The sequence below is a fragment of the Manihot esculenta genome, chromosome 6, assembly GCF_001659605.2.
Source record: "Manihot esculenta cultivar AM560-2 chromosome 6, M.esculenta_v8, whole genome shotgun sequence".
NCBI lineage: Eukaryota > Viridiplantae > Streptophyta > Magnoliopsida > Malpighiales > Euphorbiaceae > Manihot > Manihot esculenta.
In genome coordinates, this window is record NC_035166.2 from 7,032,972 (window position 1) to 7,105,060 (window position 72,089).

The following is a 72,089-nucleotide window of genomic DNA, read 5'->3' on the forward strand; positions in this document are numbered from 1 at the left end:
CAGCCGAATGCTGCCTCCACAAGGGGGTTCGGCGGCCGAAAGTTCCTTCGGCTGCCGAACCTGGTTTCTGCCAAAGGGCAGAAACTTGGTTCAAACATGCACATTTGCCTCCCATATCATCAATCATGCATAAATCCTACTCTACAACATGCATACTCATACCACAAGCTCCTAGGGGTCTCAAACTACCTTAAACCCCATCTACAACACATCCAACACATACACATTAACCACATTGTTCAAAAACACATATATCAACTCATAACTCAACATATAACCTAACATGCATTTCTACTCATAGATCTTGCATAAAACTTACTTAAAACATATAAGGAGCTTAAGATCGGCTCTTACCTCTTGAAGATCGAGAGGGAGACGACCTAAACTTGGAGATCCACGAAAATGAGCTCCTGAGTTCCCAAAGCTCCAAAACTTGGTTTAGAAGCTTAAAACTTGCAAATATGAGTTTAAAACTCAAGAAAAATGAAAGAGATTTGGAGGAAGAACACAAGAGTTGCAAAGGGAAGGTCGGAAGCTTGCTGTGGCCGAAAATGGGAGAAAGCTCGCCCATTTCGGCTAAGTGCCCCTTTTATAGGTGGCTGGCCAGGCCACGTTCGGGGGCCGAATGCGCTGCCGCATCCATGCAATGTTCGGCGGCCGAACTTGACTTTCGGCGGCCGAACCTTTACTTCCCTAATTCATGCTTTCGGGGGCCAAACGAGCCTCCAAAACGCATGCATGTTCGGCGGCCGAACTTGACTTTCGGCGGCCGAACCTGGGTTTTCCTCCTATGACTTTTCATGCAAAAACTCATTAAATTTCATACTTAAAATCATAAAACACATTAAAACATTTTTATAAAACATGATTCTACCCTTCTAGAGGTCTCCGGCATCCGAGATTCCATCGGACGGTAGGAATTCCGATACCGGAGTCTAGCCGAGTATTACACTGAAGGCCTCTTATAGGTGGCTGGACAAATCACCTTCGGGGGCCGAAAGGGGAGGTCCCGCGGCGGTACCACCTTCGGCGGCCGAACTTGAGGGTTTGGCGGCCGAACCTGGTTTTTCCTTTCAAAACTATTTTCTTTCCTTTTTAACTCAAAACCTTAAAATCTTCAAATTCATTTTATAAAAACCTTATTTTACCCTTCCTAAGGAGATTCTAGCTTGGAGATTCCAGTCCCCAACGGAGATTCCGTCGGAAGATTGGAATTCCGACACCAGAACTTAGCCGGATATTACAGCATCTATCTGAAATAGTTTTGAACTATATACATCTGGCAAAACAGTAATCTAGAATCTGTTTGTCGGGCTTGGGTTATAGCCTTAGGTAAGGTTGTACCTTCTAGTTCAGAAAAAGCTCTAAAATAACCTCTTTTGATTCCTTTTCTCATTTTCAGCTTAAAGCTTGTCCAAAATCAAAATCCAAGTAAAAACTAATTATTTATATCAAAATTGCAAAATCATGGAATTTAATATAGAAAAAATAGTGTATTTTGCAACTAATTAGATTCCCCATACTTGCACCTTTACTTGTCCTCAAGTATAGAAATCCAAATCACTAAAAAGAATAAAAAGACAGTTCTATCCTCAACTATTTGAAACTTAATTTGTCCAAAGTAAAGAACTAAATTGTCATGCGATAAGATAATAGCATAAATAGCTTAATGTTACCAAAGTTCATTTCAACAAGTCTCATCTTTAAAATGTGTTTCTCAAGACATAAAGCTAGTTCTCAATCAAATTTCAAGCACAAAATATTTAGAATGTCATTAATATTAAACTACCCTTTTGAAAGAATAGACTCTTAGAAACTCTTGGCTAGACCGATAAAATTTAAAGATTTAGGGGGAGTTTTATTACACTTCCTACTATATCTTGCCTGAAACCGATGAAGTGAACGTGAAACAAATGATTATTAAGCCATTTGCCTCAGGTTATTCAGCTAAGGTGGCTACGAGCTCCACTTATGATCACTTAATTAAAGGCATGAGGCGAGTTTTTAAACGGTCCAAAAAAGAGGTGATACTCTCCCAAACACTAATTTTTCAATACAGAATCATATTAAGGGGTCACCAAGTACTGTACTGTACTATTTGGGCCATCGGGTTGATAACCAAATAACCAAATAACTAGAAGAGTGGGTCATAGGAGTGCATTAATTTTTTATTTTTGCTTTTTGCTGTTTTTGTTTCTTTTTTTTTTTTGATGACACCCCTTAATTTTAACATAAACATATGATCTAGACAATGTCCTTAAAGTCATTCTTAACAAAGGGCAATAATTCATTTAAAAGAACATGCATTCATTATCAACTATTTAAATAAGATCCATGCTTCATGAACTCTCAAAATAAGCCTTAAAAACAAAACTAACAAAATGAACAATAATGAATTTACTCTATTTAGGCTAGCATACAAATGGCATAAAAACTTGAATTTTGTGATAAGGACATATCAAACTTCTCGTAATAAGTAAGGAACTGTAATTTTTTTTTTTAAAATGAATAAACCTTATAATACTGAAAAATAGAAAAATTAAACTCAGCAAGTGCAAGTGCTGAGAAATTGAAAAGACAAGGCAAGAGTATAGGCTTGGGCAAGCTTCTTACAGTAAGCAAAAAAAAATTTGTACAGAATCAGCAGAACTGAAAAGAAAACAAAGCAGAAAAATATGTACATCAGCCAACACAGTAAAAAAACACAATAAAACACTTCTATTCCAATCACTTCTCCCCCCCACACTTACTCCTCACATTATACTCAATGTGAAAAAAATTCAAGCAACGAGGGAAGTTCATCAGCGAATTAGCAAAAGTGAGTAAAGAGAATTTCCTTGAGGAGTAAGTTGCCTAAAACTTCAAGCTGGTGGAGGCTGGAGTATGGGCAGCTCCAAATGGGAGATGATGAAATCTAACTTAGCATCAATGTGGTGTATTTTTACCTCAATTCAGGCTAGATGGTGTAACGACCCCAAAATGGACCATCACCGGCGCTAGGATTCAGGTCGGCTTAAGGCCGCTAGAACCCGTAGCAAGCCTGCTATACTCTCTGTGTACCTGTAAATCTCATACATGATCATACATTTTCTGTGAAAATAAACACTCTTTTCTGAACCAAGGCTTAACCTGTGCATGCACTATCTCTGTACTCTGTACTCTGTACCCCTGACTAGAGCTTGCTCTAGATGGGTTAACTCATACCTGTTAAGCCTGGTTTTTCACATACTCTGTAAAACATATATACATACAGATCATGTACATAACAAAAGATTTACAACACAAAATAACTAAGTCAAACACAACTTTAACTGTATACACAACTAGTACATCTTTTAATATTACATGTCCACTCTAAGCTATTACAAATCTCTTTACTCTTTTTGACCTCTGCTGATCTCCCCTGTACACTGTACACTGAACCTGCAAGACTGGGGTTAAGGGAGTGGGATGAGCTCTATAGCCCAGTGAGTAGAACAGTAAAACAAGTCATTCATACATGCTCTTATGGAATGCGTCATATCACAGACAAGCCACATCAAGGGTAAACTTGTCACCACATAGTCCCAGTAACTGTTCCGTGCCAGGCCGTAGACTGGGGTCCTGGTCTTCCTGTACTGCATATGTATACGTGTATATAACACCTGTACTTACCATTTGCCAGGGCGTAGACTGGGCACCTGGTCTTTACTATACCTGCCAGGCCGTAGAATGGGGTCCTGGACTTTACTATACCTGCCAGGCCGTAGAATGGGGTCCTGGACTTCCTGTCTGGTACTATTGGATCACTCAGCATTCACCCACATCAACAAATAACTATGCAATGCAATAGCTTTGTGGATTCTAATGCTCTCACCCTATTACATAAGCATGATGCATGAAATATGCAAAAAGCATTCAATGTCTCAATTAAAACGAGTATTAAGTTTAGTTCCACTCACCTCTGGCTATCTGGACTGACTCTGCAGGCTCTGTAAACTCTGGAGCAGTACTCACTGCTGCTCTCTCTGGTTCCTCTGGTCTGTGCCTACACAGATGGACTCAAATGAGGGACCAAACTAGCTTATGAACAACTCTATTAAACTCCCCAAGAAGCCCCTTACACTCACTCAAACAACCATGCAAAGCATGCAAAGGAAGGCTGGACAGGACACTTTCGGCGGCAGGTTCGGCGGCCGAAAGTCCTCTCCAGAGCCGAAACTCAAGCACCTTCGGCGGCCGAAGCTCTACTTTCGGCAGCCGAACCCTTTCGGGGGCAAGTTTCGGGGGCTGAAAGGCACTCCAGAGACGAAAGTCTCTACCCTTCGGCGGCACCTTCAGCGGTCGAAACTCCCCTCCAGAGCCGAAAGTCCAAATGCTCGGGGGCAAGTTTGGGCAGTTGAAGCCACCTCCTCAGCACATTTGGCGGCCAAACCATTCTTCGGCGGCCGAAGCTGGGTTCATCAGCAAGGCAGAACCTTGCTCTGCCTCACGCCAAAACACACCAATCTTCCTCCAACTCAAACACCTCAATTCCTCAACATGCATACACCCAAGTATATGCTCAAAGGGGTCAAAAACTACCTAAAAACCCCAACAACACAAAACAAAGAACACATAAACAACTTTTCTCACAAAAAGATAAAAAAACACTCTCTTTTACCCTAATCATGCAACTCTCCCCCAAAACCTCAAAAATCTGCCATAAAGCATGAAAACAAGCTCAGGATCTTCACTCACCTCTTGAAACCAAGAAGATGAACGATCCTAACGTGGAGTTTTGGAGCAACTCTCCTTCAAACTCTCCAACCTTCACAACTTTGAGTTTTTTGCTCAAAACCTTCAAAAACCCATAAAAATCAATCAAATCTTTGCATGATGTAATGAAAACATGAAGAAAACTTAAGCAGGACAGGGTCTCACCTCAGAAAGTGAAAGAAACGGCAAGCCTTATCCTTTCAACCGACTGAGGGCCTTTTATAGGTGGCTGGCCAGACCACCTTCGGTGGCCACACGTGAAACCGAAAGCCATGCATGTTCGGCGGCCGAATGTCACCTTCGGCGGCCGAACCTGGCTTTTCTGCCTTGGTTCTTTTCTTTCAAAAACTCGGTTCTTATTAACTGAAAACATTAAAACATACTATATTACTTAGAAAAACATAAATCTTACCCTTCTAGAGCATTTCGACATCCTGGATTCCACCGGACGACAGGAATTCCGATGCCGGACTCTAGCCGGGTATTACATGTTTGATCATCAGGTTTTGGAAGTGCTGCTGAGGTTCCTGGGGCTGACTTTTCCTTTGTCCGAAATAAACATGATCGTGGTGGAATGATAGGACCTAAAGGACAAAAGACAATTTCTTTCCTCTCGCTGAGGCAGAGTAAGCCCATAGAGTTAAATGCATGTATGTCAAGAGGAAGGATATTCTCAGCAATGTGCAAATCAGTATGCTCTGTTCAAGCAAACCCAATCCTACAGCTAGCATAGAAATCACCGAACCTAGATTTATGTCATGCTCAACATCAGATATACTTTTAAACTGGGAAGCTATCCATAAACCAAAATTAACCTTGCATTTATTCAATGTACAACACAAAAAGAAGAGTTTATATTTGGTCAGCTTGGTGGGATCTTTATTTTTTCCAGAAAATGTATAACAAAGGAACATGTGAATGTATATAAGGGCAAGGTTCTGAATATCATTTGCTTTAGATTTTCCCCCCTTAAACTCAAGTGCAAGGTTTCCTGTTAATTCTTTATATACCAAAATTGGATCCCAACCAGCTGGATAATCACACAATGAGCTTAGGTGCCCATCAGTTTTAACATAATCATCATCATAAACATCAAATGCAGATTAAAACTTGTAATCGAACAATGTATAGGGTAATTTAACTCATGCTTCTTTAGCTGCCTAGAAGCATAAGCTATTACCCTATCCTCTATATCAACACACAACCTAGTCCCACTCAGGATGTATCACAAAACACTATGAAATCCTCATTACTCATAGACAGAGCTAACACTGATGCTGACGTTAACCTTCTCTTTAACTCTTGAAAACTCTCTTCACACTGATCTGACTAAACAAACTTCTAATTCTTTTAGGTTAACCTGGTCATAGGAGCAGCTATTTTGGAGAAATCTTGAACGAATCTCCTATAGTAACCTACCAAACCTAAAAAGTTTTTTATCTCTGTTACTGTAGTGGGTCTGGACTAGTTAGCTACCGTTCCTACTTTCTTAAGACCTACCTCAATTCCATTTTCTAAAACTACATGCCCTAAGAAAGAGATACTCATCAACTAGAATTCACACTGGAGAACTTGACATCCAACCAAAGTTCTCTCAAGGTCTGCAACACTCTCCTTAAATGATGGGCATGCTCCTCTGTATTCCTGGAATATATTAAGATATTGTCAATAAAGATAATAACAAAGTGATTCAAAAATGTTAAAAAAGATCCGGTTCATGAGATCTATGAATGCTGCAGGGGCATTAGTCAGTCCAAATGACATCTCTAAGAACTCATAATGCCCATATCTGGTCCTGAAGGCTATCTTAGGCACATCTTCTTCTCTAATTCTCAATTGGTGATACCCAAATCTCAAATCTATCTTGGAGAAACAACTGGCTCCTGCTAGCTGGTCAAATAAATCGTCGATACTAGGTAAAAGATACTTATTCTTAGTAGTGACTTTGTTTAACTGTCTGCAGTCAATACAAAGTTTCAAGGATTCATCTTTCTTTTTCACAAACAAGACTGGAGCAATCCAGGGTGAGGTACTAGGTCGGATGAAACCCTTATCTACCAACTCTTACAGATGCTCTTTTAGCTTTTTCAACTCAACAGGTGCCATCCTATAGGGAGGAATAGAGATGGATTTGGTACCTTGTAACACCTCAATTTCAAACTCCAGTTCCCTATCAAGTTGTAAACCTGGCAGATCGTCTAGGAAAACTTCAAGAAACTCTCTAACCATGGGCACTGATGCTGGTTTCCTAACCTGACTGCCAAACTCTCTAACATAATCAAGAAACCCCTAACAACCCCTCCTAAGCAACATATGAGCCTCCAACTTTAGGTAATTTGTCATCTTTACTGCTTTGATATACTCAAACTATTCATCTCCTTCCTTATACTTAGGAGCATCCAACTTTAGGTAATCTGTCATCTTTACATTGCTTCCTACTGATGGGTTAGGTCTGGGTGGTTGGGTTTCAGGAATTACTGATTATGCTGGAGAAGGAGCTGGTGGTGCAGCACTCTATAGGTTAGGATTTGCTAGATTCTAGTAATATGGTAGAGGTAAATACATAGGGTAGGATGGATATGGTGGGTAATATGGAGGACAGGGCATGTGTGAGGGATAAAGGTGATAGCTAGAGTAATCCGATGGACCTCCCATCTACCCAGGTCCCTATGGGTAAAACTAGTACTGAGGTGGATAAGCTTATCCTAAGACCTAAGCGCCTCCTATTCCTCCTTCAGACTCTCCTACATCCTTTCTTTCAAAACTCAGACCTAAACTTCCATCTCTCTTCTGTTCACCACCCATTGATTTTTTAACATTTGCAGACATCCTACATGGATCTCTTGTCCTTCTTTTCACATCAAAAGACCTTCTAGGGTCTCTCGATGCTTCTCCTCTATTATTTCTACTTACCCTAGCTCTTGATGGAGCAGCAGGGGAAAGGCCATCCATAGCCTTATTTTCAAGTGGAGCACAGGTCAATCGTTCAAATCGACGTGAGCTACACATCCTATCTTCTAAAAACATCATTAAACATATAAACATTAGTATCATATGGTTCATGTGGATACATGTGAACCTACAATATATCACATCATTAATGCACATGCATATCGTCATGCCATTACACATAAACATACATACCTTAAGACAAGACTTTACATCCTATCCCTAGTGGACATTTATTTTCCTAATTATGTTTGCCCTCTAACATCTATGAGCCCAACACTCTAGGTCCGACCATATAAATGGCTCTAATACCACTCGATAACAACCCAGAAATTGGATTGATACTGGCGCTAGGGTTCAGATTGACTAAAGATTGTCGGAGCCCATAGCAAGCATACTATACATCCTGCTACATCTGATATAACCCCCCACATGATCTTAAAAGACATATATAAAATATTTTCATCTCATGAATCAAAACTCGACATATGCATACATACATAACTGAAAACATAAACCTATACTAGAGCCCTTGTAAAATACTCTAGTACAAACACCATACATACCACAGTTCTGTTCAAACACAGCTTAAACTTTAAACTTTGACATGATAAGATCATTAAGAAGGTTATCATAAAAGAAAAACTGGACAAAGCATAATTCTAAACCATAATACATTACATGTTCACTAATAAACTATTACATAAGAGCTATACCAAGGGACATTTCTGACCTCCCAATCTAAGTTTGATTCTGCAAACTTGGCATTAAGGGAAAGGGATGAGCTACTATAGTCTAGTGAGTAGAAACATGGCATAGAACAGTTTAATAAAACATATACTTGTATGAATGCGTCATAATACAAACAATTCAAATCAAGGTGGACTTGTCACTAGTAACCTTTCAAAATTCCAAGAGTGTCTGGCCCACAATGGGTGCTCATAAGGACTTTCTCTTAAACATAACATAACATAACATATCCATAATGTCGAGGGCATAGAATGAACACCCTGGTTTTTCTCTTACATAATACCAGGGGCGTAGAAAGGGTCTCAATATGGACTTCCATATCCGTCATACATAACATGACATATCATGCTCAAGGGCTATTAATTTATCCAACATTCATCTACAACAACAATTAATTATGCAATACATTATATTCGAGAATTATAATATAAAACAACCTATTCATATATACATGGCATTCGTGATGCATGAGCATGCTTAAAAGCATTTAATTCGATTAAAAATAATAGTTTAGTTTAGTTTTACTCACTTCTTGCAGACAAAAACCTAGCTCTGAAGTAATTATCTCACCGCTAGCCTCTACGGTCTCCTAAATTTGATCCTACATAGACGGACTTAAATGAGAGACTAAACATAATTTTTCAACTCTTAAAACTACTCCAAGAGAAACCCCTAAAAGCATACTAGAAAATGCATAGAAAATGGACTAGAAACAGCTATATAAGAGACTTTCAACGGTAGGTTCGGCAGCTTAAAGTCCCTTACAGATCCAAAAGTCCCAACTTTCGGAAGTAGGTTTAGCGGCTGTCGAACCTTAAAATTTTCTAAAACATTTAAAAAATATTTTTAAAATATTTAAAATTAATTTTATGAAAACTCATTTTACCCTTTTAAAATTTCATTTCGAGATTCTGGATTCCAATAGAGATTCCATCGAAAATTTAAAATTTGAAAACTAAAATTTAGTCGGATATTATATTCTTAAACGTTAAAGATAGAGTAGCAAAGGAATCTTAAAAAACTCTTAATTTTGACTTTCGGTGTAACTAGCTTGGAAGTCAGTGAAAACTTAGTTATAACTATCCCTCAAGAAAACTAAATCTCTGTAATTATAATCTTGAACTATAAAATTATAGATCCCCTTTAAAGCATCAATTATAGCAATTGTATCCATAAACCTAGCCTCCTCAAAACTAATAGAATTGAACTCAGTTCTTCTAGTAATAGCCTTACTACCATCATAGTCATGATGGAAAAGATAACCTTAACATTAAAATGACCATCTCCTATGTTTTCTTTTTAATAGAAAGGAGGAGAGGGATAAGCCTAATTCTGTAAAAACATCACTCAATATATTTTTCAAGCAAATCTTAAGAATCATTATCCAAAAAAGAAAAGAAACAATAACACATATGCAAAACAATTCTCATCAAAGAACAAATACTAAGAAATAGCCCAATAACAAATAGATGCTAAGCAATAAAATAATAGTAAATAACTCCAAGAGAAAAGAAAAAGAATGAGCAAAGCACTACTAAGAAACAAATTGATATATCAATCTCTATGATCTTTAACAATTGAACCATAATAAATAAAATCCAATTTTTTTTAACATATGTTTTTAATATGATACATTAATTTGTACCTCACATTAGGAACAAAGGCCTTCAAATGAAGAAAGCTCCATATTTTTAAAACCAAACACGGTAAAAAAGATATTCTTAAATCACATTTTCTCTATTTTTCAACTTTAAAACTTATGTTCCTCTCCCCCATTTCATCTTTAGATGGTTACATTTTGGTAAAAACAATCCATTTATCCTTTTACCTTCACCCACTCCTTTTTTTTTCCTCTTTTTTTTTTTTTTTTTTCTTTTTCATGTTTGAAATAAAAAATTATAAAAATATTTTATTTTCATCTACTTGTGGTTGAGAGGCACTTTTTTCCCCTTTTATTTCCTTGCCAAGTCAACAGCTGCTCAATTCACAATTTATCTTTTAATATAAAATAAATGAAAAGGAGAACTCAGTATTAACAAAGTGGAGATAAATATAAAAAAGACAAAAATAAAAAATAATAAGGATAAATAAATAAAAAGGAGAACTCACTATTAACAAAGTGGAGATGAAAAAACTGTCAAGAAGGAAAAAAAACTTTCAATAATAAGAACTGAAGATATTAAAGTGAAATTAATAGATGCTGAAACTGATCAAATGCAAAAAAGCATATAGTGAAGTGAAAACTAAATAAATAAGTTATCTTTTTTGTAAGTGCTAAAATAAAAGCAAGTTGAGATTAAGGAGCAACAACCTGATGTTACAAGTTTAAAATCCATTACAGATCCACACAACAAGAGCAAAGAAAAGAAAAGGTAGAAAAAGTGAAATAAACTTGAAAGAGGATCAATCAAAATGTGAGAGTAAAATAAATTCACTCTCCACATAAGTAAGATTAGAGGAAGATATGGAAGATCAAGTCACTATTCTATTAGAAGATCTTGCACTAAAAAATAATTAATGCTTCTGAATGAAGTTCCCATAGTTCTCTTCCAGAGTTTTTTTTGTTCACTTTCATACAAAACACTTTATTTTGAATTTTTTTTATCTACTGGCTTTAACTTTTTGTCTGAGTAACTATACCTGTATTGGAACCACTTGAATTTAACTCTTTGAGTTCTTTTCTATTACCTTCGTACAATTTTTCTTGTGTTAAACACCTACATCATGTACTACACTAAACTCTTCTCTCTTAGCAATTTGCAATTGTGTTAAAATCATTTGAATTTAACTCTTGATTTCATTTGAATCTATAGCTTGTAAAATAATTGCTAAAAAAATAACTACTTAGTTGCTATTTATTCAGCTTTGTATTCTACTTTTAATGTTGAATCTTGTGGATCTTGAACTGTAATTAAGAGGAGGCAAAGGAAGGAGCAGAAGGTGCATTTAACAATTACTACAAATTATGGTTTTAGGACAAGGGCAAGTAACTAATTGAATATGAAACGACAAAAAGAGACAAAGAGGAAGGGAAAAAGAGACAAATTAGAAGGGGCCAACTTGATAAACAAACATGTCAAAATTCAATTGGATTGCACTGTAGCAGTCACTATGTGGAGGTTGCTTCGCTTATTTTATATATTAATATGAATATGATCGACAAGTTCATAAAATTAGGTGTACTACAAGTTTTAAATAAAAAACATATTATTATTACTATATATAATGAAACTATAATATCACTAAAATATTAAAAAATTATATATTTAATTGATTCTGATTTGATATAATTTTAATTTGATTTTTAATAAAAAATCAGAATTAAAACTAAATAGCTAAATAAGTTTTAATTTAATTTCTATTTTTAATTTTAATATAATTTTTATGATTTTTCGATTCGATTCAATTCATACACGATTCTAACTATTACTATTAATAGTTCATAATTGATTTTAGTCCTTATATTGTAAGTGTTTTGTAAATTATATATAACCGTCACAAATAACGTGTAAAACGTAAATAAAAATATATATAAAAATATATATTTTTTAACTTAGTGAAATAAATATAAAAATATAAACTTATTTTAAAATATGTATATAACAATCAAAAATAAATTCTAAAATATAATTAAAAATGAATGATATAATAATAAATATTATAAATAGTATAACCATTATTTATAGTATTTTTAATTTATCTTTTATATCTTGTAATTTTAAATAATTTATTAATGAAAAATTTGAATTTAAAAAATTATAATTTAATAAATTTTAAAAGAGTGATATGATTTAAATTAAAAAATAAAGTTAAATAATTGTTAATTAATGAGAAATAATTCTAATTAGTCATCTCTCTAAAACTTACCGAATAATTTAGTTTGGCTATTAATAATTAATTGTATCAACAGCTAAATTAAACACACAAAATATCAATCTTAGTGTTGCAATTAAAAAAATATTTTCATAAATATAAAGGTGGTAAAAATAATTTAGTTTGGCTATTAATAATTAATTGTATCAACAGCTAAATTAAACACACAAAATATCAATCTTAGTGTTGCAATTAAAAAAATATTTTCATAAATATAAAGGTGGTAAAAATTAATTTAAGATTAAATTTAATTAGTCCAAGACAACTAAATATTTTTTCTAAATTATTTTTCTAACAGGGGCCTAAAAAAGAAAAAAGCCTCCAAACGGAGCAGTAGAAAGGTGGCAAGGGAAATTGCTAGGCCTAGGTCAAAGTGGACCTCATCGGCCCGGCCAGGCCTGGCCCAAGGTATTAACCCTTCCGTAATTTTAGTGTCAGCTTGGAAACTGACCTGTCGCCTGCATCACTCTTTTGCCTTTTCATGGTGATGACCAGCTACCCCTTTTTTTAAAGTACAAGACTATTACTCTCTCTCCCTCTGTGTTTTCCTGTGAAAGCTACTTTCTTCCGTGGCTGACTAAATGAGATATGCTGCTTCTTATTTTTATGAATTAATTAGTGCGTATTAGGTACTGGTGTGTTTCTGTTCTCTTCACTTTCTATCACTTCATAACTAGCTGCAAATGATTATATATTGATCTGTTTATGTACCCATAAAATGTTTTGATGAAGCCGAATGCATGAATCAGTAGTTTTTCTATAGAAATGGGGAAGCCAGTGAGGAGCTTTGTGTTAATTGTTTGTTTGTTAGTGTTTCTGTTCATCTTGTTGTTTTTGGTGTTCAACTTTTCTCATTTTCATCCCTCATTTAATGAATATGAAACCAATCGTAAAGTCCACAATTATTTTTCGAATTCCGATGTTAAATTTCACTCCCATCTCCAGTTGTTCCATCATTTTCGTCTTCATCTGACCAGCAGAAGCAGGTATTCTGTTGCCCAAGTTTTTTCTCCTTCTCTCTCTTCCCAACCCCTTTCTGTTTTTGACTTGTTCCCTCTTTTTTGAGTTGTTAACTGATTCATGTAGGTAATAGACCAAGTTGTAATTGCATGTATATGTGTGTATTTATGCATGTATCTAATGTTCCTTATTCAGTATATATTGTGATGTAACACCAGCATTATATGATTTAGAACATGATCACATGAATCCATATATAGTGTAATTGCCATAAATTCTAAGTATTAAGATGATGGATTCTACTGTGGATTTAAGACATTAATGTAGCTGTCCACTTTGAATTAGCGAAACACATATATTTTTACCTTTGAATCACAGCAAAAACCTTATAAGGTAAACCCAAGTGCCAAAAGTTCGCCTCTTTATGTGTCTGTTCAGTTATCTGTTACTGTTGTTCTCTCTGTCGGTTCTTTTCCTGGAAGTGCTTTGAAACCACTAAGAAGACCTAAAAGTGTGTTGAGATCTCTACAGGAAGGTAGCTGAAATACATGACAATGCTACGCCTTTGGTACCTGGGCGTTCAAATATGAGGAAGGACTGCCACATTAGGGGTCCTTTAAAGGAGGAGTTCACATTTCCAGCAAGTTCTGCTCCATTCAAAAATTGTCATGCCTCTACCATTGTTGAGGTTATGCAATTCAGTTAAAATTTTATTTAAGTTCTTTTACAGTTTTTCCTCAACAAAAGTTTAATAGATATGGCTGATGCATGTGGCTTTTGCAGGTGGACAAAGATCATTTTTTAGTTGCTTATTTTGGGGGTACCTTGGAGGGAGCACCTGATGTGAAGATTTGGTTACAAACATACAAAGTAATCTTCCTCTGTGGAGAAATTAATTACTATATTTAACAAGTCGATGGATGATTAAACTTTTGATGATGCACTGATGCATCTGATATTTGCAACATATATATATATATATTTCACTTATATGATTCTCACTAACTAGTAGCATATTATCTGCAAATAGCTATTTCTTCAACTGGTAAAGTGTGATACATTTCCAGCTTAGAAGTGGCATCAAGTTCACTATTGTGTGGCTTAAAAAATTAATATAAACTGGGAATATTAGGATAGTTCTGCATTTAATCTTTGAAATTTTAATCGTGTCTTTCATTTTTCATTTTAAATAAAACTCACATGTGAATCAGGTTGATTGTCTTCTATTTCATGCAAAGTAGCAGGTATTCTCTTGAATTTATGTTCTTGTCAATGAATTCTTAATGAGTTGTTATTTTTTTGACAGGATGGTACTTGGCAATCACCCGTCATTGTTGATGAACAATCTGAAGTTCCTATGTGGAACCCTGTATTATTCAAACTACCATCAGAGGAGTTGCTGCTATTCTATAAAATTGGTCAAGAAGTTCAGAAGTAAACTCTCCAATCTCCATGTATTTCTCTTTAACTTTCCAGTTTCCAACTTTCCAAGTCATGCTTTTCCAAATCAGTTATTTTTTAAAAAAAGTTTTTTATGAATTTCGTGTGTTTCCATCTGATACGAGGGCCTAAATATACTAAGGCTCCTTTTGGATACATGTGAATTTCAAATGAAGAGCTACTTGAATTTGATGTTGCCTTGAAATTTTATATCTCTTAAGTTGAAACACAAATTCAAATTCTCTATCATTTCAAATGTACACCTACTCAAATGGAGCCTAATATTATTTCCATACATGGCATGGAATTTAGAATTCACACATTATTGAAGTTTTTGCCAATTTTACTACAAGATAAAAGTCGAAGCCACATGGAACAATTGCAATTCTAAATTTGCCAGACCATAATCCTACTGAAGTTGAATAGAACAAGAATATCTGATAATCCATTAAGCCAATTATAATTGTGCATATTGGCACTGTCAACTATTTGCTGTGTCATGTTATTTATTTATTTTTTTTTGCAAGTACTTGCTGCTTGTAATGAAGTGTAATGAAGTATATTTTTTGCTTCATAGTCTTCAAGTTTTTGCGATATTTTATTTAATTGCAACAATTTTGCTTTAGGCATATGAAATCTTGTTATATTATATTCTACTTTACTTTCCACTATGAAATAAGAGTTTAGGTTTGGCTATTAAGTACAGGTGCATCTTCTCTCTTCCTGCTCACAGTTGGCTTACTGAATTTCAGATGGAGTGGGTGCTTGAAGCGATCATATGATAAAGGTATTACTTGGACAGAAAGAGAGCAACTTCCTCCTGGTATATTAGGACCGTCAAAAAACAAGGTATATTTTGAAAATGAAGCTTATCATAATATATGTCCATCTCAGGAAGGATGCAGCTCTATTGTTACTGAATCTGATGTGATGCCCCTGAAATGTGCAACTCTTGTGCAGCCTACCTTGCTAGAAAATGGGCTCTTGCTTTGTGGATCATCAGTAGAAAGTTGGAATTCTTGGGGCGCTTGGATGGAGGTCGTAAAAACTTCACTTGCACGAGCTCTTGGAATCTAGTATTGTTTGAATAGAGCAGTACATGTATTTTGATGGCTCAAATGGAACAGGTAACAGCAGATGCTGGAAGGTCATGGAGAAAGTATGGTCCAATCTACATTGAAAATACACCTCTCAGTGTGATTCAACCAGTCCCATTCCAGACTGCAAATGGGACATTGCGTGTTCTACTCAGATCCTTTGAGGGCATTGGTAAAATTTGTATGTCAGAATCCTATGATGGTGGCCTCAATTGGGGCTACGCAATACCTATGGAGCTCCCCAACCCAAACTCAGGTTAATAATCCAGACTCTGGCTAATAGTCAAATTCTGCACTCTGCAATCTGATAAGTAAAGGCCTATAGTGATTTTTACACGAGTAAACTGCCTCTTGTTTGTAGTTAAAAAATTATTCCTATTCTGACTCGTTTTTTATGGTTTAGCAAATGTCAATGTATTTTATGGTTATCTGTAGATGTGCTGCTATTTATTTCTAGAATATACAAATCCTATTTCAACTAGCATATCGAGAAGAAAGCGGAATACCAAACAAAAGAAGTACCAATGTTTGTGAAAGTAGGCTATCTATATTACCTTGTTTTTCCATTGGATGACAATATGCTTTTATGTTCCAGGTATTGATGGAGTTAAACTAAGTGATGGCCGTATCTTACTAGCGTATAACACAATCTCAAGGGGTGTGCTTAAAGTTGCTGTGTCTGAAGATGATGGGGACTCGTGGTATGATGTTATTACATTGGAGGAAAATCCAGAAATGGAATTCTCCTATCCAGCAGTTATCCAGGCTAGTGACGGATCTATTCACATATCTTACACATACAATAGAACACAAATCAAGGTATGTAGTGAAATAGGAAATTAGTTTATTATTTACAGAGCTTGCTAATGCTTATTTGTTCTAGCACTCTTTGTGAAGATCTCCAAATAGGAGATCAAACCACTTCTGACTTTTTTTTTTCTTCGTAGCATGTTGTCCTTCAGCCAAATTAATGAAAGCAACATTATTGCGGAATCAAATGGTATGTTCCTATCACCATTCTGTGACTAATGAATAAAGAAGTTACATCTTTTACCTCTTATTTGGAATCAAAGATTTTACAAGAATTCAATTTAATTCATTTCTTTTTTATCACGTTTCTTGTTTGGAATGGAAGAATTCATACCTTTTTTAACTCAAAAAATTTTCATTTAAATAATGTTATAGAGCAGATCGGAGAGAAGAAATTGTGTATTTGTATTCTTTGAATCAATGGTATATATACAAATTACAAAGCATTAATATGGAAACTACATCAATCACTTAGTATGTAGTTAAACGTATAACAATGTCTATATTTATGCTATTTATAGATATTATAACACTCCCCCTCGTGCTGGAGTAGAGATGTTAATCATACCCAACTTGTTATAAAGATATTCCACTCTAGGCCCATTTAATGCTTTTGAGGATAAATCACCTAGTTGTTTTCTTGTCTTTACATGTTCGGTAGAAATTATATTTTCTTGTAGTTTCTCACGGATAAAGTGACAATTCACTTCAATATGCTAATTCCGCTCATGGTATACGAAATTCATTATCACACCAAAGTTTTGCTGGTGAAGAGGGACTCAAACCAACTATTGCTGCTAATAGATGGTTTATCCACACATTTCACATGTGGATTGAGTCATAGCTTTATATTTAGATTCTATTCTTAATCTGCGTACCACACTTTGTTTTTTACTCTTTCAAGGTACTAGATTTCTTTCAATAAACACTCAGTAGCTTGTAATATACATTTTATCACTTCTGAATTTGGCTCAATCAGCATCTGAAAAATACTCAATGTGGACGTGCCCATGGTCAATATATAGTATACCTAGTCCAGGCAAGATTTTAAAATTGCGTAACGATTGTTAAGTAATGAGTTTTAATTTCCCATTAACGCGTTTTACAGTGCCTCCTTGTGATTTATAATAGTAATGGCCATTACGACTATTACTTAACGGTAACGGCCGTTATCGACAATGAAATAATGGTAATAGCCGTTATCAATAATTCAGATTCCTTTTTAACCTATTCTCTATTGCTCCTTTCCTGTTCTTATATGAACCTACGCGTTCCGGCAGCTGTAAAGCCATTTTCTCAAGCTTTCTCTTCCTTTTCCCTTTTAAATCTCAAACTTTCTAACATATTTCTCATAAATCCATCATAAACTGCTTAATTTCCAATTTCGAAGCTAATTTCTTCTAAAAGGTGATTTTAATTTTTTGTATTGTAGTTTTTAGTTGTTGATTTTACTTTTTATGTATAATTTTTGTGGACTAAAATGTTAGATTTGTATTAAAATTATACTTTAAGTCATTAGTTTACCCGATCTATAAAGATTATGTATTTTTTTTTATTTTAAACTAATTTTCAGAAATTTTTTATTAAATTAATATTGTAAAAGTATTTGCTTAATTTTTAGTTAGTATTTGTTAGCTCTAGTTATGTTTGATAATTATAAATTTAACATTTATGTTATTTGCATTAAATAGAAAATAATTTTTGGAGGTGGATTAAAAAATTGAATATTAAAGTTTTATGAAAAATTATGTTTTTGTTAAAATTAGAAGTTTTAAAAATTTATGTTTTGTTAAAATTAGAAATTGAAAATAATTGTTTTTGTTAAAATTAAAAGTTTTACAATGTTATTTACTTATTTAGATTAGGACTTAGGATTTAGGAAGTTAGAATAGGATTAAATGTATAACTAGCTTAGTTCTACCTTTCTATGTTTTGATGCTTTGATATCTTTTTAATTTTTGTGAACTGATATTAAATATATACATTGAAAATGTCTTGTAAAAGTGGTTCTCGTTCTATTTAATGGGTAATAAACAAGTGATGATATTGAATAGAAGTTTGCAATACTTACAGAAAAAAAAGAGAAATGATTTATAATTTCTACGGAAGAAAAATTAGGATAATAAGATTGAAGTTGCATTTGACCAATATACATGGTCAAGTTGCAGGATGTAGTGAAAGTTTTTTTTTCAAGTTAGGAAGGATAAGACAAGTGTTTTGAAAAAATATCAAATAGCTAAAAAAGATAAGAAAAAGAGAAAGAGAATTAGAAGAAGAAATTAGGAATATAGATAGAATTGATGATGATGATGAATAGGAGGACATAGAAATGGAAATAGCTAGATGGGCGAGTATGAGACAGTTGAAAGAGATGAATTTAGGAGGAGAACTAAATACAAATTTGATGTTGGGCAGTAATAGACAAGTGTTGAGTCATTCCGTTATTACACGTGAGAGAGGTTGAGAAGCATAAAAATATGCAGAAATATCTACACTAACATCTCGGGTGGCTACTACAAAAGTTGAGTTAGAGAAAAGCAGAGCTTAATTAAAAAAACCAAATTAAAAACTAAATGATCGAAGACAAAAAAAGAGTAGAAGGCGTTTAGGAATTTTGTCATACGTGATAGATTTTCCTTCAGCATTGTTGAGTCACTAAGAATAGCAATAAAAATTAGGTCGAATGTATCTCCACCTGGTGCTTTTAAAATTGCAGAAATATATATGAAAAATGAATACAATAAATTGAAAAAAATATATATCCTTATTTGATGGGACACGGAAGGAGAGGAGAGTTGCTGTAATGTGATGATTTGAGTGGTGTAATGTGATGATTGGAGTGGGTCATGAGCATTTGGTCGGTTTGGTTCAAAATTGAACCAAATTGAATAAAAAATTGAAATTTTAATATTTGTGAAAATCGAACCAAATTGATTTTAGGTAGAAATTTAATTGAATCAAAATTGAACCAAATTGAATAAAAATTTGAAATTTTAATATTTGTGAAAATCGAACCAAATCGATTTTAGGTAGAAATTAATTGAATCAAATCGGTCTGATTTAGTTCGATTTAATTTGGTTTGATCGGTTGGGCTTTTTAATAGGTTTTTTATTTTTTACACTCTATTTTTAGTTTTCTAAAATTTAATTGAAATATTTCAATCTGAATTATAGTCGAATCTTTCTATATTATCAAAAATGATATACTATTATTACTAATCCGTTCGGTTTGGTTTTTTTGATTTTTTTCTGACTAAAATCGAATTGAACCGAAATAATCGAAAATATTGAAACTAAAAATTGAATCGAATTTCTCAATTAATTCGGTTCGATTGGTTTTTTTAATTTGAATCGAGTCCTGCTTATCCCTAGCCAACACGTATGAGTATAGTTAATTTCTTTGTCCACTAAAATAGAGGCATATTATTCTACAAGTTTGATGCATCCATGTGAAACATAAAGATGGAAAATATTACTTCAAGATTATAAAGAAAGCAGTGGAAAAAGTTGGCCCTGAAAAATTTATTTTAGTGGTAATGGATAACAGAACCCCTATTAAATTAGGGGGAAAGAAACATATGAAGAAATTTATAGACAATAAAGATATTATTTACTAGATTTGCCACAAACTTTATTGTTTTGAATTCTATTGTTCGTTATAGAATGGGACTAAAGAACATGTTCAAATCAAAGCAATGAATAATGTGTAAATATGGATAAGCAATAAATGATTAGCATATGAAGTCAAGGAAATTGTGCTTGGTCTAGGTAGTGATAGGAGAAACTTTTGAAGAAGAGCACAATATATAAAATTTCAAGAATTTGTTCTAAAATTTCAAGAATCTGTTCTGAAGGTTTAAAATTAGTTGATGGAGATGAAAAAGCCAACAATGAGCTTTATATATGAGGCAATGAAACAAGCAAAGTTAGCTATTAAAAAAATTTTAAAAACTATTTAGAATATTGGAGAATAATTAATTATAAATTGAATTTTTAATTACCTCATGACTTACATACTTCTGGTAAGAAAATTGTATTATAATTTAGTTGTTTAGAAAATTGAATTATTAAATCAAGAAAGAACTTATTATCTATTTTTATATTTTATTTTGTAGATATTTTTTAAATTCTCAGTATTAATATGACCCGCATGATATTGGAAATGATATGATATTATATTGGATTTAAAAAGTGTGATTCAATGTCTAGAGATGAATTTAGTAAACTAAGAAAAATCATTAAATCAACCAAGTAACATGTAACATGTTAAGTCCTAAGTGTTAGCGTTATCTAGAGATGAATTTAGTAAACTAAGAAAAATCATTAAATCCACCAAGTAACATGTTAAGTCCTAAGTGTTAGCGTTATCTAGAGATGAATTTAGTAAACTAAGAAAAATCATTAAATCAACCAAGTAACTTGTTAAGTCCTAAGTGTTAGCGTAGTTGAAGTGTTGAAAGTTAACTTATTATATTAGAAAAAGATTAAAAATAATTAGAATTTGGAACATGTAGGTCCTCTTTACGAGACAAAGTGGAGAGTTTTGAAATGGCTTGTCGACTTTCGTGCAAAAAACAATTAAGTTTACTAACTCTTGTACTATATTGGTATAATTAATATAAAATAAGTATATATTATTTTAGTTCATTCATTTTCATATAATTATATTTATTAAAGTAATAAAAATTTAAAAATATGGTGGATTGATTATGAATAAGGGCACTTGAATTAAGAAAAATTACTATTAAAGTATTGAGCCAAACAACCTCAACTTTCAACTATGAGAGAAATTAAAGCGCATTTCCTCTTATCCATACAAAGACAAACAAATTTAAGTATAAAACATTACATGTACTTGTCTTTATGCATTATATATGAGGCCGAAAATAAGAAATATGATAAGAAAAAGCCAACAAGAGTTAAATAGGAGATATGATTCAATTAATTTGTGAAGAATTTTAGGAGAAATTTTTAATTATCTTCCAATTGAATTGATCTTTACAAAGTTTGAGTATTTATACACAAAAAATCAACCTAATTAGAAATATTTATAATAAAAATAAAAATTTCTATAATCAAGCCTAATTAGAATCTCAAAGATCTGAATCCTCCTAATTAGGAACCTTCTATGTTGGTAAACAATCTCCTTCTAGTTGGTGCATAGAAATCACACATGTCCAACTTGCAAAACAAAGTGTGATGGGTCTTGTTACTGAGCCTCAAAACATATCAGCTAGCTATTCATTGGAAGTCACATGATCTAATCTCAATACACCATTTATTAACTTCTCTTTAATGGAGTGTTGATCAATCTTTATATGCTTCGTTTAGTCATGTTGAATCGGATTGTGAGTTGTACTGATGGCAGTTTTGTTGTCACAGTACAAGAGCAGTTTGTCCCTCTCTAATAGTTTCAATTCCTTCAACAATGTCTGCAACCATAGAAGTTCACAAACTCCTTGTTTCATCGTTCTATATTCTACCTCAGCACTTGATCGAGCAACAACACTTTGATTCATACTTCTCTAAGTGACAAGATTTCCTCCCACAAGTGTGCAGTAACCACCAGTCGACCTCCTATCATCAAGGAATTCAATCCAATCTGTATCTATGAATGCGTGTATGTGGATGCGTGTATGTGGAGATGATCCTATTTAGAGAATAGGAGATCATTTTCAGGAGAAGACTTTAAGTATTGTAAAATGTAAAAAACAGCTTGCATGTGAGGCTCACGAGAATAATGCATAAATTGACTGAATAAGCTGACTGCATATGCTATGTCTGGTCGAGTATGTCATAGATAAATCAGTCTGCCTACCAGTCTCTGATATTTGCTAGTATCTACTGATTCATCAATCCCTGCATGTAGCTTGTAATTGCTCTCAATAGGAGTTTCTGCTGTTGGTTTACAGTCTAAAATATCGGTTTTTTCTAAAATATCCAGAATGTATTTCCTCTAAGAAATAAAGATTTCCTTCTTTGTTTTGACATCCTCCATTCCTAGGAAATATTGAAATTTTTCTAAATTTTTAATTTCAAATCCCTAAACTAAAAGCATCTGTTCAGTGTCATCTCCTATTATTACTATGTCATCAATGCAGACTATGAGAAGAGTAATTTTACTCTTGTGATGTTTGATAAATAGAGTATAGTTAACATTGCTCTGTTGATAGGCAAAGAAAATTATAGCTCTGCTGAATCGTTTAAACCAAGCTCCGGGTGACTGCTTCAACCCATACAAAGTCTTTTTTAGCTTACATACCCTTGTGTTTTTTCATCAGCAAATCCAAGAGGGATTTCCATATATACTTCCTCCTCTAAGTTTTCATAGAGAAATGCATTTTTCACTTTAAATTGTTGTAGGTTCAGTCAAGATTGGCAGCGCAATATAGGAAAATTCTGATTGAATTCATTTTGATAACAGGGACAAATATTTTCTAGTAATTCACTCCATAGGTTTAAGTATATCTTTTGGCAACTAGTCTGACCTTCAATCTTTCAATTGATCTATTTGCTTTGTTTTTCACAGTGAATACCTATTTGCAGCCCATTGGTTTTTTACTAGGTGGAAGAGACATAGGTCTCATTTTTAGTCAAGGCTATCTCTATGACCAAACTGCTTTTCTCTGAACAATTAGTTTATTTAGATCATCAATGGGATCAAGGTTTAGATTGACTTACCAGAGGATTCATGACAATGAGTAGGCTGCACAATGATTTTTTCTGCTTCTGTTGTATCTCATCTTGAGTGTCTCTTAAAATTTGGTTTATCTAAACACCTAATTATATTTTAATGATCACCAATAGTCTCCCTCTATACAGTAGTCTCCTCAGAGTTATAGGATAAGGAACCATCTCTTTTCTCTCATTGTTCTCCTCTTGAAGAGGTGATAGGATAGTCTTCAGTAAGGTTCAGTCTCTCTAACATAACATCTATACTGATAAAATATTTTATAGATGGAGGGTGGTAATATTTCTAACCTTTTTGTGTGGAAGAGTATCCAACACACATTTAAGAGTCATCGGATCGAGCTTTTCACCTGACTTAATATGAACAAAACACATGTACACATGATACCATGTTAAATTTGGGTTAGGCCTAACTCACCCCAAAAGCTAGTTCAAGAGGGAGGAGTGTCTAAGACTCTTATAAGGGACATATTACCTCTATTCCAAACCGATATGGGATTCAACAAGTAATGATATGGCCCTGTGCAAAATTTTCAAATCAATTTGCAAAATTCATAAAATGACATGATATTGATTGAATTTGCAAAAAATAATGTCTTGCAGGTTCTTATTGGTCTTGGCTTTGACCTTCTGAACTTTGATCATTAAGGTGATGCTACTGATATTGATAGTATTGTTATGGATCAAAACTGAATAAGGAACCATACATCATTAGGATCACGATAAGTTGGTTGTTGAGGATATGATGAAACTGACCCCTCCTAATGAGGGTAATATGAATATGTAAGCGGATAATTTGTTGGATACAACACCTCTCTAAATTGGTTATGGAACCCATAATTTAATGAAGAAGTATATTCAATTGATGAGCTATTACCACCATACATAAAATTTGAATTATACGTACCATAACCGTATTTCATAATTAGATGAATCAATTAAACCCTCCTTATATGCAACACCTTTATCCCTTATTTAGGATGTTCCAACACTACTAGTACTAGAATTGTTAGAGCTCCTTGATCGTTGATATGTACATTCTGAAGATGGTTTTGAAGATGGTTTAGAAGCAATTCTAATTTTACTTTTTTTTTACTAGGTGAATCTTGTGAACTATGACTACCACCTCCTTCAACTGAGATTCCTCTTCCACCTTGATCACCACCATTATTATCATATCACTAGAGCGGTATAAAATAAAAGAATTATAACGAGTATCACTTTGTTGTTCTTGAGTTTGAGTGGCAAAGTCAAACAGTGATAGAGCATTTTTATTAATACCTCTTTTTCATCCTCCAGCCATGGATTTAATTGCCCATCAAGTAAAGGAGATTCTCTTCTCTCCAACCAAGAGTTTAATGGATCATCTTCTTTAAAAAACTTTTATCTAACTCGGTCTCATGCTGTAGTGCACAAAGACAAGTACACGCAATTTTTAATACTTTAATTTATTACCCGTCTTTGCATGGATAAAGAAAAATGTGCTACAATTTCTCTCGCAGTTGGAAACTGAAGTTATTTGGCTCAACACTTTGATAATGATTTTTCTCAATTTAAGAACACTTTTTCCATATTTGATTCACCATTCAGTTGTAAAATATTTTTAAATTTTTATTATAATAAACATAATTGTAGGAAGATGAATAAACTAAAATAATATATACTTATTTTATATTAATTATACCAATATAGTACTTGGATTAGTAAACTTAATTACTTTTTGTGTCAAAGTCATTTCAAAACTCTCAATTTTGTCTCGAAAAATTAGAGCGCAAATGTTCCAAATTTCAATTATATTTAACGTTATTCTAATATAATAAGTTAACCTCAACATTTCAACACTTAAACTATACTTAACACTTAAAACTTATCACTTGATTAAATGTTTTTCCTTGATTTACTAAGTCTCCCTATAGACGTTGAATCACATCTCATTATCATTTTCAATATCATGTGAGTCATATTGAGAGGATTTAAAAAATACTTTAAAAAATAAAATATGAAAATCGATAATAAGTTGTCCCTTAATTTAATAATTTAATTTTCTAAGCAACTAAATTATAATACAATTTTTTACCAACAACATGTAAGTCTTATGCAATTGAAAATTCCATTTATGGTCATTCATTCTCCAATATTCTAAATAGCTCTTGAAATTTTTTTGAATAGCTAACTTTGCTCATTACATTGCCTCGTATATGAAGCTCATTGTTGGCTTTTCATCCTTATCAACTAATCTTAAAATCCTTAGAAGAGATTCTTAAACTTTGATTATTTGTTGTGCTGTCCCAAAAGTTTTTCTCTACATTGCCTGAATCAAGCACAATTTTCTTGGCTTCATATGCTGGACCATTTGTTGCTTGTTCATATTTGCTCATTATCCATTACTCTGATTTAGACATGTTCCTTAGCTCTATCCTATAATGAACAATAGATTCTAAAGTAATAAAACTTATGGCAAATCTAGTGATGCCTGGTCAAATAATATTTTTATTGGCTTTTGAATTTCTTCATATAATTGACTATCTAATTATAATTATAAATAAGTTGGGTTATTACTTTAGCTTGGTCAATTATTTTCTTCACTCTTCTTATTTTCAATATCTTCTAAAATCATATAAATACAATAAGCACTAGAAACATTTCAATATAAGTTAGAGAATTTCTTCATTAGTTTCTTTCCCGTTAATTTAATAGCAACTACGTTATCCGTTTCCACTTGAATAACTTTTTTACGGCTTATTTCTTCAACTATTTTCTTCATAATTTTGAAATAGTATTCTCCATCTCTATATTCCACATTGGATGCATGTTGTGGAACATTGTGCATCTATTCAAGTAGATTAGAAAATTAACTATACTCATATGTGATGGCCTATTCCAACCATCACACATTATAATAACTATCCTCTATTTTCATATCCCATAAAATGAGACTATATATTTTTTCATTTCATTATACTCATTTTTTATATATATTTCTGTAATTTCATAAATATTGAGAGGAGATACATTAGGCCTAATTTCTGCTACTGTTCTTAGAAGTGACTTTGTTCATAGTGATTCAATAATGTTGAAGGGAAGCTTATTATGTATGACAAAATTCTCAAATTTCTTTAACATTTTCTCCTTCTATGTCTTTAGCCATTTAATTTTTAATTTTGATGCTTTCGTTAAACTATTATTTTCTCTAACTCAACTTATATAGCAGTCAATCGAGATGTCAGTGTAAGATACTTTTGCATATCTTTGTGCTTCTATGCCTCTCACGTATAGTAGGTGAATGATCCAATATTTGTCTGATACTACCACCAGTATCAAATTTGGATTCAGTTCTCCTCTTAAATTCAACTTTTTTCAACTTTCTCATGTTTGTCTCCCCCTTTCTATTTCTATTTCAACTTTCTTAAATTCATCATTGACCAGCTGTGCGCTGTGCGACATCTACAAGTGTATGGAATTGTCTCAAGTAATAAAGAGGGGTAAAGAGGGAGTAGAGTATCGTATCAACAAGGACGGGAAATTAAGTATCAAAATATTTGTAAATCTAATTATTGTTTTGACCACCAACTGTGAAGAATGATTGTAAACTTGAAATAAAATTATAAAATAAAATTAAACACTCAACAAGGCAGAATTTGTAAAACAATTAATATTAAGTATCAGGATACCTTGATTTTACTTGAACCTAATTCAATTAATTCATTTGGTTAATAATCCAATTTTAATTACCAAATCTAAAGTAATCCTAAGGTAATTGACCCTCTCTCCCCAATAAGACAATGCTAACTAACTAAAGATTATCACCTATCTCCCAATAATTTGATAATTCTCAAATTAATTTCACAAACACTGTGATTATTTTGTCTAAGGCTCTACAGGTCAAATCTTCATTCCCAATTCAATTAATATTCTTGTGATATTCAATTTCCAATTTAGTCTTAAAACATTCCCTTTCAGTATTAATTTCAGGATAAAATCATTTGAAGTGTCCCGTAGATACTCAAAAACATTAATCTCAAGAATTGAATAATAAATTGGTAAAAAAATCAATTCAAATGAATTAAAGAGAATAAATAATTCAAGCTACATCAAGTCCCGTAGCAAAAAATTTTAGTTGCTCATGTTCAAGAATTTAACAATAAACTCTTTTGAGAAATTATCCAAAATCATCCTAAAATAATTGTGAGACAATAAATCAAAAGAATAAGAGAAGAAAGAAACACTCGAGATGAATTTCGCCTTCTAGATCTTCCAAATATTCCTCCTTGAGTTATTCGCGATTCCTGCCGTGTGTATGTGTTTAAAAGTGGGCAAAAAGTCATTTACTCTCTCAATTATGATGTATTTATAGCCTTTGGAGACTCCTAATTCGTGCCTTTGGAGACTCCTAATTCGTGGCCCTGATAGAAAACATAGAGAATTTGGATTTCTGGCAAAAACATGAAGTGGAGCGCGTGGAAAATAGCGAAAGACGGGATAGACTATGAAAACACGGATCTATCCCATGTTTTATATTAGATGATTCGGCTTCAAAATTTATTGTCTAGAGAGAAATATGGGGTAGAAAGCAAAAATACGGGCCAGAGAGAGCTGCCCCATATTTTTGCCTGTTTTCTCAGAATCTCTCCAAATTGTTCTGGATTTCTCTTCAAAGTGTCTTCTTCATTTCTTGACTTGTTTTGACATGTAAAAACACTATAAATGAAGTGGAAATATGAAGTAATAGACTAAAAGTAAAAACTTAAAATTAAATATAAAAATCTAATAAAGCTAATAAAAAATCAGTTAAAATAGGTGCATGTGGTTCTAAAACTATATGAGTAAAATGTATAAAATTTCACCACATCAAATATATACAAACTTAGAGTTTTGCTTGTCTTCAAGCAAAAGAAATAGAGAAGAACAAATGAGGGTATGAATTTCTCAGTTGTATGATCAACAGAGTGCAATAAAGTTTCTCTCTATAATTATGTTAAATTCAAGTAAAAGAACATAATTTCAAATAACAACTCATTAAAACTTATTCATTCATTAATATTTAGCAAAATTCAAATCTTGTAATTAGATATCCATAATTAAATCACATAGTACGCATCATGTAACTAAAGAATAGACATATACTTACTGATATTTTAACTATCTCCAGTTAATTTCTATACCTGAAGCTTTTTTTCATTCTCCGATCCTAAGCAAATTCATCACTTTATTATTATAGTACTCACAATTAAAGAGTCAGGAGGACTTCACATGGGATAAAGATGGATACACGGTAAGACAAGGCTATAGAAAGAAAGACAATACACAACAAAATTAAATGGAACTCAAACACATGACTTAAATATTTATTTATTTATTTATTTTATAATATTTTTCTTGAGTTGATACTTGTCTTTTTATGCAAATACCTATATTTGTGATGCTGGTATTCGGTTATCAACAAATCTAACTACTCAATATGTTTTGCATATTCTTAATTTGAGCTACCATTTGACGTAAAAGTATACATGGAGCTTATGCCCCCTCTTAATTACTAAGTAATTCAAAACATTGGAGTAGAAAGTTACTTTTATCTCTTTCTTTTTTTTTAAATTTAATTTACATATCCAACTTCCATTCAAAAGTTTTTTTTTTTTTTCTGGTAAGTCCTATAAGGAAAGGAAAATAGGCTAAATGATAAAGTTTCAAAAGAGTAAACAAAGAATACTCGAAAAGGGTAGCTAAGGTCTAATGGTCAAAATGAATAATTTTTATATCATTTCTCTATGGTATGAGCACTTATTATTTTTAATTCATGAAATCTGTTCTAGATTGGTGGGGTAGTATATATGTCAAGCTTGTACATGCATATTAAATGGTACATGATAAAACACTATATAATCTACTTATGGATACATATCTAAAAGCAATGAACGAACTAAGCTACACAAAAATGCACAAGATTCAGAAAAAGAAAAAAAATTCCAACACAATCATTAAGCTTAATCAAATGCACAAAGTTTATTATACGGCTGAAAAGGAAAAAAAAATTATGTGAAAAATGAGACAAAAAAAAACAAAAAACCAAGATACAAAACTATACTCTCAAACTTATTTTTGACGTTGTCCTCAATGTCATCATAAAACAAATAAACACATAAGTAATGAAGGTAAAGTGTAATGAAGGTAAAGTAAAAGGACGAGGAATACTCCCTTTTAAAGTATGCTTTACTCTTTATTAATCTCTATTGATCTTGAATCTTATAATAAAAAAATAATAATAATTGTCAAATAAGTTTAGGAGATTAAACAAAAATAAAAATAAAGAAATAAGAATAAAATAAAAAAATAAAACAAAATTAAAACTTAAGTTGCCTCTTAACAAGCTTTTAATTTATAGTTTTTAGTTAGACTTCATGTATTAGAAAGTGTCAAATAACACTACATATGGATCTTGATTTGTGATATCCTTAAGATTGATAAGATTTACAATAATTCTGCACATAGCACAAATAATTCTTGGCTTTAAACAATCAACTTGGGAAAAGAACTTCAATTTTCGTTTTAACTCTTGGAGAATATTATAAAATGAGGATGACACTATTGGAAAATAAAAATCGTCAGGTGGTACATATGGTACGTTCATCAATGAGCTCAAATTGATGGTCTCGCATGTTTCTTTATCCATCAATGGTATTGTCACATTCTCTTTCAATAAGCACTCTTTCTCCCTGTTGATCACTACATTGGAGAGTTGATCAAAATGTTCTTCTAATTCATCTACTTCTATTGTTACATTCTCTTTAGATAAACAATTTTTCTCCATATGGTTCATTGCACATATTTCTTCACCTACCATTGTTATTATTGACTCACATCCAAGAAAGCACTTTGTCTTCATATTGATCACTGCATTAGCCAGCTGCAGCCAACTGCTCAAATTGTGCCTCTAAATTCTCTGTAACAACTTGTTGGTTTCGCAGGTTAGATTTAGTTTCTCCCATGAAATTTCTGGTTTCTCCTATAAATTCTACTGTGATTTTAGATATTGTTGCAACTAATTCTTCTAGCCTTGATTCCTTCTCTTCTTAGTAGTCAAATGGTTGATTTGCTTTTGTTGGATGGGAGATAGGAGGAGGATATTGGTAGTCAAAATCTGCTTTATCATCCCGTAGGTAAATTGCATCATCATGGCTTCTATGTAAAAGATATCTACCAGTGACCAAAGCTCCTTTGTCAATCCAACTTCTTATTTCAACCTCCGATCCTTTATAAAAGTAAAATGTAAGAGACTCATTTGAAAGGCTGTGATTGGAAAATTGTGCAACCAATTCATTAAATCTATCCCAAGTAGCATAAAATGGTTTCAAGCGTTGTTGAACAAAATTTGTGAAGACACATTGATGAAAGCATAAATATCTCACAATAAAATAAAGAATTTAATATAAAAATGATTACAAAATAAATAAATAGCACATCTATAATAAAGAAGAGGAAATAAAATAAAATAAAATGTCTAAAGTAATAAACAAAATTTACTATTTTGATATTAATGTTGCCAGTCTCCGGCAACGACACTGAAAACTTGATAGGTTGTGTGCGTAGCGATATCCACAAGTGTATAGAATCATCTCAAAGTAATAAAGAAGGGGTAGTAATGCGGAACCAGGATCAAAATGTGATAAAAAAACCCCGTCACACAACTTGACAAAGAACAAGATAAAGATATCTTTCAGAAGGTTGCTCTACTACACCCCTAACCAACCAATGTGATTAGAAACATAGATAATCAAGCGAAAGTTGCTCTACCACACCCCTAACCAACCAGTGTGATTATAAATATAGATAATCAAGCGATTCCAGCTTCGAAAACGCCACAAGAAATTTTTGATAAGTTAACTAAGCATGGAGGAGATCCATATCAGAACGCCACAAGGTTAAACCTTGATAAGTTGCCAAATAATGGAGAAGAACTGAATATTGTTCATAAAATCATCTTTATTCATTGCTTTCTATGGCTGCCACCTTAAGGGTGTTTTTATAGCCTTCAAACCCTAATTCTATTGTAGGAAGGTGTAATTACAATATAGGAAGGGTATCTAGTCAAATAGTCAAATCTGGATTACATTAAATATCATTTTCCTAAATTATCTTGGAGAAATCTCCTTCCTAAATGGGCTGCACGAATTTGGCTTCTAGTATAGGCCAAATTAATTTAAAACAAATCCCACAAAATATTAAAATACCAAAATAATAAAATTGGCCTAAATGCAATTTGGCCATACATCTATTATGCGATCTGAAATTGCGTTGTGCGTTTACATGTGTTGAAGAGAGTGTGACTTGTTTCCTTATTCTCTCAAGCTTCCCAAATGTAGTTCTCATCTCGTAAGCCTTGAATTAAGCGATGATAACTTGATTTGTCATGATTTGGAGTTTCCCATTTTAAATCTTTGAAGCATCGTATTATTTATTTGCTCGTATCATTCTCTTCTTCTTCGAAAATATTCGTCCTCAAATCTTCAACCATAATGACAAGAAAAGAATCGACAGACATGGGATCTTCTTTGAATTCAGTATGACATTTTGCGAATAAAACACTAAACTTTGACATCTCTCCTCTTTTTTCTTTTTTTTTTAAAAAAAAATCAAACAACTGAAATGATTTTTTTTTTCACTCTTTTTTTTATCACACTTTTTTAAAAAAAAAAAACTCACTATTAAAATAAAAAAAAAATTCTTCTTTTTTTTTTATATAAATATAACTGAAATTTTTTTTTAGAGAAACTATAAGATAAACTGAAATAAAAAAAAATAAGATAGAGTAAAAAAATAAAAAAAAAACTTACAAAATAAATAAATATAGATAAATAGGAATTTATCTATCACCGTACTCTGATACCAACTGATGCGGAACCCAGGATCAACATGTGATCAAAAACCCGTCACATAAACTTGACAAAAAATAAGATAAAGATATCTTCCAGAAGGTTGCTCTACTATACCCCTAACTAACCAATGTGATTAGAAATATAGATAATCAAGTGAAGGTTGCTCTACCACACCCCTAACCAACCAATGTGATTAGAAACATAGATAATCAAGCGATTCTAGCTTTGAGAACGCCATAAGAAATTCTTGATAAGTTAACTAAGCATGGAAGAGATCTATATCAGAACGCCACGGGGTTAAACCTTGATAAGTTGCCAAATAATGGAGAAGAACCAAATATTGTTCATAAAATCATCTTTATGCATTGCTTTCTATGGCTGCCACCTTAAGGGTGTTTTTATAGCCTTCAAACCCTCATTCTATTGTAGGAAGGTGTAATTACAATATAGGAAAGGTATCTAGTCAAATAGTCAAACCTGGATTACATTAAATATCATTTTCCTAAATTATCTTGGAGAAATTTTCTTCCTAAATGGGCTACAAGAATTTGGCTTCTAATATAGGCCAAATTAATTTAAAATAAATTCCACAAAATACTAAAATACCAAAATAATAAAATTGGCCTAAATGCAATTTGGCCATACATGTATTATGCGATCTAAAATTGCGTTGTGCGTTCACATGTGTTGAAGAGAGTGTGACTTGTTTTCTTATTCTCTCATGCTTCCCAAATATAGTTCTCATCTTGTAAGTCTTGAATTAAGTGATGGTAACTTGATTTGTCATGATTTAGAGTTTCCCATTTTAAATCATCGTATTATTTCCTTGCTCGTATCAGGTAGCGTATCATATTCATTGGGACTGGAAATTAAGTACTAAAATATTTGTAAATCTAATTATTATTTAGACCACTAATTGTGAAGAAAGATTGTAAACTTGAATAAAATAATAAAATAAAATTAAACACTCAACAAGGCAAAATTCATGAAATAATTAATATTAAGTATTAGGGTACTTTGATTTCACATGGATCTAATTCAATTAATTCATTTAGTTAATAATCCAACTTTAATTATCAAATCTAGAGCAAACAATCCTAAGGTAATGGACCTCTCTTCTGAGTAAGACCAAACTAATTAACTAAATATTATCACCTATCTTCCAAAAATCTGATAATTCTCTAATTAATTTCACAAACACTGTAATTATTTTGTTTAAGGCTCCACAAGTCAAATATTCATTCTCAATCCAATTAATATTCCTGTGATACTCAATTCTCAATTCAGACTTAAAACATTCCCTTTCAGTATTAATTTCAGGATAAAATAATTCAAGTATCCCGTAGGTACTCAAAAGCATTAATCTCACAAATTGAATAATAGATTGGTAAAGAAAATCAACTCAAATAAATTAAAGAGAATAAATAATCCAAGCTACATCAAGTCGCCTAGCAAAGGAATTTAGTTGCTCATGTTCAAGAATTTAACAATAAACTCTTTTGAGAAATTATCTAAAATCATTTAAAAATAATTGTGAGACAATGAATCAAAATAATAAAAGAAAGAAATACTCTAAATGAATTTCGCCTTCTAGATCTTCCAAATCCTCCTTTTGAGTTCTTCGCGATTTTTGCCATGTGCATATGCTCAAAGGTAGGCAAAAAGTCCTTTAGTTTTTCAATTACGATGTATTTATAGCCTCTTGAAGCTCTTAATTCGTGGTCCTGGTGGAAACACAGAGAATTTTAGACTTTTCACAAAAATATAGAGTGGAGCGCAGGGAAAATAGCGAAACACGGGGTAGACCATGAAAATACAGGTCTACCCCGTGTCTTATACGGGATGATTCGGTTTTAAAATTTATTGTTCAGAGAGAAACATGAGGCAGAAACAAAGACACGGGATGCCCCATGTTTTTGTCTATTTCTTCATAATCCCTGTAAATTGTCACGGATTTCTCTCCAAAGTATCTCTTATATTTATCATTGGCTTCTGTAAGGCATTGTTGTACTTGCTTGAAAACATCCATGTGCTGCTTTGCCAAGTTGCTTGCTGCAATACTATTGTGAGAACCTGTGGAAAGTGCAATAAGATCAACTGTATGCGCTGGGACTTTCCTGTACACAACAGCAAAAGGTGACATCTTTGTGGAGCTGTGAACAGCACTGTTGTAAGCAAATTCTGCTTGGGCAAGAGCAAGATCCCAAGCAGTTTTCTTGTTACTGTAGATGCAGCGCAGAAGATTGCCAAGTGTGCGGTTTACCACTTCAGTTTGTCCATTAGTTTGGGGATGGACAGCACTGCTGTATCGAAGTTCAGTTCCAAAATGTTTTCATAAAGTCACCCAGAAGTGATCTAGAAACTTCACATCTCTGTCAGAAGTAATGGTCTTGGGGACACCATGTAAGCGAACAATCTCCTGGAAAAACAGTTTTGCCACATGAGAAGCATCATTAGTTTTCTTCCAGGGAATTAAATGCGCCATTTTGGAGAACTTGTCAACAACAACAAAAATGGAATCAGATCCACATTGAGTACGTGGAAGACCAAGAACAAAATCCATAGAAAGTCCTCCCAAGGATGTGCTGGAATAGGCAGTGGAGTGTATAAGCCTGTATTCTGCGAATGTCCCTTCTGAGTTTGACACACTGGGCACTTTTGAACCATCCGACCTGTATCCCTTTTTAATTGTGGCCAGTCAAAACGCTCTTCCAACCCAGCAGTAGTCTTGTCATGCCGCAAATGACGACTCAAACCTCCTCCATGGATCTCGCGAATCAGCTTTTCCTGCAAAGAAGATCGAGGAATGCATAACCTGTTCTCCTTAAAAAGAAAGCCATCATGTATCAAGAACCCATCAGTAGGCTGGTGAGTCTGGACTCTAGCCCATATATCAGCAAAATCATCATCTGTAGCATACAAATCCTTCAGGAATTCAAAACCTACAACCTCCTAATTAACTGTAATCAACAGAGCAGCCCTCCTACTCAAAGCATCTGCCACCTTATTACTATGGCCAGCCTTATGTTTGATGACATAATGAAAGGCTCCAAAGTAAGCTGCCCATCGAGCATGCATCTTATTTACATGTTTTTGAGTTTTAAAATGGATCAAAGATTGATGATCTGTGTGAATAATAAACTCTCGCCCCATCAAATACTGCTCCCAAGTTTTAAAAGGCCGGAATACTGTATATAGCTTCTGCTCATAAGTAAACCACTTCTTTCTAGCTTCATTTAGTTTCTCACTAAAGAAGGCAATAGGCCTTTTAGACTGTGACAACACTCTACCAATTCCAACTCCACAAGCATCACATTCGACCTCAAACAGTTTATCAAAATCTGGTAGAGCAAGAATAGGGGCAGAAGTAAGCTTATCTTTAATCTCTTCAAAGCTCTTATTGGCAGCTTCAGTCCATGCAAATTTTTGCACTCTCTCTTTCTTCAAGCAATCTGTGATAGGGGCAACGATGCTGCTGAAATTTCTGATAAACCGTTGATAGAAAATAGCAAGACCATGAAAGCTGCAAACTTCAGAAATAGTTTTGGGGATGGGCCAATTTCGTATTGCTTCTACCTTCTTCTCATCAACATGTATCCCTTCTGCACTAACAACGAATCCCAGGAACAGCATGCGCTTTGTCATATAGATACACTTTTAAAGATTAATAATCAGCTCACTTTCTTGCAATGCTGTCATGACTTGACGGAGATGCTGTAGATGTTCTTCCTCACTATGACTAAAAATCAAGATGTCATCAAAATAAACAACCACAAATTTGTGTAAGGACGCAAAACCTGGTTCATGAGTCGCATAAAAGTGCTAGGTACATTCGTTAAACCAAAGGGCATAACCAGCCACTCATACAAGCCTTCCTTAGTCTTGAAGGCAGTCTTCCATTCATCTCCCTCCTTGATCCAAAGTTGGTGATAGCCACTTTTAAGGTAAATTTTAGAAAAGACTTTAGACCCGGATAGCTGATCTAGCATGTCATCCAATCGTGGAATAGGAAATCGATATTGAACTGTAATTTTGTTAATGGCCCTGCTATCCACGCACATTCTCCAAGTCCCATCTTTCTTTGGAACTAATAGGGCAGGTATTCCGCAGGGGCTAATGCTCTCCTAAATATGCCCCTTCTTCAGTAATTCTTCCACCTGTTCTTGGAGGATTTCACTCTCCTTTGGACTCATCTTGTAATGAGGCAGATTCAGTAATTTTGATCCAGAAATGAGATCAATCTGATGTTGGATATCCCACAGAGGTGGAAGCTTGGATGATTTCTCCACTATCTTAGGAAATGCCTTCAACAGCTCTTTGACGGGTGGTGGTAAAGAGGGTGCATCCTCCATTATACCTTTTGCTCTTACCAATAAAGCCAGTGTGCCTCCGGATCTCTCAACTGCGCCTGATAGCCTTTGCACTTCCGTGGAAACAGCAACAACAGTCTTCCCTTCCACTTTAGAATGTTTCGCAGAACCGGAAGGCAAGATAGTAATCTTCTTTTGATTCCACGTGAACATGTATGAATTCTTCTTCCCCTTATGCAAAGCATCAACGTCGAATTGCCAAGGGCGACCTAGCAAAATGCCACAGCAATCCATATCCACAACATCACAATTAACAGGTTTAGTATAAGATTTACCGATCGAGATAGGCACGCTGCAGATTCTGTTGACCTCAATTGTCGAACCTTCCTTAATCCATCCGACTTTGTATGGCGAAGGGTGAGGCTGTGTATGCAACTGTAATTTCTCTACCAATTGCTTAGTTATCAGATTCTCACAATTGCAGCTATCTATAATTAGCCTGCAAATTGCCTCTCCTACTCGTCACTTTGCCTGGAAAATCTTCCTCCTTTGTGTTTCATCCTCCTGTTTTGTTGAGCATAAGATTTTCTTCACCACATAGGTGACCTCTCCATCTTCAGAACCAACAATAGATCCACCATCGTCATCCACTTCCTTGTCAGTTTCAGCCACCTGCTCAACTATATTAACCTGTCGGCGGTCAGTATTAACTCCTCTACGTTCTGGACAATTATTTGATCGATGATCAGATTGCCTGCAGCGGTAACATATGTCTCCTGTTGGCTTCTGATAAGAATTAGTTCTGCCTCCTTTGTCTGTTGTAGTGGTGAGTGCCTTTCCTTTATTGTCTCTCCTTTCTTCCATGGTATTCTGAGGATTGCCAGAATTTTCAACCTTAGAAGACTGCCTGCTGTAATTGCCTCTATATTGCTGCGTCCCTGTTGAACCAGAATTTCTGTAATTGAAATTCTGGTTGTACTGCTGTCGTGGCTGCCAATCAACACGCTCTTCTGCCTTTTTTGCCATCTCAATAGCGTCTGTCAAGGTGAAAATCGCAGCTACTCCCATCATACAACGAATTTTGTGATTCAGGCCCCTCTGATAATGAGCAACCTATTGGGCTTCATTCTCACAGTTTTCACACCTCGCCTGCAACCTCAAAAACTCCTCGGTATATTCATTCACCCTTCGGTTCCCCTGTACACAGTCATGATATCGATTATACAAAATCTGAGCGTGATCGCTAGGCAAGAACCGTTGTTCAAGCATCTGCTTCATCAACACCCAGTTTCATATGGGCTCTAGCCTCCTTCGATAGCGTTCGTTTTGAATCGAATTCCACCAGGCTGCTACACCCCCTTTTAACTTATAGGCCACAATTAGAACCTTGCGCTCTTCTTCCACGTTCATAACTTCAAAGAAACGTTCAACCTCTGCCAGCCAATTAAGAACAGATTCCACATCTAACAAACCAGAAAAGTTTTGAAGGTCTACCTTGATCTTGTAACCTTCCTGATAATTCTGTTGGGGATTTGCAAGCACAGGATTGGCGACCATAGGATTGGCGACTGGTTGGGGGTGTGTGGCGGCGGCGGGTTGGTGGATTCCTTGCTACAGGGTCAGTTGTCCAATCATCTCCTTCAATTCTGCCAAAGATGCCTCAATCGCAGCAATTCGCGCCTCTTGGTTATCTGCCATGGTTGAACTTTGCTCTGATACCAATTTGATAAAGGACTATTTAGATTCAGGAGTTTTAACCAATATCGTTTGGCCAAGACGAAATAAGAGAAAATATAGGTTAAAAGACAAAGTCTTATTGAAATTTCTCAAAGATTAAAAAGTATGTTTCTAATAGCCAAGGGAGGTTATTTATAATAGAAATAAAACCCTAATATGCAAAATTACGAAAATACCCAAAATATCCAAAAAAAATAATTAAAATACAAAATTGACCCCCTAAACGATGGAATTTCCATATCGAACTTTGTCGTCACACTTTTGAAAGTCGTGCGTCTCGAAATTTCCTTTCCGAAAAGCTATCGTGGGTCTGTATCGGACGTCAGCAGCAAAAGTTAGGTCTGGTCTAAGTCTGCCGTAAAGTCCAAGGCTAATTACTCTATATCAAAATCTCTACCTATAATAAGGGTCCGATGTTTGATGCTGATCTCTAGTCACCTAAAAATGCCGAGGAGAAGGATTTGATAAACTAAGTCAAAATGTTGGATGAAATTTTGCCACACTTATAGGAAAAAAGGGAGAGTTGACTTGTAATTTTTGTGGTAAGAAAATAATTGGGGGAATAACTCGCTTGAAGTAACATTTGGCTAACATACCAGGGTAAGTTGTTGGTTGTCAAAAAGTTTTTGTCCAAGTGAAAAATGATATGGCCAATATGTTTAAGAGTTTTGTTGAGCAAGCATCAACAACGACTTCTAGATTAGCGACCGCTGAAATTGAATATGAAAAACTGAGAAATTGAATATGAAAAGCTGAAGTATGAAGTAACCAAAGATTAAAACCAAAGGGCTTAAGTCACAGAAATAAAAGTTACTTAAAACTTTTGATAATTTTGTTATCCATAATAGATTGTCTTTCAGTGTGGTTGAGTCACCCTGAACGACGCTATTACTCAGAACAGCTACTGAAGTAGGACATAATGTATCACCATATTCAGCATATGAAATCTTTGAAGTGTATTTAAAAAATGAATATAAATAAATGAAGAAATATTGCTCTATTTGAATGTGGAACAAGAAAGAAGTTACCATTATGTGTGATGGACTCCAGTATAATTAATTTTTTGGTCTATTCTTCTCGTGGGACTGTTCGATAAGTCCATAGATGCAAGTAATGTTGAAAGAAAATATGAAGATTATTACTTCAAGATCTCAAGCAAATTCTCAATAAAATGGTAGGGATTAAATTCTTTTGGTTATGTCAAACTTAAGGACTATATTATAAATTACTCATTGGTTTTCGTTACTTCTTACCCACTTATTGAAACAGTACCTAATTTCTTATCTACTTATGCTGAGTGGCAGAACTAACCTTTGTTATTATGTGATTAATTGACAAATTCTTAGAAGAGCATCCATCCTGAATTAACCTTTTGCATGAAAAAAATACACAGATTATTTTGATGGTGAGTTGAAGCCAATGTTAAGGCTTTGTCATAACAAAAATCACAGAATGCCAGAACTGAACTGAACTGATTTGCTGCAAGGATAAAACCAGAAATTTCTGCAACCCAGGTTTGAATTAGTTAGTTTTGGTATTACTGAAGACAACAAGGTGATCTTTTGGAAATGGAAGTGACTTGATTTCTATAATCATGTCTTGTCTGTGTTTGTTTTGGTACATAAGAAATATTTTAATCACAGAGTGTATTTTATAAGTGTGAAGTTAACTTCTTTAAGAAACAGAGCTGCTGTTATGTGGCCTTTGTTATTATTATTTTTTAAAAATTTCTTAACTGCTGAAGTTTGAACAAAGGGAACTGATAATTTTATAAAGGTTATAAACCATGGTTTGATTTGTGTTATGCTTGTGCACAGCATATGTGGTAATTTTGAAATGAGTTAGACCCGGTCTATTTTTTTTGAAATGGTATCAAAGTTTTTCGATTCAGTATTAAGTCTTCTACAAATTTTTCACGATTCAGTATTAAGTCTTCTACAAATATTTTACCCTCTATATATTTAGTTATGAGCGTGAGAGAGTGTTAAATCTTATTTTGATTTGTGATAGAAAGTAATATACTTTTGAATTAGTTTTTAGAAATAAGTTAGAATCAATCCGATTTTTTTAAGATATTACATTGAACTGAAGTTGTGTGTGTGCATATATATTCACTTGTTTCTTTTTATCGGTGAAAATGCCTGATGAATCTTGAAGAGGATATTGGTGTCCTCTTATTTTGTCTGCTAAAACTTCTTTAAACCTGTAATAATTTTCATTGTCCCAACTACTTTCACCAGTTCATCACCCTATCAGATTGCTCTTTGAATGTTGAAAAAAAAAAAAAAAAAAAGATTTTCTTTCCACTGGTTCATTAATGATATGTTTATTTTCTTTCAAATCTCAGCCACTATTTTTTGCTTTTTTTTTTTAAATAAAAAATAAAAACTAAAAAGCCAACTTTTAGAGATTGACTCACTTTGTTGTTATCTGTTGGGACATTCAATGAAGCAATTATACATTGTTTTCCTGTCGTTTTATTTCATTTATTGGCTTGAAAATCTTGTTGGCATTAACAGTGTCCTATCTTATTGTTTGATTTACATTTATTATTTTGTTATGGATATTTTTATTATTTATAAATTTGTATTTTTAAAAATTTATTAAAATATTTTTTATTTTTTATTTCAATAAACGAAATAGTTATTTTATTCTATTTTATCTAATTTTATCATTAAAAATATATGAAAATATCAAATTACTCTTATTATTTAATTAATTTTTCTTTTTTTTTTTATCATCTTTTTCCTTTTGAATGATTCATATTATTACCAAACAATTCGCTCACTTATATCAAATTTCTATTGCACTTTGCCCCAGCAACTGTATATGCTTTGAAGCAATAAAAAAAAAAAAAAAAAGTTTTGGAGGAGTTTGAGAGTTGGCAATTTTATCAAAGTTAGAGTGTGGGCAGGTTAAAAATGGACAAAAGGACTATTTTATTGGTAAAGATAAAAAATATGAATGTTTTAATAAATTTTTTAAAAAATATGGGACTAACTTATAAATAATAATAAATATTTAAAAATTAAATAGTAAATTTTTTTTAAGAGTTTTTTTTTTAAATATTATTTTCTTTATTTCATAATTTTTGTGCATTTTATTTTTTTACATGTTAAAAAATATAATTTTTTTCAGTTTTTCAATTATATTTATTTTAAATGTATTAAATTTTATTAAATATTAAAAGATGATTTTGGAGATTTCTTGAAAATAAAATAAATAGATGAGACTGAAAAATCACAAAATTTATAGATTAAATAATAATTTATTTTCCTGCATGCAATTTCATCATTTCCAATTATTCTTTTTATTTAACAATTTCATCTCAAACTTAACAGTATTTACCTTTTTCTTTTTTTTTTTTTCTAAAATATAAATTATATTAACCCTGAAGTTGAATGCGAAATGGGTCAGAGGAAGAGATGCCCAATTGCCCCTAGCCCGTAAGTTGCTAATGTGGGCCAATAGAAATCTGCAACTTGTGTAGGTGAACATATCAACTTTTGTTTTTTTTGAAATAGGGGTTGGGAAATTCGAACTTTAGGACCTCTCAGTCGAACTTTAGGACCTCTCAGGTCTATCAGGATGTACTTTCCACCAGGTTAAGTCTCGGAGTGCTAAACATATCAACTTTCTCTTCATTAATCTATTAATAGAAAAATGAAATAACTAAAAGAGAGAAAATTAAATGATAAGTTGGAAATTGCAAAGTAATTATTCTATTTAATATAGATAAAAATCTATAATACTTTCGATAAAAAGATTAATTAGTGATTTTTTTTAAAATTTTATAAATATTTTAATATATTTTTTAAAATCAGTGCATTAATTATTAATAAATTTTTTTATATTATATAATTAAATGATAAATACTTAATAGTTAAAACTTAGGAATGAATTAATTGTATATTTTTTGAGATTTCACAAATATTTTAATATATTTTTAAAATTAAAAAATTAATTAATGAATTTCCTTATACACTACATAAAAGCTTTTTCTAAAATAAATAAATCTAAGTATTATACCCCTCAGAATTTACTCTTCCATTTATACCCCTCAGAATTTAAAAAAAAAAAAATATATATATATATATATATATATGAAAAATTCATAACCAATAAAATTCAGCGCCAATCTCGGGAGTTGCAAGTTATTGGACAAGCAAACAGGCGTAACTTTTAGCATTAAATGGGTTTGGTTTTTGTTTTCCCTTTGATTTTTGTTTTCCTTTTCCTTGGGATTTTGTTTCCACTGCTATTTATTAATGTGAAAAGGAGAAGAAAGGGAAGGAAAGTTGATCTTCGAACAACACAAACAGGGTAGAGAGACATGGAAAAGTCAAGATCAATTGGTACCGTATGCCCAAAAATGCTCTGTTTCTACATTGTACTATTTTTCTCTCTCTATTTATTACTGACGGTGAATTTCTGAGTTGTTCTTTTGTTCAAAGAATTATTTATTTTTTTTAAAGAATTTCTTTGCTTGGCATATCACGTTTCTTTTGTTTTCTTTCTGACATGATCTTTTTTCTGGGTTTCCCAGCTTTTTGGCCATAGATCAGTTTTTTTTTTTTTTTTTTAAAAAAAAGAAAACAAAGAATGTAAAAATTTTTATAAAAAGAATAGTTTGGGGGGAGTGGATTCTTAACTTTTTAAATTATTTAAAATTTTTAATAATTATAAATTAACTACAGAATAAAGTAAGTAATGGAAAAGATCTATAATTTAATTTAAATGGGATAAAAAAAATGCCATCAAATTTAAAAAAGTAAAAAGAAAAAAAGGTGGGGTAAAATCCAAGTACTGGATTTTTGGTCGCTCTGTCTTCTTAGTTGTCAAATTTCTCTGCAAGATATTGTTCCTCTTTAGTACTGCTTGTAGGCAGCCTTTTTGCACAGTTTTAGACATTGCTGAAAAAATATATTATTATTATTTAAAAATTTCAGTTTTTTCTCTTGAGTAGAATGTGCTTTTTCATTTCTTAAAAAAGTTGTGTTAATTTTCCTTTTCTTGTCCATCATGAAATAATAATAATAATATTTACCGTGGTGCATGAAAGAAATTAATTAGCTAGTTTTTATATTTTTAAAAATATATTAAATAATTTTTATAGTTTTAAAAATTCAATTAAAATAATATTTTTATTAAATTTTAGTATTATTACTGTTAATTTGTATAATAAAAGATAAGAGAAAAATTAATAATAACAGCGCAAAACTAACAGTAACATTATTAAAACTTAATGAGAAATCTTTTATTGAATTTTCAAAACCATAAAAAATATAGTGATTTAAATAACTAATTTATTATATTATAGAGATTAAACGGTATTTTTTTAATAATAATAATAGGTTAAATTATGTCTTTATTAATTTTGAAAAAAAATTATTAATTATTTTTTAAATCGCTAATACTATTATTAAAAGAATTAATTTAATGTACTCACAGATTTAATCTGGTGGTAAATACATATGAATAAATCTAAGAGATTTCAGATTCTACACTCCAATTTAATACACTCACAGATTTAATCTGGTGGTAAGTGTATATGAATAAATATGAGAAATTTCAGATTCTACACTCTCAATCCCCAATTCTTATTTAAAAGAAAAAAAAATCAATTTAATGAAAGTAGCAATTTTACAAATTAGAGAGGAAAAAAAAAAGAAGAAAAAATGTTTATAAATTAAGCATGATTATCATGTTATAATAATGCATTTGTCTCCCTAATTGTTCTTTTATCATTGGAGGCCTATATAAATTCAATCATGATTAGTCTTCGATTAATAATTAATATTTTAAATATTTAATAAATAATCAATCATTTATTTAGTTATATTTATTTTATAATTTCGTTCATATATATATATATATATTATGAAAGGTGATGAAAATCTCTTTTAACATACGTGGATACAATGAACATGGTGTTTGATTTTTAGCTTAACATGCATGCCTTTGATTTGATACTAATAATCCAAATCCTTACGCTCTCTTTTAACTTTTTTTTTTTTCTTTTGGAAAACTCTTAACTAAACTGTTAATATGGGGAAGATAACAAGTTATAGGTTTAAGAATAAGATTAATAATTATAATGATTAATTAATTAGTGAAAAGAAAAGATAATCACATGGTAATTGAAATCACAAGAAAGATTGGATTCTCTTTAGGACCACAAGAGAGAGAGAGAGAGAGATAGATCACTTTACATTATTCTCTTTGGCATAAACAAACAGAAGAAAACTCTGAAACTTTCTGAGCCTTTCTTTATTCACACCCACATCTCCATACAAAGACAACCTTTGTCTCCCTTCCCATGCACTGCACCCTTTTCATTCTCCTTCTCTTCCTTCACATGTTGCACATTAATAATAATAATCTTTTTTATTTTTTTTATTATCTAATTTCTTCCTTCAAAATTTAGAAAAATTACTATTAGGTCCTTAGATTTTTATAAAATTCACTAACTCATTTCTATTTTCGAATTTCTTCCTTCAAACTTTTATCTTACATCATGGGCTTATGTATATTTATAATACAATTGGTTGTAGTAGATAAAATCTAGCATGTCAGGGAAGTCATCCCCTCTTAATTATTTGGAAGAGGAAAGACATTAAACATCATGTTCTACTGATTAATATAGAACGGGGAGTTGGTAGTAGACTTAATTAATAAGAAAATAATAAAAAGAATTCTTTATTTGGAAGGTACTCATAATTTAATTTATTAATAAGATGCATGAAGATGATGACCACTACCAAAAAAGTTCCTTATTTGTCTTTTTCTCGAGGTTCCCAGGCATTGAATCTGCCACCAAATTGTTTCATTTCTTGAACGTGTCGAGGATAAGGTTTATCCTAGTGTAACTATTATATCTCATTGTAATCTCTCTTATAGAGTTCTAGCTTACCTTTTCTATTTTTTTATTTGTTTGACATTCATAGAATCGTTGTGATGCAACACACAGCTGCAAAAGGATTTACAAAATTAAGATTAATTTTAGAAGGTTAGTCCCTTTAAAATGATAAAATATTTCTCCAATAAAATTTAGCAACTATATTAATAGCTCTATATTTTTTTATGCATAAATTTAAAGAAAATCATCCAATTAACATTAAAAAAAACGGACTATCAGCGATGGATTTAGCAATGAAAATTATTTCCGTCGAAAAAAAAATTAGCAATGGAATCAGCGACGAATACTTTATTTCTATATTTTCAACGGATTTGTAATGAATTAGCGATAGATTTTAAAAATATTAGCGACGGAATAAATTTCGTCGCTACTCCATCAGAAAATATGAAGAATATATATATATATATATATATATATATATATATATATATATATATATATATATAAACCTAATCCATCTCTTTCATCCTCTCTTTGATTTCAGACGCACTCTCTCCTTTCCTCTCCTCTCCCGACGCCCCACCCTTCTCTTGGTCGCTGCTGCTGCTATTGCCGCTGTCGCCCGTTGCTGCTGCTATTGCCGCTGTCGCCCATTGCTGGTATCGCCGTTGCTGCTACTGCTGCTACTGGACGCTCCTCTCAGAACACGCCGCCACCGTTGTTGCCGCTGCCCCAACCATCGTTCCAGGCTCAGGTCATTTTCGTCAATTTGGTTTCTATCTAACCTTAGCTTCCATGCACTCCCATTATTTCAACTTTGATTGCTCTCTTTCTCTCTCTCTGCAACTGTGAAGGTTAAGCGTTTCTTCAGTATATGCTGGTGGTGTTCGACCTAGATATTTGGTTCTATACAATCGGGTGACTTGAAGATTTCTTCTTTGATTGAATCCGATTATGATTTCACTGTAAGTTCCCTTTATCTCTTTTCTTTTTGTCGATTTGTGAGGTTGATATTCTCTTTCGATGATTTTTCCCCACTACAATCGTTCTTTTGGCTAATGGATTCCGATTTGAGTTTACTTCTACTCTAGTTTGGGTGGTTGTTTATAGCTAAAATTTGGGTGGTTCGCCATCTTGGGTTATACATATTTGAGAAAGGATCGTGCTTTCTTTGCGGAGGACCTAGAAACCCATTGACAGCATCCACATACTGGTCGTCTTCTTGAAATGACGGGCACATATCAACGGGATGACCTGTATTAGCGCAAATTTCACAAGCCTTGGCCTGTTGTGCCTTCTCTGCAATAAGATTTTTAACTAAAGTGGTTAGATGAGAAAGTCTAGATTCAATAGAAGAATTGCTTACCTTGTAAACTCTCCTATGAGAGCTGTATAGGTACAAATTGTTGTGAATTTGCTACCATCGTGGATATCAATTCCCTAGTCTCTCGAGGTATTCTTTTGCGTATCGCACCTTCATTTGTAGCATCTATCATACTTATTTCCATGGTTGTGAGTCCCTCATAAAAAATGGAGTATGAGTTGTTTATCTGAAATGTCATGCCTAGGACAGCTTGCACATAGGCATTTAAATCTCTCCCAATATTCATAGAGAGTTTCTGTTTCCTTTTGCTTGATTCCCGATATTTTCCTTCTAATTGTAGATGCTCTAGAAGTGGGAAAGAATCCATCTAAAAATAATTTTACCATTTCTCCTCATGTCGTGACTAAACCTGGAGGTAGGTAGTACAACCAATCTTTTGCATTATCAGCTAGAGAGAAAGGAAAAGCCCTTAGCTTGATTTGTTCATCTGTAATTCCTTGTGGTCTCATGCTGGAGCATACCACATGAAATTCTTTCAAATGTCTCTCAGGATCTTCCCTTTCAATTCCCCTGAAGGTGGGGAGGAGATTAATTAATTCTGACTTCAGCTTAAGTGATGCATTTAGTGCAGAATACGCGATGCAAAGGGGTTGAGGATCATCAGCATTGTCAACATCCTGTATTGCTTGCTCTTCAACCATTTTCTCTTCCACGTCAGATTCACCAGAAGTATTGTCCGTGTCAGATGTTGTTTCCTCCGTGCCCATGACCTGATCGTCGATAGCAATATGTTCTTCAACCGCAATCTCCTCTTCAATGGCAACAACCTATGCTTCAATAGCGACCTGTTCCTCAACAGCGAGTTGTACCTGATCGCTGGACGATGAAAGGCTTTGTTTCTCTGTTTGGCCTCTTTTCTCGGCTTTCTTGCGATTTTCTCAATTTCTGGATTGAAATCGATTTTGCTTGCACTATTAGAATGTGTCATTCAAAAAGAATTAATAAAATAATTTAGAATCAATTCCCAATAATGGCGCTAAATTTTGATGGGTATCGAAACCACCAATAATAAATTCTTGCTTAGAATAAAAATTGTGATAATGGTAAGCAGAGTCGTCATACAGAGACTGGTAATTTTATTGAATGAACAAAAAAAAATAAAATAGGGGAGGTTTTGAATGTAGAGAAGTGAAAATAAATAAAACTAATTCAAAGAAATAAGCAATTAAAATTAAGGGAAAGAATCAAGATGAGAAATATTCAGTCAAAGGAATAATCTTAATTTCAGTTTTATTGGTTGATTACAGATACAAAAATAATCCAAAATTAATTATTGATAAACCAATTATAGATATCGAATACACTTCAGATATCTAATCATTTCTTGGATTTTAAATTAGCTAAGAGACGCTCATTAACTAGCTCTAGCTCTTGGACAACCATGGAAGACGCTCCTAGAATTTAATCCAAGTAGAATATTAAGATTTAGAAGGACATGATTTTAACTAACAAATGTGAGATACTCGGTTCATTTAAGTTAGATTATATTATTCCTTAGAAGGGTATTATGCAACCTAATTCACCACTTATTTCAGATTAAACTAAACAATTACGGATTTAATCAATCTTAATGACAATATATTATTCTAATAACTATGCAACATGCCCTTATTGCAATAATTAATAGAATAATAATAAACACCAGTAACAAAAACAATATAAATAGCAATAACAATTAAATAAACAATTAAATCACATAAATCTCACAACCAATTGAACTGAAACCTTAAATATCCTTTAACTGAAAGAAGAAACCTAGCCACACATGTCCATGGCTGAAATACCATAATAAGAAAGTGTTTTCAGTCTTCTAAACTAATTAAAAATGAGAGATAAGAGATGAGATGAGAAGAAATGCCAGAAATATCAGAATATCATCTTTTTATAGTTCTAAGAATCCTAACTTAACCTAAATACAAGTAGCTAAAATCAAAGTTGAGTACATCTAGGCAGATGAGAGTTATCTGTTTGTTTCTCGAATTTAAAACTGGACTCTATTTGTCAGTATGTTATGCCCATAATGTAGTTTATAACACAATTCGTCTGGGAATTAGAGTTTAAGTATGACTCTACTTCTTACCCTTTTATAGATTTGATTGTGTCCACGTTTGATTTCAGAATGTAGAGTTCAAATTAGATTTTCCGTTTGTTATTCTCCAATCCTTGTTTAACCTATCAGGATATCAAAATTCAAACGAATCAACCTGTTTTAAATAAACTCAAACTCAATATCTAAGTATTTTAGAATATTAAAACTATAAAATGTGTATCTTATCAAAACACATTTAACTAATTAATTAATTAATCTTATCAAAATTGGTCCTTATTTGTGTGACTTTTTAGGTTCATAATCAATTAATAATGAGAATGAAAATAACATTTTTGCATACCTCGAATGATATCCCATACATTTTTTATTTCTATAAATCATGGTTAGTGTCTATCATAACACTCCATGGCTACCTAATTAAAAATAAATTTATTATTCCATTCAATCTAAACCATGATCATCAATTATTATGCTATAGACTCTTTTTGTTGTAGAATCTAATTCAAGTTGGGATCATGACAAATGTAAAATCCTAATATTATAGATTATATAACCATTACTTAATCTCAATTTTTTATTAGTAAGACTTAAGTTTAGAACTCCTTTATAGCTAAATCATACTACCTCGATAAGGACACGTTATTAAGAACAATTTTACTTAGTTATGGGACTCCACCAGTTTACATGGGCTAATGAATCCCATTTTGACTGACTCCTTACTTCCATTTACAAATAACTTGAGTCAACACTTACCATATATCCATACATTATGCAAATACGTAATATATCAAACTCAAAACACTTGCACATGAGACAAGTGCAGTATCATGACTAAGGACTTTATATATTGTGATCTAGATAATTAATGAACATTGGCAAGAGTAAACCCTATGTATTCTTCATTATAAGCTAGGGTATTCTTCATCTAAGTGCCACTTGTTCGGTTCACTCATTTCCATAAGTGTCTATATATATTCCTGGACATTACATATCCTACGGCATGAGATTCACCACTCTTCTATTATCAATATCACTATATTGATCAATAAAGGCAAATAGAGACAATCTATTGGATGAATAATTCCTAATGAGGCATTTTATAACTGTGCAGGTTTTATAGCATTTTGTACAAGTTTATTTCATCATCATATTCTCAACTACTTGAGAATGAAATAACTATCAAAAGTTAATAGTAATAAATTATATTTAATTATTTAAACTACTTTTAATTAATTAAATTCTCTATTATTTATGCCTAGAGATGCAATATTACATAAAATCAATATCACAAAGTATGACTCTTGAGCACATATTTCCAATGATAGCAACATCCAATGATAACTCTTGCAGTATAGGAAACCTTAAACCTAAAACATTTCTACATCATCACCTTTTCCTATGTGCTATACTAAAGTAGCTCCATATCTTCAATAGCATGAAGCAATGAGCTTTGAAATCTCAATATTAATGTGGATCAATACTTGAATCTTAGTATCATAAATACAAGCACCAAATATAATAATTGGGTACAAGGGGGTTTATTGTGTTAAAGAAAATGATGGTAGTGTAGATAGATATAAAGCTTGGTTAGTTGCAAAAGGGTTTCGCTAATAACATATTGTTAACTTTAATGAGACATTCTCACTAATGATCAAACCAACCATAATTAAAATCATTCTCTCTATTATTATCTCTAAAAAAATGATGCATAAAACATCTTATTTTGTCAAGCACATTTCCCTATGGAGATCTACAAGAAACATAATATATGAAATAACCTTTTGGATTTTTGGATAAAGATAAATCTGGCTATGTTTGTAAGGTAGACTACTCTCCTTATGCTCTTTGCCAAGCACCTCCTCTGTGGTACCACAAGTTAAAGGAAGCCTTGATCAAATTGAAATTTTGTTCATTACCGGTAGACATCATTATTTCATTATCATCACAGACATGTTCATTTCTTTTTTCTCATCCATGTAGATGATATCGTTCTTATCTCTAATGATAATTCTTTTGTGGAACATATCATTAGCTCTCTTCAATAAGACTTTATGGTAAAAAGATCTTGGTAGCTTAGATGATTTTCTAAGAATTGATATTCATCATACACCTATTGGCATGTTATTCATTCAAAATAATTATAATGGTGATTTATTACTCAAGGCTAATAAGCATTTTTATGAACAATATCTTGACACCTGTATGTCCAAATACAAAGTTGAAATTGGTCGATATTGTTAGTGTAGTTGCTTTAGACCATTATCTTAGATCTTTTTGTATGTCATTTTATTTATTGATAAAAAGTTTTATTATCATTATTATTTATTTTCATGTTATATAATAATTATTAACATCTCTTGTTACTTATTATTATGATGATAATAATAAAATATGACTAGTATAATTATTTATTGATAATCATGAGATGATTATGTGTATGTTGATATAAATCAATAATCATATATACTTGTTAGAGAACAAAGTATTAGATGGACCCACATTGAGATCACTATATGGGTTATTGTCATAAGTAAATCTTAAGATAATTATATTTTAATCCTTTGACTTGAGATTGTCATAGTTTCCAATATAAAAACTGTTATACTTTGACATAACCAAACATTATCTTTAATCGGATAATCATAAAGGTTATGATTGAACATAATAGAAATTATATAGAAGATATTGAACAATCAATATAGAATTTGTCCCTCTCTTTGAGAAAGATATCTTCTGGGCCCCTCGATAAGTGAGACTGAGAAATGCATGGCTGTGCTCATATGAATTGATAATATGATTAATATCATTTGGTTTTATCAGTCTATGTAGAGATCGAGAAATCATAAGTTTGAACATTATAAGTTTGACATTGACTATGATTTATGTTCAAACTAGATATCGTGTGACAAAATGATTAATACATATTCTGTTTATTAGGTTTTATCGGACTATCGATCCTCATATTAATTGGGTAGTCATAATGTTTTACTAGAGGCCACTTATGATTTATAGGCCTTATTGGACTGGGTCTATTGCCAATTAATGTGAGCCTATTGGGTCACATATACACAAAAGAACGCCATTGATGTGCTTTACTTATAATAATATCTTTATTATTAATAATATTAATTATTTGTTATTATTATAAGATAATAATATTTAAAAGATCTGCAGTTTATCTATAACTGTTACAGATAAAACAAATTTTCATTTTCTTTTGAAAAGGACTTATCGCATAGATATATTAGTATCCTGCAACACTGTGATGGTGCGTTGAACACAACTCTTTTGCGAAAAGTAGAGTGGGAAAACGAAAAGATTGAGAGAAAAAGAGTGAATATAAAACACTTCTTTTGGGTTGCATAAGGTTAATTTTTTTTTGGTAATCGTTTTTTTGAGTTGCAGATTGGGAGCACATAGCTAATCCATCCGTTGAGAGAGTTAGCACACTAAACGGAAACGTTTATATGGATACCATTGAGGGTGTTTATTTCAAAAGCAGCACCATCAGTCTGGAACAGTTTCTTTTCATCAAGTCTAAAAGGTTAGTTTCTTTATCGTTCCTTTTGAATTAAACGAAGCACTCAATACAACAGAGATCTCAGTTGTATTGGTCGATAATTGGATGGCTTTAATGCCTCTTTTAAACAAGTCTCGACATCTTCTATATTGTGTATAAAGTATCTTAAATTCTGCATGCACTTATGAAACATTACTAGTCCATTATTAAACGTGTCCTCTGTTAACTTAAAACTACACAAGGTTATGGTTTTTGTATCTCTCAATCCTCCTCTAATTAGATTTTATGTTTACAATGACACAAATTGGTTGACAACCACGATGACAGTAAGTCCACAAATGGTTATTTGGTCTACATGGGCAATAATTTGTGGCATAGGGATACAAGAAAAAGGCTATAGTTGCAAAATCTTCTACTAAGACTGAATACTGAGCCATTGGAGTTATTGCCACCTGAGTATTATGTTTGCAATTTTTGTTGGATAATATTCAATCTCCTTCCATTGCTACAATAATACTTTGGTTTGACAATGTTGTTTCCATATATTTGTTAATCTAATTTTTCACTCTCATACTAAATACATTGAAGTTGAGTATCATTTTGTTCAAGAAATGGTAGCTAAGAAACTTCCAGTTCGATTCACCTCCCTTATGAATCAAATCGCAGATTTGTTAGCCACAGTTGTAGGTCTTATATTTGTCATGCAACAATCCAACCGAAGTTGACAATTTGACCATCTCTTAATCACAGTTTAACAATAATTTAAAATTATTACAAATAAAATTTAATTTTTTATTATATATAATTATATATTTTAATAAATGACTTATCTTATATTTAGTAAAATTATAATTTTAATTATATTTTTTATCCATTACGAAAATGTAAGTAAACTATTTTATGATATTATAATAGTAGAGACAGATGGAGTAGATTTCAAACCATTGACTTATGACTACAGTTTAAATATATAATGTAACAATTTTCGATCACTGGGGATATGGTGAGGATTATCCTGTGTAACTACCATACCTCATTGTAACCATCTCCCGTAGATTTGTAGATTAACTCATTCTCCTTGTTACACGCTCATACAAATTAAACTCTCTAGTATATAATTCTTGTATTATAATGTGATTATTGTTAATGGATGGACAATCTTCTTCCAAGTCGTCTGATTAGATTAAATAATCAAATAATTATCAAAATAGTGCATTTCTAGTTATAGTTGAAAGTGGTCTGTACTCAAATTGAGTTTTAAATGCATTATTTTATTGCGATTTGATGGATTGCAATGATACTGTCCCTACTTCACTTTGGCAGTTTTTTTTTTTTTTTTTTTAAATATATTTTTAAAGTAGTTTTGAGTTCAAATTAAGTTTACCCTTGTTTGAATTTTTTTTGGGTGTCGAAATAAACTTGATTTAAAAATTATCAAATTCAACTATCTCAATACTATTAATTAAATTAATTTAATCTGATCAAAATTCTATTTATTTTTTAAAACTTTTTACTTGTATATTTGTTTCATTAAGTGAATATAAAAATTATTCTCCTTACCTTTTATTAGGTGTCTAATACTACATTTCAAAATTGAAGAATGTGCCGGCAACTTAAATATATAAAATGAATAATATATTTTCAGTCATTAAACTAAATCAGATGAGCAGTAAGAGAAGTTGAACAACAATTTTGAATTAAAATCATTAGTTAGGATTTTATATATATATATATATATATTATTTAATGTTTGAAATCTATTAGTTTGATTAATCTATATTTCCTAAAAAAAAAACTTCCTATTAAATTTTAAAAATGGTCTGTACTGTACCGGCACTCAAAGTTTGTTAATTATATATTATGCTAAATGTAATGTAAGCAATTAGGTTAATTAAAGTGGTTGAGGTGGGCCCTTTATAAAGTTGGGTAATCTTAAAGATATGGAATAGCTTTTAAAAACCAACTTTAATTAATGGGTTAATTGAACATGCACCTGTTTATGAAAGGTTCTAAGTGTCTCACGTAGACAAAATCTTCCTTCCACATGTGTATCCAAAAGTTTAAGTCATTCTTAGACACCTTTTTCTTATTTTCAGTTTCTTTCTTTTTCAATTTTTTTTTCTTTAGAAAACTTACTGAATGCTTATGTGTAAAGGGCGTAGCAGATTAGTGCTTATCAACCCAATTTTTCCTCGCCAACGTAGAGGAGAAAAAAGTGGCTTTTTTTCTTTTATCTATGCTTCTTCTATGTGGGAATTTTTTATTGTTAGTATTTCTTAAGGATTCCAAAAAAAAAAAAAAAGTTAAAAGAAAAAGATGCTTGTTGTTTGAAACCAATCCTTTTAGGTGGGAATTTGTCACTTTCCAATTGTTCCTTTGAATGAAAAAAATAAATAAAATGGCCAAAATAAAACAAAGTAAGAGTTTCTTTGATGGGGCGGTGCTTCCTTTTCTTCACTATTCATTAGCTTTCCAACCAATGAGTGAACATTAAAAATAAATTTTATAAGATATATGTATGCATGCTACCATTGTAAATTCAATAGTGCAAATTATTTTTTTTATTTCTTATCTTGTAAAAGTTAAATTGAATAGTAATTAAATTGAACCAAGTAAAAATTAATTTATTGCTAATAAAATAATACAATAAGATGGTATCATAATAAATCAATTTTTATGAATTGTATAAATTTTTTTTAATAATAATCCTAAGAGTATCTCATTTCATTTTAGATTAATTGAAGAAAAAATAAAGTAATTTCCCTATGAACATTTTTCATCTTTTGGTTGTAACACATTCAAACTTTTGTCTCTAAAAAAAGTAGAAGGGGAACCAATGCATGGTGAGCTTTTGGTAGATTGGTGGTTTCTGCTGTCACATTTCATCTCATAAAAGCAAAACCACTTTCCTTTATATTCTGAACTATAAATTAAAGACATGGGCAGTAGGGGCTTCAAAGTCTAATTGCTTTGAGTGCAAGAACCTACCAAAGCTTTATAAATTCCCCACCCCCCAGCTGTGACTGATTTGTTGCTATGTGTTTGCTTAAACTTTGACCTTTCATCACATGATTATATATACATGTGTAAAAGGCTAAATAGGAGCTAGGTGGGGTTTGGCTTGCACTAGTAAAAAGAGTTATGGGCCCTTTTGTCTCATCATATTCCATCAATTAGTCTTTGTGAGAGATAGAGAGAAGCTATGTTTAATCCATTCATGATTTATTAGTTTTTTTTTTCTTTTCAAATTTATTAATATCATTTATTTTTAAGTTGTAAGTAAAAATGAAAAATAAGTCATTTTCTTAAAAAATAATTTCTATGAAAAAGATTTTTCTAAAAATAAATATTTTACAAATATAATAAATGGATCTTAAACTATTGATGAATGACAATTTCAACTTGTGAGGTGAAAAAAAAAACTGCTTTTAAGCTTCTAATGGGTCAAATGTAATGCCACTTTGGCAATTATGCTTTGCATGAAGCAAAATATTTGTGGGATCCAAATTCCCAATGGGGTCATAGATTGATATTAGCAATCCTTACTCAGAGGAAAAACAAAAGGAGAGAGAGAGATGTGGGGCTTTTTTTTTTTTTTTTTTTTGAATTGAATTGAATCATAGTTCCTCTATTATTGGTGGGGGTGTTGAGAGAATTGTGAAAAGGCATATTTGGTAGAGTGGGAATAGCTTTTTCTCTGATTAAGGAACCAACTATAAAGCAACACTACCTTTTGATAATGATGCTAAAGGTTAAATAAATAATATTTTAGAGTGAGAGTGTGATTTTTCAATTCAAAACTGTAAGAGAGCATGTGAGAAATGATGAGAAGAGATCCATGGGAAAAGTTTTCCCTTTTCTATTTTCTTTTTAAAAAAGATTGAGGTCATATGAAGTCTTCCTAAAGTGGAAGATATTATTATGGTATCATGCTTAAGATATGGGTATGCCTAAGACAAAAGCAAGGAGTTTGTTGTTCAAGAATTTTTCCCATTCTTTCACGGAAGAATTATTGTCAAGTTTTTAAAGTTTTAAAAATTTTATTAATTCATTTTTTTTAATTAGTAAATTAAAATATTTTTATAACAGTAAAAAAATTCTTTAACAAAGGACAATACAATTTAATTGTAAAAGATATATATTATATTTTAATTGAATAATTTTGAAATAAAAATAAATTAGTTAATTTTTAAAAAATTTAAAATATTGAAAATAATATTTTTTTTTCTTTATTTTATGTAATATGATAAATTAAATATTTTGTTTCAAACTAATTTCTAAGTCTCTCCATCTTAGAAGGTTTAGACCATTAATAAATGAAAAGAGGATATTACACTCATCATTTATTGAGCAGGCAGTCTACTGTAACCCTATTAATTAGTTTCAGCCATTTGCATAGCTACTTAGCTACAATTTTCTTTATTGCTACGACGCTATACATCTCAAATAATTGTAAACATTAAGGTTGTGCACGGTTTTTAAATTGCAAATCGAATCGAAAAATTATATTAAATTAAATTAAATTGAAATTGAAAATATATTGATATATACAAACTAAATTATATCGAATCAAATTTATTTATATATTTAATTTTAATTTTAATTTTTTATTAAAAATCATATCAAAATCAAATTAAAACTATACCAGCTCGTATCGAATCAAAATGGTACTAATAAATCAATATATTGTGATACTATAATTTTAATATATAGTTTCAATAATATATTTTATATATTGTGTAATTTTTCAAATGTAATATTATTTAATTATTAAATATTATTTACCATTTTATGTATTAAATTTAGATAGTTGATTATAATCCGTTCCATTTAAATTGATTATATATATATATATATATATATATATACTAATAGAATTATTTAAAATAATTATATACAATTATGTATTTATGTACTTATAATTATTATTATTATCTATATATAATACCAATACAAAATCATTATATTTTTCAGTCACTAATCAATTATTATTTATAATAGTATAATTTAATTAATTTTATTAATTAATTTTATTAATTAATTAAAGTTCATTCTATTTAAATAAATTATATTTATGCACTATCTCAATATTAATAGAATTATATTAATGCAATATACATTACTAAAATAATTATATATTGATCTACATATATATTATATATATACATATAAACTATTAAAAGTTTATAAAAATATAATTTAACTAATTTAATTAATTAATTTTAATCCGTTAATTATATTTCATTTCATTTAAATAGATTATATTATATATTATCACTATATAAACTATTAAAAGTTTATAAAAATATAATTTAACTAATTTAATTAATTAATTTTAATCCGTTAATTATATTTCATTTCATTTAAATAGATTATATTATATATTATCACTATATTAATAGAATTTTTATACTTATAGAATATAAATTATTAAAATCAATTATATGTATATGTACATTATTACTTTCATATATATATATATATATATATATATATATATATATATATATATATATATATATATATATATATATATATATATATATATAATCGTTAATTAGATTATATATATTAAAAATATAATTTGATAAAATTAAACATAAATTAAATTAAAATAATTATGGTTATTTTAAAAAATATTATTAAATAAAATTACATAATTTTAGATATTACGTAGTTTTAAATAAACTTCACACTTTTATTATAAAAAATAAAATAAAATAAAATAAATTTATAATATATCAAAGGAAAAATAAAAATTCGTTTAGTTGGAATTTTTTCTTATGGAAACATAGTAACAAAATTTTTAGAAACTCTATGGGGAGCTTTCTTTTACTTTTTCTTTTTATTTTAAAAGTTTGAAAATTGTAATAGGAAGATTGTATTATGTTTGATTATTTAGTATATTGATATATTTTAGACGAAAATATTATATGATATTGTGGTTGTTTGATATTATTTTAAAATTTAAATGTGAGACTTGTTAATTTGATATAAATAATATTAGTATTATGTTTATTGCATTTAAATTTAAATTTTATTATAGGAACCGAGAATTATATCGAAATTGAAATCGAAATAAGAACCGATACTAAAATCGAATTTGAACCTCAAACATATAGAACCATATAGAAACTCTATCGAAATTCAGTTCTAGTTTTGATTTCAAAAAATTCAAAGAACCAACTTATGATTTCAGTTCTAGTTTCTATTGTTTTAGGTTGTCATCTTCCCTTGTAAGGAGTCGCATGTGGTTATCAGTCAATTCTGATAGGGCAATAGAATGCATTTATGTTCCTAGGATTGGTTGGCAAAGCGAGGGCAGAGATTGTTATGCTTCTAAATTTTTTGTTAGCAAGGTTAAAAAAACAAGATATTATCCTTAGAATGGTTTTCTTAAAGCAATTATTAGTTTGTGTCTTTGTTATACTTGGAGAAGTATTGTCCTTGATTGAGATGGTTTGGTAAGGAGGTTATGCTAAAGGATTGGTAATGAAAAATTAGCAAAAATTCAGAGTGATCCATAAATACCACATCCTTCTTCATTTTGGGTCATCCCTCCTCAAGTATTTTGCGTTTGGATGCCAAAATCTCAAAACTTATGGATGCCCACTCACATCTTTGAATTAGGAGATGGTTAATTATTTATTCTTATAGATGGATATTAAGAGACGTCATCTCATTTTGCTAAGGCCTTTTAGTAGGCCGAATTTGTTAATTTGGAACTTTGAGATGTTTAGCTAACATTTTGTGAGAAGCGAATATCGAGTGGCTTGAGATCTTGCTATTAAGATCTTGCTATTAATGTCTCAATCCAACTCTTGGACAAAAAAGAAAGCTAAACTTTAAACACCGCTTTGGAAAACTCCAGCTCTTTTGAAGGTGGTGAATTTGGAAAACTCCAGCTCTTTTGAATGTGGTGAATTTTTTATGGTGTGCATCTTTAAGCTTTTTTTTTTTTTTTTAAATCATGTAGAAAAAAATTACACATAACCAAAATTTATTTTTTAATTCAAGGTGGATGGTATACTTGTTCGATAGTTATACTGTCGAACAAGCATGTTTAATACTTTGAGTATTAAACAAGCATGTTTAACACTTTGAGTGTTAAACAAACATGTTTGCCAAATTTTATTGATTCAGTTGTTTCGGAAGCTAATGTTCAATGGAGGTTTACTAGTTATTATGGGTTTCCAGAATTATAACTACGACGTCAGTCTTGAAACCTTATTCGAGCTTTATCTCGTAGAAGCTCTATTCTGTGGCTTTGTTCTGTGGCTTTGTTCGTGAGATTTTAATGATTTATGCTCGAGAGATGAGAAAGAAGGAGGAGTATTTTTGCCAAATTATCTTATGGCCAAACTATCTTATGCAGGGGTTTGATTTTGAATGATTGTAAATCTTTGTTAGACTCTAGAACTGATATTTCTGTTTGATGGGTTCGTCGTAATGCTACTCTAGCTGCTCATACTTTGGCTAGAGAATCTATTAGGTATAATCGTCTTTCTGTTTGAGATGATATCCCTCTTTGTTTGATGAAATTTTATTAATACAATCAGTAGTTTTGTTTTTAAAAAAAAAAACTAAATTTTTTAAAAAAATTATTTTTAATAAAAATAAAAAAAAACTAAACTTTTTAAAAAAATTATTTTTAATACCCAAAATTTTTTAAAAAAAGATATACTTTTAAACACAATTTTAAAACTATTGATTTGAAAAGTTACTTTTAAACAAAACTTTAAAACTATGAATTTAGCAAAATTGTGTTTAAAAGTAATATTTTTTAAAAGTTTAGATACTTATTAGGTCACGATTAAAGTTGAAGTGTTTTATAGATAAAAGTAGTAAAGTACATGATGTATAAGTATATATTTTGCCGAATATAATTGAATGCCCTAACCCACCATTTCATGTGCATGCTTCATCACTTAAAACACCATTTACTATTTTATAAAACTATTTCATGTAGAAGATGAAAGGTCCAAACGATCATTATTTTATTCATTTAACTATTGTTGATATTGATATAAGTTATGTAGTTTAGAACGGCTTTGCTTTTCGAATATCGATTAATTGAGTATTTTGATTGATTCTTTCATTTGAGAGATAAAAATAGGTGTAGAAGATGAGAAGAGGTTTGTAGAGAAAATGATATTTGAGAGAATTATATGAAATAATGAAGTTTGTAAAATTTTCTTCGAAGTATAGTTATTTATGTCTTGAAAATGATAACATAATTTATTATTGTTTGCTAAAAAGAATATGCAATTGAAAGTAAATTAATGGAGAATAGAGAGTATAAGTTGGAGAGAAATTTGGCTTAAAAAACAAGGGTAAATTATATTTTTTATTGTTCCACCTTAAATTTAGATTAACTTGATTCATCAATCAAGGGTAGTTATTAAAGTTTGATAAACTTGAGAGTTGGTTAATTATTTGCCACAAACTTATTATTGAAAGGTTTAATGATGATGAAAAAATACCTAAACTTTATAATTTTTAATAATTCTACTCTTAATTGTTTTTTAAAAAATATTAGTTATGCCTTGAGTTAGGTAAATTGAATTAATTGTATTTCTATCGGTAAATCCATTTATTAAAGTTATCCCATTGTATATCACAGGGACGGACGGATCTAAGCTGGGCAAAGGGGGCCATGGGCTCCTTGAATCTTTGAAAATTTTCTTTAGAGTAGTAGCAAGGTAGTTTTTTCATATATCTAAATAATTAAAAGCAAAATTGCCATTAGATCCCTAATTTTTTAAAAAATTCATTAGTTTATTAAAAAGTAATAGTTGTTTTTTTCATCTCAATTTATATGATTGAAGTTATATATTTTAAATTGTTTAAATATAGGAAATAAATTTTAAATGAAAAAAAAGAGTTGTTTTATGTACTATTACATTTAGAAAAAAAATAAATTTTAAATTTAATAGGTAATGTGTTATATTATTTAAAATTAAAGATCTTACGTGATAAAATCAGAAATGTTTTTATATATAATAGTTTAAACTACTCATTATAAGAAAAACTAAAAACTCATATTCTATATTTTATATGAGAAAATTAATTTAACTTGTAAAGTCTTGACATATAAATTTTCTTTCTTTACTTTATTTGAATTTATTCTCAACTTGACTACTTTGTTTTTAATATGTATATAAACACTAACTTTTTTTGAAATGAGTAAAATTTAAGATTTTAGTGAGAAAATAAAATTGAGCCCCTCTTACTTTAATTTCTAAATCCATCACTGCTGTATCAGCTTTCTAATTAATACATATCCAATACTGAAACCCAAAATCTAAAAGACCAAAAGTCTAAAAGATTAGCCAGGCAAAACCTGAAATGAACTCAAAACTCCAAACTCAGTTCTAATTCAAATATAATTCTTGTAATAACTCGAAAACCGGATCGCTACCGGCGCTAGAATCCAGATCGACTTAAGGTCGCCAGGACCAGTGGCAAGCCTACTATACATCCTGTACACCTGATAAAATTCCATACATGATCAACATTCATAAAAACTTTAAACTTTTTATACACTAAGCTTGACCTGTGCATGCACCATAACTGTAAACATAAAACCCCACACTAGAGCCCTCATCAAATGCTCTAGCGGGATAACATATCATATGTTAAGCGTGGTTCAACATAACTCATCATTAAAACATTTCATAAGATCATGTACAAAAAGGGATTTACCATACATTAGGGCCAAACACAATACTAATCCTCATTACATCACTGGACAATACCTTACATTATATTACATCATTTTACATATCATGTCCACTACTAATCTATTACATATACATAGCTTTTACCCTTGACGACTTCTCGGTCTATCCTGGACTTGCAAACCTGGGGGTTAGGGGAAAAGGGTGAGCTACAAGAGTCCAGTGAGCAGAACAATAAAACAGTTTATAAACGTATGCCATTATGAAATGCATCACATCACAAACAAATCACATCAAGGATGGACTTGTCACCAATGACCCTCTACATAATCCAATGTGCCCGGCCCACAACGGGAGATCCTCAGGACTTTCGCTTAACATATCATAATATAACATATCCAATGTGCCAGGGGCGTATAATGGGTCTCGACCTGGACTTCCATACCATACCATATCATATCATATCAAGGGCTAATGGATCATCCAACATCCATCCACATCAACATCATATTATGCAATGCATCATATTCGTGAATTCTAATGCAAAACAACCTATTTCATACATGGCATGTATGATGCATGAACATGCTTAAAAGTTTAATTGCTTTTAATAAAAAGAGTTGTGTTCTACTCACCTCTGGCTGACTCTGGACTAACTCTGAAGCAGCTAATACTGTTGGCCTCCTCGGTTCCTCGGGTCCGATCCTACACAGGTGGACTCAAATGAGGGACCAAACAAACTCTAACATAGCTCTAAATATCACCTCAAAAACCCCCTAAAACATCACAAAATATTCATAGAAAACATACAAAGGAAGGCTGGACAGGGCATGTAATACCCGGCTAGACCCCGGCATCAGAATTCTCACTTTTCAGTGGAATCTCGGATGTCAGAATCCTTTAGAAGGGTAAAATCATATTTTTATAAATGTTTTTACTGGTTTTTAAGGTTTTAAGTAAGAAAGAAATTGAGTTTTTGAAAGAAAAGCACCATGGAAGGAAAGCCAGGTTCGGCCGCCGAACATCATGTTCGGCTGCCGAACATGGTGAAGTTTAGGGAGCACCTTTGCCCCCGAAGGTGGTCTGGCCAGCCACCTATAAAAGGCCCCATTTCGAAAATGGGCGAGTTTTCTTCTCCATTTTCGGGGCAAAGGTGAGTCCATACCCTTCCATGGTTAGTTTTGATGTTTTCCCTCAAATCCTTCAAGTTTTTAACAAGTCTTAACTTGGTTTTGAAGATTTTGAGCAAAAAACGAAGTTTTGAAGCTTGGAGACCCTAGAGCTCGATTTCTCCCATCTCTGAGTTTGGATCGCCTCTCCTCTCGATTTTCAAGAGGTAAGTGGAGATCCTACCCTTCTTTTATGCTTCATGTAAGTTTTGAGGGGTTTTAGAGAGTTTTGATGCATGTTTAGAGTAGTTGTTAAATGTTAGGGTTTATGTGAGTTAAATGATGAAATGTATGTTATTGTATGTTAAATGTTGATGGTGTTGGGGTATAGGCTAGTTTTAAGCCCCTAAATGCTTGAGAATGTGTTTATGCATGAGTGGGTTTGAGTTGAGAGGGTTGGGGTGGCTGGATGCATGTTTGTGGCTTGGGTTTTGCCTTCTGGAGAACCCAGGTTCGACTGCCGAAGCCATGTTCGGCCATCGAACCTGCCTGCGGAGGCAGTTTGGCCGCCAAATCTGCCGCCGAAGGTTGGTGACTTTCGGCTCTGGACGGACTTTCGACCGCCAAACCCTGTCCCCAAAAGTGCCTGACTTTCAGCTCTGGAGGGACTTTCGGCCGCCGAACCTGCCGCCGAAAGTGCCCTGTCTAGCCTTCCTTTGCATGTTTTCTATGAATGTTTTATGATGTTTTAGGAGGTTTTTGGGGAAATGTTTAGAATTATGTTAGTGTATGTTTGGTACCTCATTTGAGTCCACCTGTGTAGGTTCGGACCCGAGGAACCGAGGACCCCAGCAGTGAGATAGCTGCTTCCGAGTCTTTTTAGAGTCAGTCTGAGGTGAGTAGAATGGATCTTTATATTTCAAAGAAAATAAATTTTGAACATATTCATGCATCACGAATGTCATGATATATACTAGGTTGTTTGCATTAGAATTCACGAATATGTTGCATTGCATACTATGATGTTGATGTGAATGGATGTTGGATGACCCATTAGCCCTTGATGATGATATGATGACGATGATACGGTATAAAAGTCCAGTGAGGCCCATTCTACGCCCCTGGCACAGAGTAAGAGAAAGACCAGTGAGGCCCATTCTACGCCCCTAGCACATTGGAATGTTATGTTATGTGATGTTAAGAGAAAGACCAGTGAGGCCCATTCTACGCCCCTGGAACAGTTGGACTATGTAGAGGGCTATTGGTGACAAGTCCATCCTTGATGTGATTTGTTTGTGATGTGATGCATTCCATGAAAGCATATGTTTTAATATACTATTTTACTATTATGCTCACTGGGCTCTAGTAGCTTACCCCCTTTCCCTTAACCCCCAGGTTTGCAGGATCGGGATAGACCAGAAAGTCAGCAAGAGTAAAGGTGTTATGTATGTAATAGTTTAGTTGTGGACATGAAAGATAATGTAATGTAATGTAAAGTATTGTACAGTTATGTATTGGGGATTAGTATTGTGCTTGACCCTAGAGTGTTTGGTTAATCCCTTTTGAAACATGATCTTTATGTAATGTTTTATTAAAATGTTGTAAACCAAGCTTGATGTATGTAATGTTGACCCAATTAGAGCATTTGATGAGGGCTCTAGTGTGGGATTTTGAAGTATTCATTTTCAGTGCATGCACAGGTCGAGCTTGGTAAATGAGAAGTTTAAAATTTTTATGTAAATGTATGATCATGTATGGGATTTATCAGGTATGACAGGTTGTATGTTAGGTTTGCTACGGGTCCCGGGGACCTTAAGTCGATCTGGATCCTAGCATCGGTAGCGGTCCAATTTCGGATCGTTACAAATTGGTATCAGAGCCCTAGGTTCATATGGTCGGACCTAAAGAGTGTCGGGCTCATAGATGTTCTAGAAGGGCAAGCACAATAGGAAAATCATGTCCACTAGGATAGGATATAGAGTCCTGTCTTGAATGATGATGTGAAATGCCATGATTTTATGCATGTGCATTAATGTTGTGCTATGTATGTGATGCGGGTTCATGTGTTTCCACATGAACCATATGATGCTGATGTTTTGTGTATGTGTTGTTTTTCAGTAAGCAGAATGAGAGGCACTCGTCGATCTGCACGATTGACTGGAGTCCCACCAGAAAGTAAGGGCATGGATGCCCGTCCCCTTGCATTGCCAAGGGCAATGTCCTGTAGATCTAGCAGGCAGAGAGTGTCAAGGGACCCTAGAAGGTCTTTTGATGCAAGCAGAAGGGGAGCAGTTCAGGGAGGAGTGTCAGTGGAGGGGGATGAAATGGATGTTGACCAAAGAAGGGATGGAAGTTTAGGTGTAAGCATGTCTGAAGAGGGCATGGGAGAATCTCAAGGAGGTACTTAGGCCTCGGGGTTTGCTCAACCACCCCAATATCAACCCTTTCCACAAGGCCCCGGGTATTCGATGGGAGGTACATCGGATTACTCTAGTTTCAACCCTTATCCCTCTTTCATGCCTTACCCTCCTTTCTATCCATCATACCCCCAGTACCCTATGTACCCACCATCACCTTTCTATCCAAATGTAACAAGCCCTAATCCAGGGAATGTTACACCTCCTCCACCACCCCCTGAACCTGTAGCTCCTGAAGTCCAAGTACCCAAACCTAGCTCATCTGGAGGGAGCAGAGTTAAGATGACTGATTACTTGAAGTTGGATGCTCCCAAGTTCAAGACGGGAGATGATCCATTTGAGTACCTGAAGACAATAAAAATGATTACAGATGAGTTAGGGGCAGATGATAGTAGAGTGATAGAGCATATTTTAGTCCATTTTATCTTGATATTATTGATGATTATTTACATGATTTCTGTTTAATTTAGTGCTCTTGACATTGTTTTGCAGAAATCGGTGTAAAAGGACATTTTGGAGAAAATCCCCTTAAAACTGCCTTATTTGGAGCAAAAGGAGAGCAAGCCTACCAAGTTGAATTCAAGTCAAGCTAAATAAGGAAAGTTCTAAATAAGGAAAGTGGCAAATATGGAAAGAACATTCAGTCAAGGCAATTTGAATTTCAAATTTCAAATCTCCAAGTAGCCTTTTCCTTATTCAAGAAGCCATATCTCAAGCTGCGATATATGGAGAGCCAAATGAGGAAAGTATTTTGAAATTCAAATCTCCAAGATTCATATTCAGATTTTGGATTTCAAGATCCATCTTATTAAAGAAGCCAAATCCAAAGATCACATGTTTCCCACTTCATGCCTTGCACATTCAAAATTCAAATCGCAAAAGGAGGCTCCACCTTCCTTAATAGAGAATGGGCGGCAAGGGAATGTGAAGAGGCACCTTGGGCAGCAACTTGAACACCTTGGGCAGCATCTTGAAGACCTTGGGCAGCAATTAAAAGACCAAAGAGCCCATCCCTTGCAAATTGATACATGCTCCACGTTTTTCCCTTCACACATGCACATAGAAGGCACATATTGGACCAAGGGCACTTTGGGCAGCCTTTAAAAGACTCATGGACTGCCAAGAAACCCTAGGCAGCCTCTCAAGACATATTTAAAGTCTTAAAGAAGACAAGAAGTGGTAGATTTGATCACCCACACTCCTCCAAGGTTCGGCCGCCGCTCCACCTCCTTCTCCTCCACCGCCGGTTCTTCATCTCATGCTCTCTTCTTCTATTTTCTATTTTGGTTCAGCCATGAGTGGCTGAAACCCTAATTCTAGTTGAGGATTGGTTGAAACTAAGATTGTTTAAAGGATTGTGAGATCTGAACATAAACTATTTGTCTTTGATTAGTTCAATATTCATACAATTGTGTGCTTGAATCTAAGATTGCTTTGTTGTTTTGATCAAATTGGCCACTTGATTCTTGATTGCAAAGTTAATTGATTGTTAGTTGGGATATTTTTTAGTCCGTAATTGCTGGAAATATTATGACCTAAGAACACTTGGTGTAAAAACTAAGGAATTGTATGATCTAGCAACATCTCATGCCTTTGAGTAGCTAGGATTGAATCTCTCTCTTTCTTCATGCAATTGACAATTGTTTTGATGCCTAAGGCCCAAGGATGTTCCTTGGCAATTTGTTAATTAGTAATTGATTAGAGGACGTTCCCTAATTGATTTAATCATAAGGAGAGACATGGTGGTGAGAAGTGTTTTCCATCTCCATAACTAATCTATTAAACCAATCAAGGGAACATAAGTTTCAATGGTCAATCCAAGCAACCAAAGTGGATCCATATCTTCAACTAGACTTTTCTCATATTGATTTTCTCTTTTATTTTAATTACTTGCTGATTTAACTGCTTTCAATAGTTGTTAGTCAAATCAATCTCAAAACACCCCTTTTTACTTTATTGCACTTTACTTTTATTCTGCTTTCGGTTACTTGCTTTTAGTTGTGCTTTCAATTGATTCTCTTGATCTTGTTGGGAAAAATAGATAAGTATTCAATTCTCTGTGGATTCGATCCTTTACCACTATCTGCAGTTGTAAAATTGTTGATAACCGGAAAGGTTATTTTTGACCGGCTTCGACAACCGCGAGTCATAGAGCCATTCAGATGGCGGGGTTCACACTTAAATGCAAAAAGGCCCGTGAGTGGTTTAAAAACTATGTGGACCCAAGATTGGACTGTTTAACCTGGGAGGAGTTTGCTAATGAATTTGCAGGATGGGCATTCCCAGATAGCTCAAGGGAATTAAAGATAATTGAGTTTGAACAGTTGAGGCAAACTGAGGAGATGAGTGTGGATGAGTTTACAGATAAGTTCTTGGAGTTGCTGCTGTTTGTGGAGCAAACTTATGATACTGATCAGAAGAAGGCCATGAGGTATGCCATGAGGCTCCACCCTAGGTATTCCTCCTTAATTCTTGCAGCAGAGAGGGAAAGCTTCCACACTATTGTGGATGCGGCACGAAAAATGGAGGCTAGTGCCATCATTCAGGGGACAGTTAAGCAGTCAGTGGTATAGTCTTCGGGTTCCAAGACCCCAGACAGGGGAAAGCTAGATCCCTCTTCTCTGAGTGTAGCAGCTTCAGGCAGTAAGAGGTGGAGTAGCATCACCAAAAAGCCAAAGAAGAATAAGTTCTGGAATCGCTTAAAATCAGGTCTGGGACTCGATGGTGGCTCGAGCTCGGGTTCAGATGATGCAGAATGTTTGAGGTGTCGTAAGCTACACAAGGGAGTATGTCGGTTTGGGACTACAACATGCTTCAGATGTGGGTAGGAGGGACACATGGCACGGGAGTGTCCTAGGAAACCTTTTATGGCACCATCCCAGCAGACAGCTTCTGGTAGTGTGGCTCAGCCAGTAGCTCCAGCCGCAACTCAGGGCAGTAGCAGAGGTCGAGGGAGAGGGGCAGCCTCTTCTTCAGCAGGTTCCCGAGGTGAAGGTCCAACAGCTCCAGCTCGGATCTTCACCATGACACAGCAGGAGGCGAACACATCCAACACCATGGTATCAGGTAATCTCATTATTGGTTGTTCAGATGTGTATGCTTTAATGGACCCTGGTGCATCTCATTCTTTTGTTGCTCCGAGAGCCGTAGAGAGGTTGGGTCTGATAGTCTCTGGGTTAGAGTGTCCCCTCTGGGTCAGTGGACCCAAGTGTGATCTCTCAGTGGCAGAGTCAGTCTGCCGGTATAGTCTAGTATTTATTGAGAGTAGATGCCTTCTAGCCGACCTTGTGGTTCTAGACTTGACGGATTTCGATGCCATTCTAGGGATGGATTGGCTATCTGCTCATGGTGCTACCTTGGACTGCAGAGGCAAGGTAGTCAGGTTTAGAGATTAGGATGGGTCAGAAGTTGTCTTCAGAGGAGACAGGAGGGGTACGCCTAGAGGTCTGATATCAGCCCTACAGGCTCATAGGTTGCTCAGGAGAGGTTGTCAGGGGTTTCTAGCTCATGTGAGAGAGCTTGATAGTCAGGTTAGGGAGCCTGCCTCAGTGTCCGTGGTCAGAGAGTTTCCGGATGTCTTCCCAGACGAACTTTCAGGACTACCACCTGCTAGGGAGATAGAGTTTGAAATAGAATTGATGCCTGGAACCAAACCAATCTCTATCCCTCCCTACAGGATGGCACCAGCAGAGTTGAAGAAGCTAAAGGAGCAGTTGCAAGAGTTGGTAGATAAGGGTTTCATCCGACCAAGTACCTCACCTTGGGGTGCTCCAGTGTTGTTTGTAAAGAAGAAGGATGGATCCTTGAGACTTTGTATCGACTACAAGCAGTTGAATAAAGTCATTACCAAGAATAAGTATCCGTTACCTAGGATCGACAATCAATTTAACCAGCTAGCAGGAGCAGGTTGTTTCTCCAAGATAGATCTAAGATCCGGGTACCACCAGCTGAGAATAAGAGAAGAAGATGTGCCGAAGACGGCATTCAGGACCACATATGGGCATTATGAGTTCCTAGTAATGCCGTTTGGGCTGACCAATGCCCCTGCAGCATTCATGGATCTCATGAACAGAGTTTTTAGCCAGTATCTGGATCACTTTGTTATTGTCTTCATTGATGATATCTTAGTGTATTCCAGAAATGCAGAGGAGCATGCCCATCATCTGAGGTTAGTTCTGCAGACCCTGAGGGAGCACGGCTTGTATGCCAAGTTCTCCAACTGTGAATTCTGGTTGAGGAGCATTTCATTCTTGGGGCATGTTGTATCAGAAAACGGAATTGAAGTGGACCCCAAGAAGGTAGAAGTTATAGCTAACTGGCCCAGATCCACTATAGTAACAGAGATCAAGAGCTTTCTGGGTTTTGCAGGTTACTATAGGAGGTTCGTTCAGGACTTCTCTAAAATTGCAGCTCCTATGACCAGATTAACCAAGAAGAATCAAAAGTTTGTGTGGTCTGAGCAGTGCGAGGAAAGCTTTGAAGAGTTGAAGAAAAGGTTGACGTCAGCACCGGTGTTAGCTCTGCCTACCAGTAATAAAGACTTCACAGTGTTTTGTGATGCATCCCGTGTGGGACTAGGTTGTGTGTTGATGCAAAATGAGTGGGTAATTGCTTATGCTTCTAGAAAGCTGAAGAAGCATGAGTTGAATTACCCTACACATGACCTAGAGATGGCAGTCGTGATCTTTGCACTCAAGATGTGGAGGTATTACCTTTATGGGGTCAAATGTGAGATCTTCATAGATCATAAAAGCTTGCAGTACATCTTGAGTCAGAGAGAGTTGAACCTGAGGCAGAGAAGATGGGTAGAACTGCTCAGTGACTATGATTGCAAAATTCAGTACCATCTGGGTAAGGCAAATGTTGTGGCAGATGCCCATATTATCATAATCTTATTGATATTTATTTACACATTTTCTACCTAATTTTATGGTTTTAATCATGTTTTGCAGATATTAGGTGTAAAGAGACAATAAAAAGAAACTGCTCTCAAAAATGCCAAAAAGTGCCAAATCTGGAAAAACCACCTTCGAAAGCACCTTCGGTAGCCGAAAGTCAGTCATCTTCGGAAGCACCTTCGGCGGCCGAAAGTCTGGTCCAGAGCCGAAAGTCACCCATCTTCGACGGCACCTTCGGCGGCTGAAAGTTTGCTCTAGTGTAATACCCGGCTAGACTCCGGTATCGGAATTCCTACCGTCCGGTGGAATCTCGGATGTCGGGGACCTCTAGAAGGGTAGAATCATGTTTATAAAAATGTTTTAATGTGTTTTATGATTTTAAGTATGAAATTAAATGAATTTTTGCATGAAAAGTCCTTGGAGGAAAACCCAGGTTCGGCCGCCGAAAGTCAAGTTCGGCCGCCGAACATGCATGCGTTTTGGAGGCACGTTAGACCCCCGAAAGCATGAGTTAGGGAAGTCTAGTTTCGGCCGCCGAAAGTCAAGTTCGGCCGCCGAACATTGCATGGATGCGGAGGCACATTCGGCCCCCGAACGTGGCCTGGCCAGCCACCTATAAAAGGGGCACTTAGCCGAAATGGGTGAGTTTTCTCCCATTTCCGGCCACAGCAAGCTTCCGACCTTCCCTTTGCAACTCTTGTGCTCTTCCTCCAAATCTCTTCCATTTTTCTTGAGTTTTAAACTCACATTGCAAGTTTTGAGCATTTAAACCAAGTTTTGGAGCTTTGGGAACTCAGGAGCTCATTTTCGTGGATCTCCAAGTTTAGGTCGTCTCCCTCTCGATCTTCAAGAGGTAAGGGCCGATCTTAAGCTCCTTATGTGTTTTAAGTAAGTTTTATGCAAGATCTATGGGTAGAAATGCATGTTAGGTTATATGTTGAGTTATGGGTTAATTTTGATGTTTTGATCAATGTGTGTTGATTTTGTGTGTTTGAAGTGTTGTAGTTGGGGTATTTGATGTTTTGAGGCCCCTAGGAACTTGTATGCATGATTTGGTTGAGATATATGCTTGATTTGAGGTTTTGGGAGGTAAGGGGTTCATGTGAACCAAGTTTCTGCCCTTCTGGCAGAAACCAGGTTCGGCCGCCGAAGGGAGTTTCGGCCGCCGAACCCCCTTTGTGGAGGCAGCATTCGGCTGCCGAAGTTGCCCCCGAAAAGAGACTTTCGTCTCTGTCTGGGACTTTCGGCCGCCGAAGGTGCCGCCGAAAGTGCCTGACTTTCGGATCTGTCCAGGACTTTCGGCCGCCGAAGGTGCCGCCGAAAGTGCCCTGTTCAGCCATTTCATGCATACCTCTATGTGATATTTTCAGGATGTTTTAGGGGGTTTTTGGGGAGTAGTTTAGAGTTATGTTCTAGCATGTTTGGTCCCTCATTTGAGTCCACCTGTGTAGGTTCGGACCCGAGGAACCGAGGACCCCAGCAGTGAGTTCAGCTGCTCCGGTGTTGTCAGAGTCAGCCAGAGGTGAGTGGAACTAAAACTTAATCTTTTAAATTAAATGCTTTATCATGTTTCATGCATCATGATTATGCAATAGGATGATTGCATTAGTTTTCACGAATATGCCGCATTGCATAAATTGTTGTTGTTGTGGGTGAATGTCGGATGACCCAGTTAGTCCATGACAGGAAGACCAGGCCCCATGCTACAGGCCTGGCACAGAGTAAGAAAGACCAGGCCCCATTCTACAGGCCTGGCACAGAGTAAGGAAAGACCAGGATCCCATCCTATGGTCTAGTACGGTTATGGGACTTGAAGACCAGGAGCCAGAGGAGGCCCTGGGAAAATGGTAAGTAATGTATGTTCTGACAGGAAAGACCAGGACCCCATTCTACAGGCCTGGCACAGAGTTAACTTGGACTAATTGGTGACGAGTTCATCTAACCCTTAT

At 33.2% G+C, this 72,089-nt stretch overlaps 1 protein-coding gene across 5 annotated transcripts; it reads left to right on the top strand.

The window, feature by feature from the left end:
• The first annotated feature begins 12,767 nt into the window (after positions 1 to 12,767).
• On the top strand, positions 12,768 to 40,027 carry LOC110618205. Of its 5 annotated transcripts, none has more exons than XM_021761311.2 (10): positions 12,768 to 12,821; positions 13,801 to 13,957; positions 14,053 to 14,139; positions 14,576 to 14,703; positions 15,462 to 15,558; positions 15,670 to 15,747; positions 15,837 to 16,062; positions 16,402 to 16,625; positions 16,754 to 16,806; positions 39,617 to 40,027. In XM_021761311.2, the coding sequence occupies exons 2-9, from the start codon at positions 13,856 to 13,858 to the stop codon at positions 16,775 to 16,777; spliced, it is 966 nt and encodes a 321-aa protein (XP_021617003.1). In that variant the 5' UTR covers positions 12,768 to 12,821; positions 13,801 to 13,855; the 3' UTR covers positions 16,778 to 16,806; positions 39,617 to 40,027. The 5 variants fall into 5 exon arrangements, with proteins under 5 accessions (XP_021617003.1, XP_021617000.1, XP_021617002.1 ...); XM_021761308.2 differs by having other exon boundaries at positions 12,801 to 12,938; XM_021761310.2 differs by having other exon boundaries at positions 12,809 to 12,944.
• The last annotated feature ends 32,062 nt before the right edge of the window (positions 40,028 to 72,089 follow it).

Bases quoted from the DNA above. Each gene is read 5' to 3' on its own strand.
- LOC110618205 (XM_021761306.2), top strand. From the start codon at position 13,075: ATGGGGAAGCCAGTGAGGAGCTTTGTGTTAATTGTTTGTTTGTTAGTG. The intron at 16,063-16,401 runs GTTAATAATCCA...TTTATGTTCCAG, and splicing joins GCTCCCCAACCCAAACTCAG to GTATTGATGGAGTTAAACTA. The intron at 16,626-16,753 runs GTATGTAGTGAA...TTTTCTTCGTAG, and splicing joins ACAATAGAACACAAATCAAG to CATGTTGTCCTTCAGCCAAA.